The following is a 72,089-nucleotide window of genomic DNA, read 5'->3' on the forward strand; positions in this document are numbered from 1 at the left end:
CCGGTGAACTGCCGCCTGTGCAATAATCCAGAGGCCATTGATGATTGTTTTATTCTACGCCGTAATTCTGCGTTCTTCTGGGAAACATATTGCAGTGGACGCTTGAGAAATTAAAACCACACTATCTGGTATTCGGTTTCTGCCTGTTGAGAAAATATTCAGAGAACGTTTACGATAATCTCTATTGCGGAATTTGAGCGCATATTTCTTTAGCTTTGGCGGCGCGAACGGCAGGGCCCTTTTGGTGGTGTGAACAGCCATTTGCTTACTACGCTTGGTTAATCAGTTGGAGTGTGGAGGGTACTCTCGGCAGCGGCGATAATCTTCTGCTTGGTCGTCTGCTTGGTCCTCTTGGAGGCTACGCTTAACTTGTGCTTCGGTGGCGCTCACATCTGGATTTTCGCGTCAACGGTGCTGAGCCTCCACTCGGGCAGCTCTTTTAGCAGTTGCGACAGAAGAATCATTTCCGTCAAATTGCGTCGCTCGGGCTTCTTCTTCTTGATAGCAAATGCTGTCAGTGGCGTGATCAGACAATCTGTCGTGCAAGCTATAGTGGACTATAAAATACACACTAGTGCGCCATAGTGCAAGCCATCACATGCAGCCGATTTTGTGGGCATCATAAAAATAGCGCATTCCCACCATGGGGATTAGCCATGACCAGGGGGTTATTGCAGATTCGTAGATTGCATGCGGCAGAAATGAGATATAAAATTTGAGCAACTCATTTTTCGTGACAGAGATGGTTGAACGTGGCACCAGGTTTTAATGAGCTTTAATTTGTGAGATGTAAATAGCAAATCAACAACAATATACGTAAAGACGAGCCGCAAAAAAAAAAAAAAAAAACAAAATGTCGAAATTAATGGATGAAGGGTTATAACAAAGGCTTATGATGGAAGACGTTTTCATTACAGAGGACGATTTTGAATGGCAGAGCAAATATTCCCATTGCAACGATCAAGCAATGTAGCGCCAAGTGACAGAATAAACTCAGTAGACAGGCGCAAACTAAATTTCTGTAATTACACTCCTACAGCCGCCTCCTGATCGAAATGTATCGGCGGCAAAAGCGAATAAAAGTTCTGTTCTTTTTTATTCTGCGCTATGCGGACACAAAGGGGAGATTGTGATAAACAAGCGGCGCAGAAATTGTGTTCCTTGTCTTCTCCTGAGAAATACTCTTTCGTGAATATTTCCTGGTTAGTACGTGACTCTCCTCCGGTCTGTCACATCGACACCGGCGCGGTCGTTACGGACGCATAATGGCTGCGCTATAAAACTGAGACGTGTATTGCGGTTTGCTCATGATGATGAGTCTATACAGTAATTGGAAGACCCGTATAAAAGACCGCCATGCCTAACCTCCACGATCATAGATATCTTTATTCCGAGAGTAGTGCGTTTTGATGCTGGGAGAGCTGCCTAGTTGGCTAGTGTATCTTGATGTTTGTATGCGCTTTCCAAAATTTTGGCATTTTACCTCATCATCAGCCGGACTATACCCATTGCGGGGCGAAGGCCTCTCCCATATTCTCCCAATTAATCTGGTCATGTGCTAGTTGCATTCACTTGACCCCAGCGAACTTCTTAACCTCATCCGCCCACCTAACTTTCTGCCGCCCCCTGCTGCGCATTCCTTCCCTTGGAATCCAGTTCGTTACCCTAAGCGACCATCTACTATTCTACCTTCAAACTGGATGTCCTGCCCATGCCTATTTCTTCTTGATTTCCACTAGATTGTCAGTAACTTGAGTTATTTCTCTGACCCACTCTGCGCGCTTCCTATCTCTTAACGTCACCCCTATCATTTTTCGTTCCATAGCCCTCTGGGTTGTCCTCAACTTAAGTAGAACCCTTTTTGTTAGACTCCACATTTCAGCCCCATAGGTGAGTACAGGTAAGATGAAAATGCATACTTTCATCTTGAGCGATACCGGTAAGCTGCTGGGATTTGTAATGGTGGGGAATTACTGGGGTATGAAGGGCCCGCATTACGAACCTCGGTGACTCGAGACATGAACTATCCCTGTTCTCTTTTTTGAAAGTTTTTCCGCCCAATAAAGAAAAGAAATGTCAGGCGTAGAGTAGTGGCTAGTGGGCTCGGCTCTCCCACGGAATGATGTTGGTTCGATTTATGGCTTGAAATGTCAGCTCATAAGGATACGGTCTGGTGCCACGATCTGGTGCCACGATCTGGTGACACGCGCGAATGAATCCACTGATAAGAAATGCTTTCGCCTTAAAATATCTCAATAGGTTTCACTAGGATGCAAAATGCCTTGCTATTGAAAGCCTTGGTTACATTTAGCTGGGATAACTGGCATAACATAGGTGCGATTGAAATTTTCCGACCTCCAGCGTCCATCCCTGTGCATTTAGGTCGAAACGCACCTATTGCTCAAACCCTTTCAATGAACTCTTGACACGCGCCTGTTGTTGTTTAGTATCTACGGAAAAGGCCCAGCCGTGTCATCTTATAAAAGAAAACAAAAGAAGGCATACGTAAGAAGAAGCACAAACATCCACTTGACACAGAATCTAAAGCGCGTATGAGCGTTAGGCGAAAGATTTCCGGCTGAGTTTTTCATTTTGACTCCGCTATTCGCGAATTATGTTGAACATAAACAAACAAAAAACAGCATAAAGAGTGAGAGCGAGCGAAAGATCTCAAAAGCGTCGCAACAGACGTCATTAAATAAGACGGGCCATCAAAGCCTGCTGAGCACGACTCCGCTCCGGTGTTTCGCCATCTCTTCTTCTCCCTCGTTGTCTCGTCGTCTCGTCTCCATCACTTTCCACGCGCTGCTCCGCTTTGCCTGCCGCTCCTGCTTTTGCTCTTCGGGATGAGGATGCGGCAACCGGACGTGACGAAACGTCCATTCCGTCACTTCCGTTCTGCGCTGGTGTGTAGCCGCGGCGCCTCCCGCCAACGCTAAAACTCGACGCCGACGCCGCCAACGCCACCCAGCGCTAAACCAGTTAAACCGCGCTGCCCTCTCGATCCTCTCCGGCCGTATGCCTCCCACGACAACGTCGGAGGAGAAAGGAGCAGCAGACGACAGGGTTTTGCCGCGGAACGGGTGGTGTGTTTTAGAAAGCGCTGGTGGGTGCTTGAGGTAGCTGCGGCGGTGGCCTCTTCATTCCTTCTTTTCCACTTCTTTTTGTGTCCGTCCTTTTCACTTGGTTCGCGGGGAGGCTTGGACTTCTCTCTGGTGACTGCTTTCCATGCTCTGAGACGGCGGAGCGAAGACGAAAAGACGCTTGGTGGTGGTGGTGGCTCAAGATGCGGTGAAAAACGGCTGCGAACGGCGTTAATCGCGTGATTTTTTTTTTACTCAACTGGGAGAGTGAGAGAAATGAGTTCCAACGCCATCCGAGGCATTCGGCGCAAGAAGTCGACGCTTTCCGAGGTGAAGATCGCTGTTCTAGGAGCGTCGGGGGTTGGCAAGAGCGGTGAGTCGATTTCGGTGGTTGTGCGTGGTGACTGGCGGCTTGGCGCATGCATGCACTCCGTGCCGTTAGGCCTAGGCACGAGTGCGCGCTCTCGCACACACCGGAGTTCATCGGATTGGAATCTGACGCGGTTAGCTCATTGGCGCTAAATGATCTCTCTTCTACGATCTCCTTTCATTCCCCCTTCCCTCCCCCAGTCCACTTCTAGCTTAGCTCACTCGGTGAAGGCCATTTTAATTGTTTTTTCTGCAGGAACAACATTATGCAGTTTATAAGCGATGCCTGTCTGTAGCAGTTTTGATTGCGTTGCTTTTGAGAGGTATTCCTGATAATATCGTCGTGCAACTTTCGCATCAGACGAAGACGTCTATGAAGACCGTCTCCGGGTATGAGCTTCGAAAAGAAACTTTGCGGAGGAGGCGGCGATGAGTTGCACGTTTCTGAAACGAACGCATGCCGCTCACTTTTTTTTTTTATTTCGTTCTTTTCATTATCGTTGTTGGGTAACCCGTTGCGCGAGCGAGGTCGTTGAGTAATCGATGGGGCCCGAAGCTTTTCCTGCGTCCGGAGCCAATTAGAAACACCTGTGTCTCGTCCTTCGACGTCTAACTGGTTGCGCGTGTGCGCCATGGGCCTCTTAAGCACCCGAAAGCCTGCGGCTGGCTGGAGAGCGCTATAGGTGACCCAGTTTCGGCCGAATCCGAGGAGCTGCTTCGAAATCAAGGTCGACACCTCCTCCCCCCTCTCTTCCTCCTGCATCATCATTAAGCTGTTGTGATCGCTTTCCTTAGCTGCCGTATCGCTTCAAAACAAAAGTGACGCTTAGACATGTGCAGACTTGCTTGCAAAACACTTGTCTAAACTTGATGAGCTTTCAGTAGGTAACCGTTTGCAGGCAGTGGAAGAAAATAGAAGTTTGTGTAGTGTACCGTTATCTACTTACAGTGGGCAATTCTTTTGACCAAAACCTTGGTTATAATACTTGCGCCCCCCCCCCCCCCCTCCCCCCTTCTCCCTCCTTGCCTTCGCACTCTTTTAATTTCGTTTTGTGTTTCATGAGTTCAACCAAGTCCTCCTACAACTTGTTTGATTCAGCTGTCCTTCCACAACGTGATTGATTTATTGATTGATGAATAATAATTTACATGCCAAAGTCTTGAAGTAGGCCTTTGTGAAGAGTTTGAGATGTATTTAGACCACCTTTGGTTCTTTATCAAACATCAAAATTACAGTACAATTACGCTTTCGCATTTTACAGCTGAAGCATTTATAAGTTTTAGCAAGCGCACTATTTGCCGGCGTAACATCATAACACATTTTCTAGGTTTTGGTACTTACTCAGTAAATATGGGAATTTTTTTGGTGGTTTCATTTCTAACAACAATTTTTTGTACAGTTTTTTTTTCACGCTCTGTGTTTTGTTTCTACATGCCTTGTGAAACTGACAAAAAAAAAAGAGAAAATTTATTCTATATTATAACTGCCTAACTAAATATACTCGCAGTAAAATTACGCATTGTAATAAAATATGTAAACAGTGTCAAAGTACGAAGCTCAAGGAACTTGGCTCTTATTTGGCCGGCATCAGTATAATATTATGTTCTTGTCAATATTCTGAAACCACCTCGGAACGTCAGTTACAGTGCCTTTTGCAACTACACCATTAAAAAAAATTCTACTGGAAGAGAGGGGTAAGCAGACCAAGATTTTGTCCAGGGGCTGCGGGAATGGTGGATAATTTAGAAACGACGCAGGACACAACAATTCAGTAGAATTCAGTTCAGTAGAACAGTTCAGTAGAACAGTTCAGTAGAACAGCTCAGTTTGCGGACGTTATAAACGGTAACCGCATGCGCTGTAGCGCTGCCTATGTTAGAGCGCAGTTTTTATGCGCCCGTTAGGTGGCTTAGCCGCGTCGCCGATACACGAGCGAAAGAAAATTCACCAGAAGAAAAGAAAGCAGAGCCACGATCTCAGTGCGGCTCACTTAGCTCACGAGAAACAAAAAAAAAAAAAATGTAAGAGTGCTCTATAACTACGCATACATAGGTAGAAGCACCTCTACAATTCTTTGCCCCAATGTATCGCAAAAACGCTTAAATAGCTGCACTCAAATTTTATATTCGTGAGTATAGGAATCGTCCCTAGAATTCTTCTGGCACATCTCATTCTATTAGAGTTCCAATATTTGAAGCTGTTATGAGATTCTAACACGCTAACTGTTTTCAAATGCATCCGCAAGGAAAACAAAAATAAGAAACAGTCAGCCACAATTTTTCTGTAAGACCGCTTTGAGCCTTAAAATCTTTTCGCTCCTTTCTTCCCCATATCGGTGATTTCGAAATGCCCCCTTTCGAGGAACAATATTAGGCTCGCCGCTGATGCATTCGAGCCATAAATCATTAACTTCGCATTCTCTTCGGAGGGGACAACCCACGCTCGCTGTTTCACGGAACGCTACCCAGCGAATCAGTTGGGGAAAGGCAATATAGCGAGATAATTACAATGAAAACGAAATTTCGTCTCCCAGCAATCGCACGAGCGCGCTTTGAGTAAGGATGATATGAAAGAAAAGTAATATCATTCAGTGCCATGAAAGCTGTAAGAGCGCCATGCGGAGTGTAGGCACTAAATTCCTGCGAAGCAAAAAGCGGGCTATGCGAGAGAAATTTCAATTTGGCAAGCACAGCATTTTTGCGATGGCTTATTATTATTTTATTTTCTGCCGAATATAAAGGGCATAACTTCAACTCTTCCCGGCTACAGTATATATGAAAGAATGGAATAGGAAAGGAAAAGAAGCACATTGAAAAGACACGTCCGGACATGCATCATAATTAGAGGTTGGTTTCTTGCGTGCTTTGTTGCTTGGAGACATCACCTGCTGATTTTTGCATATTTTGCAGTATACTGCTGCAATGTGCATGCGATAGAGGATAGAATAATATGATAAATTACAATGAAACGAATCTTTAATGCCACATACTATATGATCCAGTATTGCAGCTTTCATGACGCGATCGAAATCAGAAAAAAGTTTCGAATTAAAGGGAATGCTGATCAAACATGTGAATAATATCTATAGGAACGCTAGTGTGGGGTTGTGGTGATGTAGTTCTTGATTTTGAAAGAAGTATGGGTTCTGCTCGAAATATATATTACTGGAATTTTCTTTCGCGCATATCTCAGTGCTCAAAGGGTTTGTAGTGTGCATTACAAGCTAATAATGTATTATGGATTTTAGAATGTAATATAAATTTCGAACCGCTGAGTTCACTTAAGCGACACGCAATGAACGACGTTCTGATGCATAAGAGAACATACGCGCTTTTGAATTGAGGCGAAAAGCAAGGCGCCCGTGTGCTGTGAGATGTCAGTGCACGTTAAAGAAGCCAAGGAGGTTGAAATTTGCGGAGCCCTCTACTACGACGCCTCTCATAGCCTGAGTCGCTTTGGGACGTTAACCCCCATTAACCAAATCAAACCAAACATCATCTTTGTTTTTAAAGTTGCCTTCCAGTTTCTAACGTTATTTATTACCTTGGGAGGTTTTAGAAATTCTTGAACTGTAGTAAAATTGAAGCTTAACTAGGCGCAGACAGATTAAAGCGTATGCTGTAGGGGTTTTGAGCGTAGAGTGACAGTTCCTCCTCGCTACCTTCTTTCATCTGTTCATGCATGCTCGAGAAACATTTTTTTTTACTTAAATGTCAACTGTAGCTCAGGATGTTTAAAGGGTCCGCTAAAGGTTCCCGCTGGCACAGCCTCGAAAAGCATCGCGGGTGTTATAACACAATTTTTTTATCACATGCTAATATCAGGCTGAACTAATCAAAAGTTTCCGACAGCCTTTTTGTGATTGGCATTTGAGCCAATTGTGCCGTCCCAAAGCACAACAGATAGCTGTCTTCTTAGTGGGATAACTATCAATATTGGAGCCTTTACATATTTCCTCCTCTTTCGCTAGTAGGTTTCTTTTTTCACTGGCCATCGCCTCTAGCGCTCCTTCACTTCATCTTGAATTACCTACGACTGAGCCAAATACCAGTCTTGTGACTACTTAAAAACATTTTAAGTTATTTTATACTAGAAGTGAGCAACGGTACACATAACATGCCCGTGTGATAAGGGAAGCGGAAAAAGGCGAAACCTGCCTTCCCTTACTATAGGGCTGCAGCTTGGCTCTCCACCTCGAGTCACATTATGGCATGGCGGAATCCAACGAAAAACACAGCCGAAACACTAAAACAAAAATACCATAATTTGTGCAGTGTGTTTACAAAACATAAGCTGATGGTAAAAAAAGCGCAGTGCGACTAAAAACGTCGTGTAGAAACGTACCTCACACCCCTACCTACATCTCAAAGTTGCTGAAGCACATTTACTTCGTAGGCTTCAAACATACACTGTCTCTGCAACTTCCCTAAACAGTTGCATTACTGTCTGCGTTCGGACCCTTGTTATTCCAACTGCTCTGCTTTGTGTGCTAATCTAGAACACTGCTTCTCCTCCTGTGCGTCCCGCTCCGGTGGCGCAGTGGTTAGGGCGCTCAACTTGTGTGCCCAAGGATGCGGGATCGAATCCCGGCTGCGGCGGCAGCTTTTCGATAAAGGTGAAAATCAAGGTGCCAGTGTGCTTTGCGATGTCAGTGCACGTTAAAGAACCCCAGGTTGATGAAATTTCTGGAGTCCTGCACTACGGCTTCCCTCATACCTGAGTCGCTTTGGGAAGGTAAATCCCACAAAGCACGGACCACTCTCCTAGTGTGCTGTCGTTCTGTTCTGTCCCTACATCCCCTTCCCTTCACACCCCTCGTGGAGTGCCTGGCTGTTTTTTGGAGCAACTGTAAGATCAGCTTGCCTTTGTCAACCAGGCGCAAGTTGAACGCTAAATCTGCTTTCACAAAAGGTGTTTCTCTCTCTCTCTCTCTCTCTCTCTCTCTCTCTCTCTCTCTCTCTCTCTCTCTCTCTTTCTCTGTGCAGTCCAGTTTCAGACAGTACTAACAAATTACAAAGGCATCATCGCTTTCGTTTTTATAGAAATGTTATTACATGCTTTAATATCTCAAGTACCAGTTTCTAGTCGTATTAACTTCGCCAACGGACAGGTGTCAAAGTGGAGGAAAAAGAGAAAAGGGAAGAAAAGAAGGAGCATGAGAGCCAGAGCAGGACCTTTAGTGGTTTCTGCGCATAAGCTGACAAGAATTGGATCAAATGCCTGAACAAAAAAGAAAAAAACATAGCCAGAAGTGAGGGGGACGACGGCTTCTGATTTAGTATGTAAACAACGAAGAGAAAGGGAAAGAGTAGCATGCAGTTGAAGTGGCAACCTTGGTTGTTGATAGCTCCGGCAATAATGCTCGATTCCAGTGACATTCTTTCTTGTCCAACGAAAGGGAAAGAGTAGCATGCAGTTGAACTGGCAACCTTGATTGTTGATAGCTCCAGCAATAATTTTCGATTCCAGTGACATTCTTTCTTGTTCAACTTAAGGGAAAGAGTAGCATGCAGTTGAAGTGGCAACCTTGGTTGTTGATAGCTCCAGCAATAATTTTCGATTCCAGTGACATTCTTTCTTGTCCAACGTGGCTCTGCAAGATACGGCATTCGACGCTCCATGAATTCTGCAACGTTCATTGTCATCATCACAACCAACATCTCATAACGCCTGGGTTGTGTCTACACTCAATTACAGATTCTCTAAATGAACAATGATTTTGACTGCTTTGCACATGCAGCGGCCATATTCTATTTGGACAAGTTTGTTAATTTCCCCAAACTCGTCTTTGGGAAATTAGTAAGGGATACTCGGGCCTTGTAGCCCCTTAGCGGGAGGTAGTTTGAATTACCTTCGCGAGACCACGTGGCCGGTACCTCGCGAAATAACTTAGTCAATCGGAGAAAGGGCCCAAATAAGGTCGTACGAGATTCTTGGTTGGTGGTTGGGATGACCGTATCAGTTTTTCATACTAAAATGCGTAAAATTTCCAAGGATGAAAGCGACGGCAGCATATGAATGAGACATGGCGTCAGAGATAAGGACCTCTCGTCACACTATGCTAAACGTTCCAGAGCAACGCTCGCTCGCCTGATTGTGAAGGGCACCTATGATAAGTAACGACACGCCCACACAAATTAGAACACGTCGAGAATCTGAAGATGCCATCCAGCGCTGCAGAAAGATTGCGGAAGTATGCGTAGATCGCCACAACCAAGAATTTAATAAGGCTGCTGCATGACTTTCTTTCTAAGCAGCGAAATTCATGACTGCGGATGAGCTATAAACGGTCAGCACATGTATCTTTGCGCACGAGTACGGAAAAAGTGGCAAGGGGCACCACGCAACTCACATCCGTGCTCGCACAGCTTTATCCTTTATGGCCCGTCCAGTAGTCGTGACGTAGGGTGCAAGAGTGCGCTGACCCTGTCAAGATCTCAGTGATGAAGTGTAGACCCTGTTTATGAAACATTCGTTCGAAGAAACTAAAGTATGCTTTGTTTGCTGCGTCTGAGTTTCCTGTCGAAACCCCCCAAAAAACTTCAGAGTGCTACTCTATTTTTAATAACCTTGAATTTTGCCCCCATTTGAATCATCCAGTTAATTGAACATGAACATATTCGACTTGTTATTCGCATTTTTAAATATTCGCATACACCTAAAACAATTATGAACCACACATATCAGGTTTTCGAAGGAAACGGAAAGAATATTTTGCCATTTATTTCAGCTCCAACATGTCCACCTCTGCCCATGCCAGGCTATAGACCCGCCACTGTGGCTCAGTGATTAAGGCGCTCTACTACGAAGCTTAAGGACGCGGGATCGAATCCAGGCCACGGCGGCCACTTTTTGGTGGAGGGGAAAAACAATGTGCCTCTCTATTGTGCGAGGTCAGTTCACGTTAAAAAATCCCAAGTGGTCAAATTTTCTGGAGTCCTCCAGTACGGCCTCTCTCATAGCCTGAGTCGCTTTGGGACATTAAGCCCTTTAAACCAAACAAAACTAACCATGTCATAGTATAAGCTAACAAATTCATCATGAAAGACCCTTCAACGGTAGCGTGCTTCGGGTTGGTGACAATAGGGTCGAGCCACGAAATCATCCCAGGGCGATGGCAAGCGGTAAAGCGGGATAAGCGCAACCAACGAAATCGATAATGCATCAGGCTTGTTCTTCTTACTTTTTGGTTGTACAGCCTAGCGAGCAGTACAAAAGGCAATTTTGATGTAGTAACAAGGGCAATATACACATCTCTAGTTATTTTCCATTATATTCATATGCTACCTACCCTATTTTCGTAGCTGCATTGTTTATTTTCTCTTCCTTTTTTTCTGTAGATGACCCCACCGTCTAGGTCATGGCAGCGAAAGCAGAGCGCGTTTAGCTCAATTGCACGCGGTCCTCTTTCCATAGGTTATGACCTCAGCTTCGAGCAAGAAACACAAAAAGGAATAGTGAGAGAAATAAAGGTGGAAGGAAGGCACAAAGAAGGAAGTTGCGTGCAATACCGCGTGGTACTATGCAAGCATGGGTGCAGTACTAACATGCAAGGTATCCCGAAGGTTCGGGTCGGCCACTCGTCCAGTCAAAAAGTTTCCGCACGTTGTCAAAACTTGTATTATTCTGCCACAGCATTTAGTCAGCTCGTTCGCCTCTTCATTAGTCAGGGGCAATGTTAGTGGGCCGGAGAGGCTACATAGATATTTGCTGTAACGGTGGTGTCGTAGGGGATAACCTCGCGTTGTGTAATGAGGATGGATAGACTCGGGCAAATGTTTTCGAGCTAGTGTTTCTTCTTTTTATTCTTTTTTTTTTTTTTTGAGTCGTATAGAGATCCCCTTAGGGCACCCCTAAACTCCGGGTGATTTTGAAAGGTGAAGACTGAGGTTTCCCTTACATGGATGAGGTTTGGACCTTCAAGGGTGCCATAAGCTCTTTACTAACACAGCAGAGAGGCAAATTATTCGGCTGGAAAACTTTTGACTAAGGAAATACTTACCTGCCCCTCTCTGTCTGTAGGCATTCGCTCAGATGTACCGAACTTCGGGAACTCGGATACGTAATTTGTTGAGCTCAGCGGGCCGGGAAAACGACCGCCATTACGATGTTATTTGCTACGCCTGGCTGCACTCTGATTGGTTAAGGACGAAGGATGATTTAGGCACCGCAGTTTTCTCCTGATGGAGAGAACATTCTACTTTCTCACCGATGGGAGTCGTGACCAATTCGGTTAGAGACTCCGGCTCGGGTCCCATGCTTTCTATTACCGCTACAAGAACGAATGAAAAGCAGAAAAAGGGGAGGAACCAGTAAGTTTGTTAATCTTCGGTCGAACCGATTAGCTTGTCGGAATGTGGTCGTAACTAAACTACTACCACGACGACCCTGCTCATCCTATCGTCAGTGGCTAATGGAAAGTACCTTTATGTTTTCACGATCGACACCAAGTCATCGGGCAAGCAACCGGTGAGCGTGCTCAAATATAGTTCTGTTTGAAAACTAACAAATAATGCGAAAGAAGGAGAAAAATGAGAGGGATGAGGATGGAAGACAGGAAATTTGACCAGAAGTGTATTGGTTTGCTACCCCGTACTGGAATAAAGGGATAAGGGATTAAAAATAGACAAGAGGGGTGAAGTGTACGGTCACAAATGGTCAATTAAACATTGCATTGCAAGGTATACACCGGAATAGCGGTTTGCAGGATTTTGAGGGCCGTCAAGCGCTGTACATGACCATGGTCAGAGGATATTTACCTTTCGTCAGAGGGTGAGGACTGAATCGGCCCAGAGTCCTTCATAGCTTATGTATATCATTGTTGCAAACGGAGCACTCACACAGCAGACGCTGTACAGTACCCTTGTCGTAGCCACATGTTTCACAAAGAGTGCTGTAGACAGGATTCACTGTACTGAGGCAACGATTGAAAAAGCTCGGTCCTATTCGAAGCCTATCTGCTACGTCAATTCTTTGCTGCAGGGATAATTCCGTCGTCAATTGCGAACAGACTGGGCGGCCTCGTCCGCATAGTGGTTTCGTGTGATGCAGCAGTACTTTGGCGACTAGTAAAGAGCATCATGGCCTTTGGGTATTACGCCGTGATAAAGTTTGCGGATTTTTGATGCGAGTTGTTCAGGCGAGCTGCAGCGTCGCATTGCTTGAATGCCTCAAAGGACTGCTTTATAATCAGCAACAATGGTACATTTTTAAGGGGTATTTCTGTCATTAGTACGCAGTTATCAAATCGATATTGACCGACTTCGATTTGTCCTTGGTGCACGTTTAAACTCTTGTCTCCTTGGTAAAATAGAGCCCCCTGCTCGTGCCGGGTTTTCGGCTCTCATTGTGCGTGCAAAGCGTATGCGATAGGATGTTTCTTCCTTACCGACTAACGCAGGAATGATGGCCTCGTCAGCTGCCTGGCCGAGACTAGTCCAGGTGAAACGAATTGCGAGACTGAGGGTGAAAATAAGCCCCAGAAGTAAAGGGAGAGGGTGTCGATGAACGTTGTCTGTTTAGAGCACCCGCGCGAGAAGCAGCAACAGCAACAGCAGCTCACCACCCAACAGTGAGCGGCGGCGCACAAGCTGCTCTTGGCAGGAGAGGCTCTATTCTCGTCGAAGAAGAAGACATTTGGGAATTCTCCCGCTGGCCTCGAACCTCCTCTCCTCTTGTTTGAAGTGGGCAGGATAGCGGTGCGATGTTGCTTAAAGCAGATCTATCTTTCTTCTTTCGCTCGTTCTCCCCCGTGCTGTTCTTTTCTTATGAAACGTGTGTTCGAGGAGGGTGGAAGGGAGGGGGGTGGTCTGGTGAAAGAGGTGAACCTTAGGGAGTTTTCAGTAGCCGCCTCTCGCGGTTTATAAATATTGTCAACCCGGGAGCAATGGGGCATCGGAGATGTGCAACGTGCACACGGAATGAGGACACATCGGAAGGAAGAGGCCTAAGTATCGGAGCACTCCTGTCCTAGAAAAAAGTAAAACTCGTGGATTTTAACTCAGGAATAAACAAAGTTAGTGAGAACTACAATAGAACTCGGCTCCATCTCCTCTTCGCCCATTACAGGAGGCCTCGATCGCTTGACTCAGATCAAGTGGCCTGGCAGCAGCCGTGCAGGCAACATGCTTAGCAACCCTTTTTGCTTCATGATCCAGGTCGTGGCTTTTATCAGCTGGGAGGCGTCTTCCACGTGCACCTGCTATCCTGCCGCTATCTGCACCGAGAAGCTACGCTTGCCTATGGTATCACCGTCCCCTCCCGTCAACTGCTGCGTCATCAATGGACAGCCAAGTTTAACCACCGTAGCGCCCCCCTGGGACCAATCTAAAGTGACGTCACCTTACGACAGCTCACCGATGGGTATAAAACAACCGTGGATGCCGCATCGAACCAGTGGGCCTGGCAGCAGCCGTGCAGGCAACATGCTTAGCAACCCTTTTTGCTTCATGATCCAGGTCGTGGCTTTTATCAGCTGGGAGGCGTCTTCCACGTGCACCTGCTATCCTGCCGCTATCTGCACCGAGAAGCTACGCTTGCCTATGGTATCACCGTCCCCTCCCGTCAACTGCTGCGTCATCAATGGACAGCCAAGTTTAACCACCGTAGCGCCCCCCTGGGACCAATCTAAAGTGACGTCACCTTACGACAGCTCACCGATGGGTATAAAACAACCGTGGATGCCGCATCGAACCAGTGGGCCTGGCAGCAGCCGTGCAGGCAACATGCTTAGCAACCCTTTTTGCTTCATGATCCAGGTCAGTAGGTACTTACCGGTCAAATGTTATCGTAATGACAACAGATTTTTGCTGCTGCTGCCTTGCCCACCATGTGTGAAATACCTTGTTACATGTGTTCGTTCGATTCCTTTTGACCTGTTAGCTTGTGGGGACATAGAATCTAATCCTGGCCCTAGTGAAAAAGAAATGCTAGACCAGTTGCTAGCTGGTCAAAACGCAATGCAGTTAGCTATCCAGGATATACAAACCACCCAGAAAGACATAGTGTATAAAATCTCTTCTTTAACGGAACGTGTCGATGGTGTGGAGCGACAGGTTAACGCATTTAGTATGGTAACTGCTCAAGTAAAAGATATGGAAGAAAATATGAACGGAATTGAATCTGCACTAGCTTCCCTAACAAGTAAAATAGATAACTTGGAAAATTTTAGTCGCAGGAATAATCTAATTATTTATGGAATAAAAGAACCTTGCACCGAAACACCTCAAGAACTCCTGAACACAGTGGGTGTGCTTTTCGAAACTAAGCTAGAGATAAAAGCATCAAGCATTGAAAGATGTCACCGACTTGGGCGAAAAAACGATGCAAATCAAGACCGACCTGTAATTTTGAAATTCCTCGATCATCGTGAAAAGATGTCGGTATTAGCGGCTGCACACAAGCTGAAGGGCTCTAATGAGTCTATTTCAGAAGATTTCTCGCTTAGAATTCGTGAAAAGCGCAAAAACCTGTGGAAGAGCTCAGAAAAAGAAAGGGGCGATAAAGCAAAAGTAAAGCTAGTTTACGACAAGCTCAGTGTAAATGGTGTGCTTTATTACTGGGATGATGTAAAGGGCATGCGAGTCAAAGTAAAGAAAAATGGCAGTTTGACGGAATATGCGTGACACTCGCGTACTGAAAATCCTGAACGTGAACTGTAGGAGCGTTGTTAATAAATGCACAGAATTAGAAGGACTCTTGGAAGCCTGTGACCCGGACATTGCTATATTAACGGAGACATGGTTAAGCAAAAGCGTTTACGATAGCGAATTTGTGCCTCGCGGTTACTATATCCATAGAAAAGATCGTGGTAGCAAAGGGGGTGGGGTGGGTGTCCTTTTCAAAGCCTGTCTAACGATGGCAAGAATGCCCGACATACAAAACGTCGAGGGAATATTCTGCAAAGCCTATCATGACAACATTAGGTATATTATAGGTGCTATTTATAGGCCACCTAACTCTTCCCCTGAAGTACTAGATGGTCTTAGAAACTATATGATTGAACATGTGAAGCCTGGTGATCGGATTATTTTGGCCGGAGATTTTAACCTGCCATACGTAGACTGGCTTTCCTTCTCACAAAATGTTCGGGGAGATAAATGTGGCGAAATGATGATAGACATAGCGTTTGAGTTTGATCTACTTCAAGTCGTTGAAAATTTTACGAGAATAACAACTAACTCGAGATCAATACTCGATATATTCTTCATAAGTGGAGCAATTGGAACAAACAGCACCTGTGAAGTTCTCCCTGGTATTTCAGATCACCAGGCTGTGTTATTAACGCTTTCCGATGTCTCTCTACGTAAGCAGCCTATGAAAATATCCGTGCCCAATTTCTCGCGTGCAGATGATGTGTCAATAATAGATATGCTATCTTTTGAGTTTGAGTCCTTTTTGAACAGCACCGATGATATTCATGTTTTGTGGGAAAGATTTAAGTGCCTCATAAACCATTGCATTGATCGTTTTGTTCCTCAAATTTTGAAAAAGAAAAGTCGGAACCCTTGGATTTCTCGTGGGACTTTGCAACTGAAAAGGCAAATTAAGCGTTTAAAGCATAAGAAAGGTACTGCTAAGGATCTACCTGCACTACTGAAGAAAATTTCTGAAATTTCTTTTCAGCTAAAGGCACAAGTAGCTTTTGACAAACATCAATACTATGGTGTAAAACTTCCCAATTTCATTTCATCGTCCCCCGAGATATTCTGGAGGCTGATTACACCTACATGTAGAACGAATGAAGTGTTTGAAATTAATGGTGTTGAATGTGAAGATGGTTGTCAAATTGCAAGTGCTTTTAATTCCCATTTCAAGTCTGTTTTCACTAAAGACAATGGCATTCTATCAAACTTCTATAATTCATATCCACCAATACATGACATTAACATCACTGAACAAGGCATACTCAATCTACTTTTAAATCTAGAGGTTAAAAAATCACCCGGGCCAGATGGCATTCCCAATGAATTTCTGAAACGTTATGCTCCCTGGACTTCAAAGTATTTATGTGCTTTGTTCTCTAAGTCTTTGTGTGACAGTCAAGTTCCAAGAGACTGGAGAACAGCAAAAATAAAGCCTCTCCATAAGAGTGGTAAGAAAAATCAAATTACAAATTACCGCCCCATTTCATTAACTTCAACATCATGTAAGCTTCTTGAGCATATAATACACAAACATATTTCTGAATTTCTTGACAAGTACAACATTCTATCAAGCGCTCAACATGGTTTCAGAAGAGGTTTTTCCACGTCCACACAGTTAGCTATTACCGTACATGATTTCGCAGCTACAATAAATTCAGGTAAACAAATCGATGCAATCTTTATGGACTTTGCAAAAGCTTTTGACAAAGTTTCACATAAAAAGTTACTATTTAAGTTAGATAAAATATTAGCAAACCCACAGCTCATTAATTGGATCTCTTGCTATCTTTCGAACAGACAACAATATGTTTCTTTTAAGAATCAGAGTTCTTCTAAGGTTTCAGTTGACTCCGGCGTGCCGCAAGGCTCTGTTATTGGACCTCTTTTATTCTTGATTTTTCTCAATGATATTACAAATAACATTGATGTTAAGATTAACCTGTACGCCGACGATTGCGTCATTTATTCTGAAATTAACAGCGCTAATGATCAGTTAAAGCTAAATGAATCATTTCAAAGAGCTGTTTCATGGTGTGAAGAATGGCAAATGGAGGTTAATTTTGAGAAAACAGTATTTATGAAAATAACCCATAAAAAGAACCCTCTTCATTTCAGGTATTCAGCCCGGAATATTTTTCTATCTGAAGTTGAGCAGTTTAAATACCTCGGTCTTTGGATTTCAAAAGATCTTAGCTGGACAAATCATATTAAATACGTAGAAAGTAATGCTAATCAAAAACTCTTTTTTTCTAAGACGAGCATTAAAACTATCCACACCCGCTGTCCGGTTAATGGCTTATAAAACCATTGTCCTTCCAAGCATAGAATACGCCTCTATTATCTGGTATCCCTATACACAAAAACACACCAATATGATTGAAAATTTGCAGAAGAGGGCAGTCCGTTTTATTTACAATAGCTTTGGGCGCACCTCAATGACAACACTTTTAGCAAAGGCCAAACTTCCTTCTCTTACCGAAAGGAACAGAGCACTGCGCCTAAAATTTCTATTTCAGTTGATAAAGGGTGATTACAAAGTTGACGTGTCGCATATAATTTCTTTCCCTACAGGATATGCCACAAGACAAAGACACGCCCTAACAATAGCTCTTTATTCCACTCGCAATAACTGCTTCAAATATTCTTTCTTTCCCAGGACTATCACCGAATGGAATAAATTAGACAATGACACTGTTTCACAGCCATCTGTAAACTTATTTTGTTCACGCCTTAATCTGTCCGGTTTTGTGTAATCATTACAACCATCTGTTTTTGCCATGACTTACTTTGTTTGTTGTTTCCGCCTCTTATTGAACTTTGTATTCTTGTTGTTGTTGCCTATGTTATTGTCTATAAGGATGTATCCCACCCTGCTAAAATCCCGCATGGGATTGCAGTATTCATAAATAAATAAATAAAAAATAAATAAAGTGTTTCTGTCACGCTTCTGTAGCACTCCCTGATAACTTTCTCACTTGTAAGTGCGTGGAAAGCGTCATTTTTTATTTGGGCTTACATACTACGACTATTTGGCAAGCACTCGCAGATTATGACTAGCAGCTTACCGGTATCGCTCAAGAGGGAAGTATACAACAGTTGCATCTTGCCTGTACTCACCTATGGGGCTGAAACGTGGAGGCTAACCAAGAGGGTTCTACTTAAGTTGAGGACAACTCAGAGGGCTATGGAACGAAAAATGGTAGGGGTAACATTAAGAGATAGGAAGCGTGCACAGTGGGTCAGAGAAATAACTCAAGTTACCGACATTCTAGTGGAAATTAAGAAGAAGAAATGGACATGGGCAGGACATGTAGTGCGAAGAGAGGATAACCGATGGTCGCTGAGGGTAACAAGCTAGATTCCAAGGGAAGGAAAGCGTAGCAGGGGGCGGCAGAAAGTTAGGTGGGCGGATGAGATTAAGAAGTTCGCAGGGGTCAAGTGGATGCAACTAGCACAGAACTGGGTTAAGTGGAGAAATATGGGAGAGGCCTTCGCCCTGCAATAGGTATAGTCTGGCTGATGATGATGATGATGATGATGATGACTACGAATCAGACGTCGACATCAGTGTTCATATGAGAAAGCTTTATTAAAGGTAGTCTTACAAAAACGAGCTGCGAGGAATGCTATTCACTCAGTAGCATTCGCAGGAGCCTGAGCAATCGAACCTTCGCGCGCTTTTCTTAGCACTACCCCTAGGTACGTTTTATAATCGTCCTCCATAACTAGCTTGAAGCGCGAGCACCTGCCTCCATTTCCTCTTTGCGCCTAGTATGGGCGAGCAGTTTGCCGACTTTCTATCTTGAAGTACAGCGAAGAAAAGGACATTGCCCTTTTTATGGATGCCGTCAGTGTACTTGCCAAGCGTGCTGACCTCCGCGTCTTAGTACTAATCTTGTGGCTATCGTAAAAACTTAAAACATTAATTATGCCTGTGTAGTATAGTGTTGTTTGGGCTGCATACAACGTGATGCACATGCGGCATACATACAAGAACGTGCACACGCAAAAATAACTTTTGCGTCTTTTCGCCTTAGGGCATGATAGGTGAGGATATTGCTGTGGCTGACAGGACGAGTGGGAACAGAATATTCGATGAATTTGCTAAACCTGAGACAGAATTAGCTCTTTACCACTGCAAAAACACGTTATGTGTTGGAAAAGGGATTTGGGGAAACTATTTCCTAAAGGCCGAAATGTTCTATTGCAGTATATAAAAAGGAAGTACCGCAAGTTGAGCTTATAGGTCCCCAGGGACCGAGAAGTCACGATTGCTCGCTCGCGGTGATTCAGCGACTCTGTTGCGTCACCCAATCCCAGCCGTCAATGCCGAGGAGCAAACGAAAAAAAGAATGAAAGAAAGCATCGCCAGGGTATCAGTCATCCACGGCAAGTTCGCGACAACCTTGCTCTAGACGTTAGCGGGTATGCGAAACGAGTTTCTTTCTTTCTTTCTTTCTTTCTTTCTTTCTTTCTTTCTTTCTTTCTTTCTTTCTTTCTTTCTTTCTTTCTTTCTTTCTTTCTTTCTTTCTTTCTTTCTTTCTTTCTTTCTTTCTTTCTTTCTTTCTTTCTTTCTTTCTTTCTTTGGCGGCAAATTTATTCATTTCTGTCCGCAGTGAATCTAAACATTGTAGAGAGATCTGAGTCGAATTCCCCAACAACCTTGATTACATTACTTGCTAGACTGGTTTGACCGTCTCATATGTGGCATATTGTTGGAGCGCTGGACCCCGATAATTCTCAATAATATGCTAATACCTATCAAAATCCGTTTAGAATTGTTGTGTATCTGCATGAATGCGGTCAGGGTGCAACAATGGCAGTTATTCTTTAGCAATTACTGCTCAATAAATAATTCACTCTAGCCTCTTATTCTTGTGCACTATTAGCAGAACGACTCTTGTTACCGCGCAGCAATAGGTGGATGAGTAGATTAACACTTTTATGTCCAGATTATGAAGTAATTACAATAAATCATTACCTTTAGGTGGATGAGTAGATTAATTAACACTTTTATGTCCAGATTATGAAGTAATTACAATAAATCATTACCTTTACGTAAGGCCGGCAAATATGCCCACATTTTAAAGTTACCACCCCAAATTTGCTAGAGCCATAAAATTTGGTGAGTTTAAGTATTTCCAGGCAGTAACATGGAGCACTTCGCACATTTAGTGGGGCTATATTTCGAGTTAGGCGCAATACGAAATCGAAAACATTCAACCAGCTCAAAGGTCCGGGGTCAGTAGGCATTTTTTCCCCTCAAATATGTTCGTTTTTCTCCGCAATACTCATAATTAAATTACAGATAAAAACTCGTTGGACGCTGGAATTAATGTAGCACTTTCGCGACCCCATTTTCATCACATGCCGTTTCGTCTAATCGGAAAGTTTTGGATAGTTAATAACGTCACGCTCTGTATGCAAGCTCCATGTACTAATCAGTACAGAACGCGCAAATTTTATACCAAGAATTCTCCACGCGAGGCGTTAAAATGCTGAAAAGGTGCTCTTATCTCAGAACGTTAACTAGTAAAAGTGACCGAACACACTAATAGCAGCCGTCAACATCCTACTATTGAAGCCAGTGCACATAGTGTGAGGCTGTATATGCACTTGCGCCAAATATTCGTTGAAATTTAGGCGCGCTTAGGTGAGGTCCTATCCTAGAACCAACACAGTCAATCTTAATATAGCCCGAGCATACAAAGTAATAACACAAATTAATGATTCACTTCGGCCGTTTAAGTGAATCGGCAACTCGAAGCAAGGTTCATACTCTCCAAGTTCTCCACTAATTTTCTTTTTCATTATCGATTCAATCGCCAGCTTAATAAATAAATGCAAAGTCCAGCGTTCATGGACATAACTTTTAATTTTGAGGAAATTGCGGAATATTTTAGGATGCTGTCAAGAAAAATTGATGGGAATGGTTCAATCTCTAAATAAGTACTAAAATGGCATTCTTTTTTATCTTTATCTTGGTAGATGGTAGATGTAGACGGCGTAGTTGCTGTCTACTCAACTGCTGTTGTTTACGCCGCTTGCATGACACATCTCAGCCTCCCGCAAGCGCTTCGAAGGACCAGGCTAGCTATCCATTTCAATATTGACCGAGTTAATCCGGCCCATCACGCGAGTTAATATGGTTAAACCATGTGCAAACGGCATCACAGAAACCGCCAACCAATCAGTGCCCTTCCATGTCACCTTCCAACTAACCCCTGCAAGATGCACGATAGTGAGGAAAACTGGGATGTATTCTGCCCAAGGGATCACCTATCATTCCAAGAAAGAGGGTACATAAAAAGGAAGCGAATCAATTCTATTCCCGATTAAGACGCTCATGCTACATTTAAGGCACCACAATGCCTTATATTCTGCATCACTGAAATGACTAAACATACAATCCTGTAGGTGACAAAGAAAAATTATATTTCCCATGGTGTATGTGCATGCTTTTTATTCTTGACCGGTGTACTTGTATATCCAGTGAGCTGTGGAATTCGTTTCGCGTGAACAACGTGTACAGAAGATCGAGCTTGTATTTTCTCGCTTAACTTGATCTTTACAACCGCTTCACCACACAAACGTTTAGACTTACACCCCTCCAACCCCTAACCTCCCTCTTTTCCTTATGCCCCTCTACTTCGCCGTTACCTCCCCGATGCGTCAGCCGTCGGTGACGTCTTCTGGGCGCGTCGCGTCGACGAACTTTAAATATATCCGCGCCCTCCGTCCGTAGACTGGGCTCACGCTTCGCTGCGCGTGCCCCCGTGCCGTGGGCGGCGTTTCTCGAGCCCGCCCGACGCATACTTGTCTGCCCACAGTTCCGTGCAGTGCGCGCAACGTTATACACGGGGCTGGTGAGGGAGCCTCGGGATAGACTGCTTGCTTAAAGATGTTAACAACAGTATTAAAACGCGCCACTCTATCCGTCCTCTTCAGAAGTGAAAATGGGGCAGTTATGCCTATCTTGCAACCCTCACCCCTCTACACCTTATCACCTTTTCCACACGCATTATAACCGCTCCCAGATCACGCCCTCTCGATACCCAAGTCAAATTTGATAGCATTCTATATAGATGGTTAAGGGAGCTCTTTTTCTGTAAATTATTGGTTGTAGAGGGGTCTAATTCTTATTTGGTTCTCCGGAGTCGATGATGGTGTTCATTCCTAAAGAAATTCGCAGTACAAACGCTGATGCAAAACTCGTGCGGAACATGAGTAGACTCTTACTATAGTTGAACGAATGTTAATTACTGATGGCTCGGTTCTCCCACTGTAGTAGTTAGGAAGGGTCGTCCGTGTGTACATGACAAGAAACGCAAGCCCGCGAAGTTAAGGCCTAAAAGCATTTCCTGCCCTGCATGTCTGCGCAGGATTGTGGGTAGTAAAGTTTGGAACTCACTGGCTTCTACGCCGCTGATCGCAACTAAAATATATCGAGGGCGTTGCGCTTGGCGTGGAATGCTTTTAGCCTGTTTTACGTTCCTGCCGCTAGATGGCGATGGTAACGGTGTGGCTGGATTCCGGCCATCGGCCGGAAAAGGTGTGGAGCAGTGACTCAACCGTACAGGTCGCCCATAACAGCGGAGGTATGGAAAAGAGTGCAGTTGCCGCTAGGCATTTTCATTATGGAGGGCCGGGACTAAAGAATTATTTGAAAATGGAGAGGTGAAAAAGACGCGAGCGTTTTATTACATCTTACGATGACGGTACCAAAGTGCCGGGCCAAATAAAGTGGAAGGTCGAATTACATGAGTTGCCTAATTAGAATCCACTGCATATCATCCACCTGCATATAGTTCATGTCATCAGATTGCGTTTGTCATTTATGGGGCGCAGCATTGGAAAAGGCCGGTCCTAATATGGTCTGGGTGAAAGAGTTAAATGGACCATATTTACTACCTTAGGGTTTTACAGCTGCAGTCATCATCATACCAAACCTGCAGACATAAACACACACCATTCGGAGGCGCAGTGGGAGGCCACTCTGCTATGCTCTGACCGAGCGACCCAGCGTAGGCTGGTAACTCAGGCAAGAGCGGCAGCCCATGCCACTGGGGTCTTGAAATGAAGACTCCACTCACTGCCCTCCCCTCGCCCCCTTTTTGTTTTCTTTTCTTTTTTTTAAATAAAGCTTCCTCTCTTTATCATCATCATCAGCGGTAGCAGCATTATAGCAGCATTATTGCCCTTTACTGTTGGATGATAGTCGGAGATGGTGGTCAGACACAAGTGGTCTTTGATAGCTATCAGTCTCCGATCAGCTCTGTTGACGCATGCGTTCCCCTTTCCCCCTTTCTACAGCAGATTTCCTCTTCCTTTTGGATAATTAAAGCCCCACCTATGAAAGGAAATTCAATGAGTTAAAACAGTGCATCTCAACTGTACCTTCGTTCTCTGTTGGCCAAAATGAAGTCGTGTTTCTAGCTAGTGTGTTGGGAGCGGAAGTCTTTCCAGAAAGCGCCATCTGCCATGATATGATTCGTATGGCTTTGGAGTAAAAATTCTGCGGAAGATCAGCTATGCCTGTCGTTTCACTAGAGTTTTTTTTTTTTTATACATAATGATCGCTTAAACTGAACTTCGTTATAGTAGTACATCTACGCTCAGTTTTAAGCGGCTAGCGGATGTAGGCGACGCGCACCACAAAAGAAATGAACTGCGCTCCCGTGCTAGGTAATCTCTCGTGAAGCTCCCAACAGATTGTTCTACCACTGAAGGCACCGCTACGGTTCTCAGGACTGGCGCTCGAACAAAATGGAGTAGAAAGGAACATGATCTCGAAAGAGAAACAGAAAGGGGGCAGTACCCGCTTAGTGGATCGGCCCAAGGAAAAAAAAAAAAAAATCTTAGGAATACATATAAAATCAGAAACAAAGGAATAAACTCAGTTAGAAACCATGGACGGTTGTCATCAGGAATTTCGAGGTCAACTGCGAAGATCTCGCATACTTTGGTTATTCCGCGGTCGACTGAGTACCGAATCGCTAGGTATATGATAGACCCGACAAGTTTTGGGATAAGCAGAGAAAGCCTTTTATAACATTTGTTGTACACATTTCGCGCAAGCCTAAATGACTTCCGCGTCCATATGTTTTCCTCGTACAATTATGAGTTTTCCTCGTACAATTCTAAGTTGCTTAAAAGCCGAGGTGGTTTTGTGGTTAGGGTGCTCCCGAACCCAAGGACGCGGGATCAAATCAAGGTCATGGCGGCCGCTTTTTAATGGAGGTGAAAACTAAGATGCCCGTGTACTGTTTAATGTCAGTGAACGAACCCTAGGTGGTTGATATTTGGGGAGTCTGCCTCTGCGGCGTCCTTCATAGCCTGAGTCGCTTTGGGAAGCTAAACCCTGCAGACCTAAACCAATCGAAAGTGTTCGTCCTTCGTTGCTCCTAGACATGAAATTTTTTTTTTTTTCTGGTGTATCCAGCAAACGTATTTTGCCATGGGCCTGTCGTACTGCGCGCTACTACCGGAGAGTAACCCTAATTACAACGCTAGGTCGAGGCTGCTGTCGGTAGACGCGAAATGCAGCGCAAGCAAAACACAAAGCACGCCGCACAGACGCATCGCGAACAGACAGGGAGCGTGTGTTGTCGGGACAGAGAACGAGAGAGAGAGAGAGAGAGAGAGAGAGAGAGAGAGAGAGAGAGAGAGAGAGAGAGAGAGAGAGAGAGAGAGAGAGACTGGCATGAATATGGAGAGGTGGGGGCATTGTTTTCGCACTTCGCAAGAACAATACCGTGACGTATAGGATGTGGGGACGACGTAGCTGGATCAACTGGCTTCGTACCAAGATTCGGGGCTTCTTGCTTTATCCGTTGTTTAATGACGCTAGCTGCTTTAAGGATGCTAAAAGTACCTGGGTCTGAAAGGACACGCATTGCAGAAAACTGGGTGACGACATTTGGAGGTCGTCGACACTTCCATTCTCGCACAGGGAGTGTGCACGTGCAAAAGCCGCTATTCATTACGTACTTATACCTGGTCGGAGTTGTGAATACAGGCTCTTTTATCAACCTGAATAGTTCGCACGGCAGTGCCTAGAGATGAGTTTTTGGAAGAATTTGACGTTGTCTACAAATTGAATAGTTCTTTGTCACCCGGATCTTCGCAGCCGATATGACTGTACGTGGTAAGAAAAGAGTGAATAAGATCTAATATTCCCATGATTGTTTTTTGACTTCAGTGAGCGCAAACCAGCAAGTTGAGTTCTTTTTTTTTTTGGCGTAAAAGGAAGAAAAAAAATAGTGCATCGTCTCTTCTCAGATTTTTAAAAAAATTGTGCATGACTTAAAAAAAAGATCCACTTATGGTGATGCTGCGCTTAAACCTCCATCCTAATTATAGAAATTGATGATTTTAAGTAAACAGTTCTTGTATTTGAAATTATTTACAAGGAATGTTTTCAGCTCGTGTGAGCTATGCTGAGCGTTTTTCATATTTCTCTTTGCACATGTTTTTGCTTATGGAGGATAGCAACCATAAATAATCAAATAGCGGATATAGAAACCCTAGTAGTTTATATATCGCAATGTCAAGTGAGATATATCGCACGCGCACGCGCGCGCGCGCGCGCACACACACACACACACACACACACACACACACACACACACACACACACACACACACACACACACACACACACACACACACACACACACACGCGCGCACGCACGCACGCACGCACACGCACACGCACACGCACACGCACACGCACACGCACACACACACACACACACACACACACACACACACACACACACACACACACACACACACACACACACACCAGCTGTGGGCAGAAGCATCAACTCTTATTCTCGGTAGACAAACCGTACTGTTGTCTCAGTGATAAAGTCAAAAGCGCCCAGTGCGTGGTTCCGTTAATGTGGTGAGGGAATATAGATAAGAAAAAGCTGTACCATACGAAAGGGACTGCTGCAGGTGTGATGGAGCGTTTTGTGCACAAACAGTCCGTACACAGGTATGTTTAGAAATTTAGGCAGACCAAACTAATTCTCCATAAATTGCACGGGTACTGAGCACAGAAGGAAGGCTTTAGCTAAGTTTATTTTGCAGGCAATATCAGCTTCCATCGGAGCTACTGCTTTGAAGCGGCAAAATTTGAATGGCGTCTACAAAACATCGCTCTGCGAGGGGGTGAAAAGAGTGTCAGCCACATTTATAGCTCGGAGAATGGAAACAAACGTTTAAGTCAAAATAACATCGGAACTGGGTTAAGAAAACTGTGCGCAACGTTCTTCTCTCGAGCCTTCATCAATCACTCGTTCTTCCGACTGCCGAACTAAAAGTAGGCTCCCTGCAAGACAGATGAGCTAGCGGTGAAGACATCTTGCAATGCGCAAGCACTGCTTGTTTTTAAACTGCGCGATCTCGCGCTTTGGGCGCATAACTTGCGCACGCACAAGAAAGTACTCAGCGATTAAAAAAAGACATAAAGGCACGCAGTTACGGCAGCATATGCTTTTCAGAATAGCGAAGAAGTGTTGTCTTTGTTCAGTGGTTTCCTGTTGTAATTTTGCCCTCTTCGGGCTGCTTCTTTTTCAGCTCTGGTTGTGAGGTTCCTGACGAAGCGATACATCGGAGAGTATGACCACCAAACAGGTAAGTTTTAAAAGAGATCAATTACTCATTGGCATCCACCAAAGCGCAGTCATACGGTTACAAAGGAAAGCTATACAGCCTTTTTAGAAACTTCATAGTAAAAAAATTCGTCCTTGTCCGGAGATCGAACCCGGGACCACCTCTTTTCCGGAGCAGTTGCTTTACCGAGCTAACTAGGACGATCAGCAGAACAGATGGTAGGGCGAGAGCGAATTGATTAATAACTCGAAGTAGGAGCGGTGTTGTTCGAATATTTAGGGGAAACCCCCCAGTAGGGAGTAGATTTGTAGTAAAAGGGTAATTACTCATTGACATCCACCCAAGCGCAGCCATACCAATGAGTAATTACTCCTTTATTATAACTCTACTCCTTGGGGGTTTTCACTAAATATTCGACCAACTTTGGAAAGAGTTCGCTTTTTATATAGGCGTTTTTCTTGAGTACGAAGCATTATTCCTTTCAGTATCGCTTACTTTGGAAACGCAGTACGCAAAACTCAAGGAATTGAAACGAAGGAGAACACAATCATGGAACGATTAAGCTGCTCATTAAGGACATGACGCGATAGCGGCCTCTGGCCCTCTGGTGGGCTTCCGCATTAAGAAATCTACGTAGAGGCGGAGTGCTCTCCGAAAGCCACTTTCAAACTTAGAACGTGGAGGCGCCATCTGTCTTTGCAACGGCTTATCAGGTTCCGTTGGAGTTCCGGTGGGGGCCGTATTCCAGCCATTCCAGCACGACAGGAGTGTTTTAAAACACAATTCTTACGTAATATCTCAATTCTGAAGCACAGCAGCGGTGACGGCTTTTCGGGCGAACATCACCTATACGCTACTGCGTAAACCTGGCAACCGTCAGGTGACGGGACATGTGTCGCCTTATAGATGATAGAAGTGAGATATAAAAAAACACATATAAGAACCACTTAAACTCTTCCTTTAAGAGTATGACGCAACAGCGTAGTTTACAAGTCCATCTTTAAAATCTTGCTTTAACAAAGCTTATGAACGTGCCTGCGTGGTCTAGGGGTAACGTGAATGCAAAGGTTTTATTAGGCTTATTCTGATATCTCCTTTCCACATAGAAGGAGAGGCTTGAGTTGGCAGATCCTGCCAAACCTTAAAGTCAAGTCCAGTTAGTGCTCGGCTATGCCAGCGGCCAGCTAAAACCTGTCAGCGCAATGCTCGTGATTTCTCGCTCACAGCGCCAACGTCGGCAAACGGCCGCCGACACCGACCGCCGACGAGGGGTTTTCGGCTAACGGAGCCTTTAACACTATCGCGTTGATATGCTAAACAAGGAAGAAAGAGGACGTAAAATACAATCAGGGCAATCACGGATTCCTGATGTGTGCAAGTTTGTCGGCAACGATTACAACTCGCGACACAATTTTTCTTTAATGTGAAGGTGTGCGAAAGTGGACGAAGCTTCTTAACGATGAAGGTGAGGATGGGAGGTGGGTCAAGGGATCCCCACGGCCGGAGTATCGGACGCTCTTTATCTGGGCGAGTGGGTGGAATCGGGAAAGTGGCTGGTTCATAGTGGGAGAAAGGTGGCTTTTGGAGGCAGCTGGGTTACGTAAGTGTGTCTTTGAATTCGACTTCAATGTCAGTTTTCGTTTTGATGCTATGTGGCCTTGTAGTGAAAGGTGGAGATAGTTTCCGGTGAATGGCTCTTATGTACAGTTGAGCCTCCACTCGTTTAGATCTCACAGAAACCATGCCAGTATTTTTGACAATTTTCACAGTTAGTGCTTGAGGTTGTTGCAAGCTGCTGGTGGGCTTAACACTGCGCATTATGCGATATTATACTGCTACCGTGATAGAAAGAAGGAGTTGATCGAATACAGACCTAATATATTTATCCGGTACTTCTGGTATCTGGCAGCCCTAAATTCACAGAAACACGTTTTACTTGCAAACTTTCACGTTTCGCGTATACGCCCGCATTAACGAGGGTTGCATGCAAGGGTTGCAGGTGGTTGCAACCTGGCTGCGGGAGGGGTTCAGTTCGAACACCAGCACCGTACACCCACCAGTAAAATGGGTACAAGCGTCCCCCGGCCCGGCGCCCGGCTCTCTCAGGGGTGTGCGTTTGGAAGAGGCTCTGCTAACCCTGCTGTGCTTCTTCGAGGGCTTAAAGTTTCGAACAAACTAATGGCCTGCAAAAGTCGGGGTGCAAGGGTTGCATGGGGTTGCATGCAAGGTGTTTCACCGGCGAGTAATAGAAAGGTGGTCTCCTGTAAGCAAGATTTCGTAGTGCAGGCAGTTATTAAAAATATAAAAGAAGAATGTCCTGGTAAAAAGTTCGGTGTTAATGACATTCTACTAGGGGCGAAGAGACTTAGACTTTTCGGAAGCTGCTGCTTTAGGCACAAACCAAGAAAAAACACTCGTGCTTTATTTTTGCGAAGTGGTAGGAAAAGAATAAAAAAACAAGACATGACAATAAAATTTAACGGGCGGTTGATGCGGAAAAAAATGCGTTGGAGCGCGAGCTCTGGTTTCGTGAGCGAATTGAGATTAAATGAACGCCTCCACATCAATAGTAATAGGAGTTTCGCTCTGGTGAATTGTTTTCAGGCTTTCCGATTCTTGTAAAACATTTCAGACAGGATCTAAGTTTTTTAAATGAGATCCCTAGTTTGATTAAGCGCTCGATCAAGTGCGATCAAGCTTACACGCCAAGCAGGCCATGTGTTTGAGCTTCGCACGAGCTTTGAAGCTCCCCCTGGCTCATGCCTTTTCTCGCGGCTTGCACGTGAAAATACTGGCGCGCCTTTGCGTGTGGGCTGTGTCACGCAGGAATAGGAATTGATGAAGGCTGCAATATCTGAACTACAGAGCCTGTCAGTGGAGGTGAATGGTGTCAAGCAAAGATTATCTTTTCGCACAAAAGTCAGTTTGGATTCCGCTCGAGGTGGTATGGCGAGCATATTTTTAGGCTCCGGCTTTCTTGGATGCTCCCCACTGACAGATGCATGGCGGCCTTCCGTTCTTATGCCTGTAATACTTTCCAACGCATTAAAAAACCCACATCTTTCTTTCCCTCGTCCTACGTCCCCACATTGCCGACAACACGTGTCGCACTAATGTCAAATAGGTCGAAATGAAAACATTTTCTTGTTTTGCCGGGTGAACCAAGATGGCAGAAATAGGCTTTATGATTGCCACTCTGATTTTGAAACCTTAGTGCGTTATTCTTGGCAATACATTTCAGGCAATTTAATAATTGACAGCTTTGTCAGAGTGTTCTATAGTTGCGATCTAAACAAACAAATCACGCTGGCAGTTGCTGCTCCTCCACGTTATTAAAGCGAAAGCCTTGCCGCCGCTATTACGCGCAAATCCGCCCAGCGGGTTCTTTGTAATTGTTGGCGTTGTCGACAAACACCGAAACCCATAAAAAAAGACTTCGACATCCAGCATCACTAAAGGACTTCGCGTGACGCTGAATTTGCCATCATGTATAAAAATTGTGACGAGACCGTTATTTTTGATGGTTCACGGCAACGTTATAGCTTCTCGATTCTTAAGTAGCATGCATTTGCTAGTCAAGCTGGAGACTAGTTTGTGATAGGGATTCGGGTCTAGTCACATGTACCTGCAGTTGTACGACTTAATCTTGTATACACATCACGTGGTCTAGCTGGACGGACGCCGTAAGAGGATGAGTAGAGAGAGCTCTGTCAGAGAAGCAGAAATAGTACCAAGGGTAATCAAGCTGCCGGTCATATTAATTTGTGGCGCGCGCCACAGGAGGTAGCGTGGGGAATGGGCGTGGCGACAGAACATCACACGATCAAGCTTTCGCCATCAAACACGTAGGTTGACCTAAGTATCTATGGTAACTTTTTTTATTCCACTTGCAGAAAACAGGTACAAGAGTGAGATGATGGTGGATGGAGAGCCCGTTCTCTTCGAAATCCTGGACACATGCCCCAGGGTGAGTGTTGATGCCTCCTCTGCGACCGCGAAGTACTCCGCTCATATCGGCAGTCACTCAATGGGCGGTGCAGTGTGCTTCACTGGTCAGTTATACATATTCAGCGTGGTGCACATTTGTCGTTTCTTTATGGCGTGACATCATAGTGCCATTTCACAGTGTCCCTTCCCCAAAGTCACTTGTCTACGGTGTCACTTTTGAGGTGCCGCTTCACTGCATTTCGCACATAGTTGCCAACAAGTGTTCTTGAGCAGCGTGGAACTTAGCAGTTCGTATTCGCGAGAAAAATGGGCACAAAGAGACAAAGGTGATAATTGAAGTGCAGGAGTGACGTGCGTAATGTTTAAAGAGGAAATCACTACATTGGTTATTTCCAATACCTGTGTCGCTCGCCGTACAATAATATAGGAGGATAAATGCATGAAATAAATATAAAGACAAGAATGGGGCAAATGAAAGTCAGTCTAAGATGGTGAAAATTTTTAACTAGGTAAATATTACACAGAAAAAAATACTGGGATAATTAAAGAAGGATAGGAAGAGTTAAGAGAATAATGCACGAATAAATAGTGGGATATTTCTAGACGAACTCTGAGGCAGATATTACAACGAAAATGACGCAATGTCTGAACACAGAATGAAAAAAAAAAAAGAGATGAAAAGAAATTGCAACATAAGACAACACTAATATACAATCAGGTAGTTGCTGGAAAAACAATACATATAGTTGCACACACACACACACACAAAATAAAAGTAGGATGCATATAGGGCAACACTACTTTATAAAGGCGTCTCATACTGGGCACATCGGTAAAGCGTTTTAAGTGCAGAGATATAAATTAGGCCTGTTTTCCATTTACTGGAAGGTTCCAAATTGTGGCAGCAGTCATATTTTGGGGGCTTACATACACGTTGTTAAAAATTAGAAGGTTAGAACATAATTTAGAATGATGTCTTGTTTTACGAGATGGGTGTAGGAAAACAGAAGAGGGTATAAGAATGTTATAATTAAGTGCGCGTATACCGCACATGCTAAAATATAATCTCTAGATTTGGCAGCAAAGAATGGCATTATACTAAAGGGTTTGCTGTATGTTGTAACGCCTAAGACTCCATTTTTATGATAGGAAAATTTGATTTAAGTGAATGATACATTCATGTTTCCAAGACTCAACACAGTAAGTAATTTTACAGCAGAAGAGACAATAATAAAAAGTTCTCAGGGTTTGATATGAAATAACATTCTGAGTTTTACAGGACCGCGCAAGCAAATCTTCGCTTGCAGACTGAATGAGTTATGTTACGCTTTAACAGCAGTTTTTCGAATGCCGTATTAAGAGCAGAAAATACTGATATTGGACGGTAATTCTTAAGGTCGTTTTTATCACAAGACTTAAATATATGGTTCACCTGAGCTATTTTAATATATCAGGAGATGTTGCTTAAAAAGAGGCATTAAATATTTTAGTCGTGCACTGCATTCTTCAGTGTGTTGTTTTAGGATAAAAACGGGAATTCTGTCCATCTCTGATTAAGGCACCTGCCAGTTTGACCGATATGTACACACGACCGCACTTAGCAGAATTACATAGATCACACATTTGGCGCATTCAGTGAAGGGATCGATGTCATTAACATGGCACTGGTCTTTCTTTGACTTTATAGACAGGGTACATACACTAGCAAGCTTACAAGTGGTTAAAAAACAACATTCGCATCATTGCGCTTCGCAACCTTCTTTGTTGTGGGACAACTTATGAATGTACGCGATTACAGCCAAAGGTCGCCTACTAGATTGCTTTTGCCGACTTTCCCTTTATCTTTTGTAGAGGGATCTCAGAGACGCTGCGTACAAGTTCTGCAGGGTAACCTGCACTAATAATAGGTCTTATGTTGCTGAAATGTTGATTGAATTCTTCCGCTAGGGTTTCTGTGGTTCTAATGAATGGTGGCGTATCTGGCAACATGCAATTGTAGTTGCGGCGTTCCATTACAGAATGAACTATTTGCCACATTTTTTGAAGCATGTTGATTCCTATCAACATGCGTAATAGTGTTTTTTGCTTGCACGCAGTAAGGCGACAGTTTTATTTCTGTATACTTTCTACTGGATCGGACAGTAGTCATTATCTTTGGATTTATTGTTCTTTCTAAATAATTGTGAATAAATTTGAATTTTTACCAAAATCTTAGTTGTCACTCAAGGCCACACTGTACGGGAATAGTAAGTTTTTACATCAACAATTGTTTCGGTGAGACAAGATGTAATAACAGTACCCAAGGGGTCAACCTCGGTCACTCGAATTGAATATTTCAATTCATTAAAATGCCCACATGATTGTATACTGTTTAAATACAGTGTGCTATTTGGACTTAGGGTGTCAACGTTCATATCAGCATATATTATTGCATGAATATTTTGGGAGGCAATGAGGTCTAAGGTAGCTTCTTGCAGTCGCTGTCTCGTTATTCTCTTTCCTTTGCAGGACCGATGGACGGCGGTAGCGTTTTATTATCAAGAAAATGAGAGGGACTGCTTTGCGTTGCTACTAAGATGAGAAAATTGACTTCATTTTAACAGCTCTTGACAACAGTGAAGTGAATGCGAATGCATCCATTAACAATTCTGTCAATCGAAGTCCTCCTCTTTGCGCAGCTTCAGTGCGAGATTGTGATATTTTTTCAGGATAGGTTTTTATCGACCGAGCCAGCTGCGTAAAGTTCATTAGTTGTCTATGCTGTCGCTTCTCAAATATTTTTGCCCCGCGAAGAGGACTGTGATATGTTGCTGGTTTATCGCTTTGACTAAAAGAGCGAAGCGAACAAAGTTAGCTAGTAACAGACGCCCAAAGTTCCCTCGAGAGGAAGCAGCTAAAAGAATCAGCAAAGCAGCGCCTTCGGTGATATCTCATCGTACAAGATTCCGCATGTGTACGGTACTTCGATTTGGCCGTCTGCAAGTTCGGGCTCACTGGCGCCACTCGTGGAAGAAGTTGTCAATTTTCTGGCATTGACATCACACTTCGCTTTTCATCAAAGCCTGTAAAAACTAAAACGCTTAATTTTCTAAATAAATGTTTGTTATTATTATATGTTATTTTTTAATGTATTTGAAAAAAGAGAAAGGGATGGAGTGAGAATGCATTGCATGTACCCTTTTTGCCTTCGAGTGTGGACACAGAGATGATCACCGAAAAAGGTGGCACCCCCTGGATGTGTCCAAAACTGGCGTTACAAGCAGAGTGTGTAGACAGATAGTGGGTAAATCATAATATTGCGATTTTCAACATTGCATTCGACTAATCAGTACAGCGCTGGTGCGTTTTATTGCTTAGTCTGCTAGTTTTCAAACGAGGGAGAGGTACGCGCATGATGCGTGTGGCTTTTTCCCAAGAATTCATTGTCTGCTGCTCTCGCGTTTCGCGTGCTATTTACGTTCACTGACTACCATCATGCCAAGTCGGTGAGTACTTTGGCGACCGCAGAACTCGAGCATTCTGCATTGCGCGGCAGCTGCCTAAATCTCTCAAACGCCTAATGGGGCTCAAGTAACGTCAATTTATAAACAAAAGAATTGTTTACAACCCACAGGTCTGCGAAAAAACAAGAACGCGCTATAGAAACCGCATTTATACATCGGCTACGATTTCGCCGATTTTCTCTTGGCAGAAAGTTTTTTTTTTGGAAGCATCTATTATAATCGCAGAAAGAGACCTTCTCTCGATCATAGTGCGCTGTCATAAGCTGACTTCAAAATGAATTAATGACTATGTTGTGGACGCTGACTTTCTATTTTTTCGCATCGGGCATAAGCATGAAAAATCTCCGAAGGATGCAGACGAATAGCTTTGCCAAAAACAGGTCCCGCCGAGGTGGCGCAGTGGTTACTGCTCTTGGCTACTGTTCCCAAGGATGAAAGATTGAATCCCGGCCTCGGCGGTTGCTTTTTAGTGAAGGCGAAAAGCAAGGCGCCTGTGTGCTGTGCGATGTCAGTGTACGGTAAAGAACCCCAGGTGGTCGAAATTTCCGGAATACACTACAGCGTCACTCATAGCCTGAGTCGCTTTGGGACGTTAATCCCCACAAACCATACGAAACCTTTGCCAAAAATAAACATTGGACAGCAAAAGCAAAACAAAATTGATTCCAGGTGTTCTTACCTTGAAAAGCGCTAATAGAAATGGCCAACACAGGCTTTTTATGTAATCCTCAGTTCAGCCGCATGTTCAGCTTTGAAATCAAGCAAAGCGGATTTGGCGACGCATTTTTGGTTCTTATACCGTGCTTATAACCCTTGGTGTTCGGTTTTTGTTTTTAAAAGGCCGAATGAAATGTTCATGCCAGAGAAAAAAACGCTGTCCTTAGCCGTGAGTCAGGAGCTGCTCCTCATCCACTCTAAGCTTCGCCCTCTCGCTCTCTTGTCGTCGTCAGCCAACCAATATTTCCTTAAGAGGTGCCCTTTTCATACGGCACTTCTGAGAGGTGTTCTACAAAAAAGAAAAACTGATAGGTCTCGAAAAGAAAAAAATAACAAAAATCGTCTTGCGCTCTCAAATGGATAACGGGGATGGTGGGAGGGAGAGAGAAATTTATGGTAGTAATCCGAGACATGAGAGCAGTGAGTCGGCTTGGGACCTGCACAAAAGAGGTTTTCGGAGATTAAAGCTAGCTGTGACAGGTAGCTACTTCTGCTGAACGCGTTTTTACTCTTTTTTTTTTTTTGTGGCTACTGAAGAAACGGCCGACCCTTCCCTTGGTGCTTGCCTATAAAGCTTCTCCGTCTTGCCTTCTTCGACGGTTCAGGTTTTCCATTGAAGAAAAACAAAATGTCTTGTTTCAGGGGAACGGTCTCTCAAGAAGATTGAGTTTAGCGAAAAAAAAAATGCTTAGACGTCGTTTTTGTTGCAAACCCTTTAGCTATGCTTCAAATTCGTGCCTCTTGGACGCCATCTTTTTCTGGTAATTGAAGTGACATACTGTGCAATAACGTCACGTATACCGTCTAGCGTCCGGTGTTAGATTGAGCTGCCGCTAGTAGAGAATATTTAGGGGAATGCCCATGGCAGAGAAGATTTGTGATAAGGGAGTAATTACTCACTGATATCCACCCACGCGCAGCCATACAATTAAAGGAAAGCTATGCAGCTTTCTCCGAAACTTTGTAGTTAAAGGGAAATTCGTCTCGGTCGCGGGGTCGAACCTGGAACCACCGCCTTTCCGGGGCAGTAGAGCTACAGCAGAGCTAAACAGGATGATGAGCAGAATTAATGGTAGGGCGAGAACGAACTGATCAATAGCTCGAAATGGGAATGGTGTTGATCGAATATTTAGTGGACCTTAAAATAATGGACGTGGCCCTGCCCCCCATCGCTGTTACATTCAATAATGGCAAATGTTAGCAGAGTAATAAGTCTTCGTCCTGTTAAATTTAGATAATATGACCTATATAGCAGCGCCCTAATTTCAGGGTACGAATTAACTAAAGTATCACTGGTATACGCGCGATCCAAAATGATGGAAGCAATTGTCTAGCGACCGTTTGTTGACTAGTAGTAAATGCCCACACCAAAGAGGCCGTGGTAATCGTAAAGCTAGCAGCAATCATCTATGCTGTGCGTCTGCATAGTACTCAGAGTTCATTGACGAATATGAGAACAGAGAGATCTGAAGGCAGGAGCGGCAGTTGAAATACTTGTAGTTTATATCGAAAAATATCTTATAGCAACGAAGTAGTAGGTAGATCGGCGACAAGATAATCATTTACATATGTGGTTTGTAGAATCCGTTCCCATGAAATCCTGCTAAGCGGCCCAACGAAGGACAATGTAGAATAAAAAAATCCGAAACACTAGCAGTGCGCAAAGGGAGGCTCGCGGCACTGGAATGCCCGCGCCATGTTTCGAGACCGGAGGGCCTGGTACTTGCATATGTCCAGCGCGACTTCATCGCCGCACATCGTGTGGCAAAAGCGCATCAAGAAGAATTGCCAGGTTCTCCGGTCCTCTCTTTTCCACCAAGCTGCGTGTCCCCGCGAATTTGCCGCCGCCGCTGCCGAGAAGGCCACGTCTAATGCCCAGTTCACGAAAAAGAGGAACTGTCCTTCTATGGCAGACACGTTCTTGCCCAGGGCGATAGATGCTTCCTGCCTAGTGCATTCCATTTTCTCATAAACGGCGTCCACCAGATATAGCTGGCCCGTTTCCGCGTCACGCTTCGGGTGGTCACTTGTTCGGCCCTTGGCAACTGCGCATCCCTTATTTCGTTCTCTGTTGCTTCGCGCCTTTCTTTCTGTGGCCAGTCGTATCTCCCTAGGGGACCAGGAAGTGTCCTGAATCTGCTTGTTCAATACCGCCGCCTTGATCCATTGGGTCAATAGCCAAACGCCGACTGTGGGGAAGTTCACCTCGGGTCCAGAAGTGACGTACATCATGTCCGCTAACATGAAGCTGGCTGGTACAAAAACGACCAGGCGTCGTCCGACAACTCCAATGACTATTTCTCCTTCGAGGTGGCGTTCGACGGCCTTGTCTTCGTAGTCAGCGCCTACGCTATCCCGATTCGCCCGGAGGACATTCAAAATGAAGTGGTTGTCGTAGTGCGTCGGTGTGGAACCTGCTGAAGACCTTGGGGGTTTTGCCGTGGCGTTGCGTTCTCCGACTACAACAACGCTAACAACAGCCAAATCGCTATCTTTAAAACGAAGCTCTTTCGCCGTAGCACTGCGGCCAAAAGCCCGCTGGAGTGACGCCGCCATAGTGTGAAATAACGTGAGGGCTGCTGGTCCCACTAGCTTTCTGGTCACCCATTGCGGGAACAACGCCTTGAAGTGGTCGCCCGTTAATTTTACGCACGTTCTGGTGACACCGTGGGTGGCAAGGCTTGTCGAAGCTCCGTGCGGAAGAGTGTACACGTACCTGGTGACCTGAGCCAGAAGTACCATCGAAGAGTAAACGTAGGCTTCACGGAGGTTGGCGGCCGCTAATGTAGCCAAAGTTGACCGGATTTCGATTAAGCACCTCACAGCAACTACACTTTCGTCCGACTGCAGAAATGTTCCTGTCGGCAGAGCGTGGTTTAGGGCGCGTACAAAACTGGCACCGAACAACTTTCGGTCATCCAGTACCCCGACCGAAGCGTTCACGAAAGGCTCTAGCGTGTTCGCTTCTTGCACGGATCTGTGAACGGAACTGTCGATGTCGAGAAGGGGGTTAAGGCTCTCATTTCCGAGGTCCATCTCGCTGAGGGCTGCTGCAAGGTATAAACCAACGCGAGCGCTACCAAGCGAGGAACGTAGGCTCTGGCCAATGTCTACGTATATTCTCCCCGCTCTTGAGGACACGCTGATCACAGAATGAAGCCCGGTCTGCAAGCTTGTCCCAACCACGAAGTCCAGGAGGCTCTGCATGCCTGCAGACCAGTTGAAGGTCATCATATGACGCCGCAGGCCCAGCGCTGATATGACGTACTTAGTGGACTTGGTTCTGTCTTCCTTGGTTGCGAGGAACGAACGACAGCTGTTATAGAAGACTGCCATACTTCCTTCCTCGTGTCCATACAGGTGCAGGTTGCTCAGGAGGTAGAGAAATGAGTCGTGGATGTTGGCCGTCAAGTTGGTCAAGCTCTCCTTTCGGTAGGTACCTCGGTTTAGGTTCCACTTTCGCCATCGGCCGCAGACGAACTGGTCAAGGTTCAAGCATGGGTTGAAGGATACATCCATATCCAGTGCCAGCTGTTCCACAGCAAGCTGACAGCCTGTTTTCGCAATTTTGAGCCTTTGCTTGCAAGTCTTTCTTAGGTCGTCGGCGAGATGCAACAACTTTATCGGCTTAAACCTTGAGGCTCGCCTCATCATAACGGCGGCAATGAGTGTGGCTAGCAACACCATCGAGGAGGCGATGAATATGACTGATAAATGCCTCCCATAGCGGTTGCTGGCGTGCGTTTCCTTGAGGTTCACGAACCGTGGCAGCTTTGAGGTGCGAATTTTGTACGGAGCGGTTGCCAGTGGAATGTCCGAAACTTGCAGCAGGTCGGTATCGTCCCTGTCGTCGCAGAAGTAGACGTTCCTGTGCTCATTTTCTGCGCTGCAACCGCCAGTGGCTGCTGAGCTTCTCGGTGAACGAGGCTCTCGCTCTGGTTCGTCGCAAGCCCACTGGATCTGGGACATTGTAGTGAGGCGATCTAAGCGTTTGGGCACCGGCTCCTCGCGACTGGGTGAATCCTCCGATACTCTCTTCAAAAGAGCCAGGAAGGCGGTTGTCCTGGGCGTTGAACGACCGCTAGCGTCTCGGGTTAAGATCGATGTCCACGACTGTAACGGTGAACGCACAGACGATGCCGACGTCGATGGTGTGGCCAGGGTCAGGGCGCAACTCGCCGTTCCTGCTTCATCCAGAGTATGCATGCTTCGTGGAGTCGATGCCCTTCTCTTCAGCGAGATGGGCTTGTCGTCGGCTTCCAGTATTTCGCCGGGAGAAGCAGGAGTACGCGGAGCCTCCGGCTTGGGAACGTCTTTCTTTCTAAACCTCCTCCATCCTAGCGGCGTAATTCTACGTTTTGCTGCTCTGTTTGGCTTCTTTGACTCGTGACCATAAGAACTGTTAACAGGTGTTTCCGAGTGAACAGTGCCGTCATTTTCTCGAACATACCGTCGGCGGGAATGAAGCTCTCGCGTATCGAGTAGACAGTGCCGCTGTGCCTTTGCTTTCAGTGAAGGCACCCTCCTGTTCTTTTTCTTCCCATGTGGTGAAAAACTATTCACTTCTTGAGATTTCCCCGTGTAGTCCTCAGCATCTCTTGACGAGAAACGTGCTGACGTTGCTGTTACGTCTGATACGCTGAGCTCCTTGGGCGGAGAACTTGGGGCAGGGTTGTCGTTGAGGAGGACCTGATTTCGTTCATGATAATAATTATGCACTCCTGGTTGGGCTGGCGGACTGCCGCGATGCCGTTTGGTTGGCGTGTCTTCACGGCCTCTGATTAGGTACTGACGAGCCGCTGCGTAAGGACTGTGGGCGCACTCAGGTGGAGCCGGAGAAGCGATTCCGCTTTGTTGTGGGCTGTCAACATAATGTTCTTCGTCGCCGAGCATTCGACTTTCACCTTGGACGAGCCGAGCGCCAACTTCTGTGGGGTAGCGCTGACCTGGTGCGTCGTACGCCTTACTGGTGCCCGCTTGCGCCCACTGCGTTGACTGGGGCCCTTCGCGAGGTGAAGAGGGCAAAGACAGAGAAACCGATGGGCTGTTAGAAGGGCCCTTGAGCGCATTGCGCTTTGAACTGGAGCGCCGCATCTTGTGTAGCCTTATTAGCCTTGATTAGGCTCTTCTACAGTTGTCCTCAAACCTTAAACGACGTCGTGGCACAAGAACGAGCTTCTTCTTCTTCTTCTTCTCCCTCGTTGTAATGGCACATACCCACAGTGGGGGATTGGCCAGAATTCGTTGTAGGTGACATAATATTTTTGATAATGTCGATTTGACTGTATGATATAGATAACCTAATAAATAAGAGCTAGTGTTGCTGAAATAACTTGAAATTTTGAGGCGATGTAATAGAAAGCAATTAAAAAAGGAATAAATTTGTAAATTACTAAAAATAATAATAATAAGAAAAAATACAATTCACACAGATCAGCGCTAACACATAAATCTTCCAGTAGCAATATTATAATTATGAAGTAAGTCACACACCGGTTTTAGGGCATACCCTTTGACGGTTGCACCAAAGGAGAGGAGGACAGGAACTGTAAATGGCAATCCTAGGCGAGTAAGAGGTATTTCTAGATAATTTCTTCCCTGAGTAGCATACCTGTGGCAGGAGAGGATGTAATGTTCAATTGTTTCCACTTCATTACATGACGCACAAAGATTCGATGGCGTGAATCCAGAGCGACATAAATAAAGATTGAGGGAAGGAATTCTACAACGCATGAGCGTCATGGAAGAGGTCTAGTCTTCTTCGTTTTTAGGAGCTATCGTGCGAGCTCATCGGCAGCTAGCCACAACACTTGTAAATTCGCATCTTCTTTTTTATCCATAGTGTCCGATGGATATTATACCAGTCAATGCCCCGGTCTCCACTGACACGAACAAAATGCATTTATACGTTTAACTGATAGTGAATATGTCGTTTTTTGTTATAAATGTAGTCGCTGGGGTAACGGTCCCGTTGCGTAATGCAGCAACAACATTTTTAAAAGGTTAGCTGTGTCTTCAAAATAAATAACTTTTGCTTTCCTAGCGAGTTGGATGCTGCTCTCTGTGCGAAGGTTAGCACCCATGCTACTGAGAAATCTCATCAATTAAGGTAGCACGATTAAGCAAAAATGCAGGCATCAACCTGCCCTAACGACATACACTTGAATTCTCGCATATATGAAGCGCGCCAGAGGAGGCAAAGTTGTGGAAGGAAAAAAATTGCAGCTCCATGTTTTTAATGCGAACAAATAAAGACGCATTCCAGATTTTGCAGGGCCAGATGTTGCAGGGCCATTTTTCATTTTTGATGGACCCTTTCTGCATCCGCACATCGCATCATTTTCTTCCGCCATCAGAGAAGACGAGGAGGAAAATCAATACCACGCGTGTCTTCCGAGTTTCAGCAAAGCATAGGCTTGTTTTATCTTCTCTTCCTTCTTTCCCTGTTCTTTGACTACTTTGTTCTCTTCTTTAGCTATCCTGCCCTTCTACTAGTTTCATCTCTTGTTTCTTAATTTTTGTCAGCTTGGTTTGGCTTGGCCTGCCTTGGCTTGGCGTGGATCACCTTAGTCGCCATGCAATGGCAAGGCACGCCAAACTGGGTCAACGAACCACGCCTACAACGAGCTTCAGTTGCGCGATGACTCCTGGACCCGTATTCCGAGTTTGCGTCGTTATCGAAAGTGTCGCTATCTGCCCGACCTCGAGTCATCTGATTGGTGGAAACGCCGGAACATGATGTTGCCACCTCTTCCGGTTCCGTAGTGGTACCGCGGCTTTTCAACCAATTAAATCACTCGAGGTCACGTGAGATAGCGACACTTCGATAACGACGCAAACTCGGAATACGGGCCCAGATGAGCTCTCATTACAGACTGTCATCGTAATATCTCGTTAGCACTGTTTGGGCGACATCCTCAGGCAGTACAATAATATATATATATATATATATATATATATATATATATAAAGCAAGTTATGAGTAGTAGACAAAGGTATTTGACGTAAATGGCAGCCTACCCGTCAAAGCGGTCACAAACTGTGAGATAAAATACCATTCTACACACATTAGTTAAAATTCATTGTTTACTTTTTATACATTGCAGTTTTCATGCACATTTAGATTGAAAACATGTGGACAGTGGCTTTGAAAGGCTATTCTATTTTGTACAATTTTAATAACACCATGTGCTCTGAGATATGCACGTCTAAATTTTGAGCCCAACCCGGCTAATTAAGCATGCGAGACCTCGGCGCCCGCAGCAAGTATCCCCCTGCATGATGTGATGGAGATGTTAAATATAGAGCTCTGCGTGAAGACAACGAAGAGTTATAAGTAACGGTGGTGACGTTTCGTTTTTGGCCAGATAATTTTCCGTACAGTGATTTGTTGATTTAGAGAACTAAGAACCAAACGCGGGCAAAGACGAAAGCTTATCAGCGTCTGATTCCTCTCCACATTCCGGTCACGCGAAGCGCTATATGCAACAGCTTTACCAGGCAGGCGCTTAATGTCTAATGGAGGACCACCGTGCGCGTAATTAGCTAGATGATTTGAGATAAAGGTTTAGACTTTAATATCTGAGGGTGCCGGCGTGCCAATAACTGTAGAAATAGGAAGTCTTCGAATCACGCTGCCTACAAGTTTTTAACACGTACATACATGCATGGTAACTGCAATTAAAAATCATTTAGCGAATTTGAGTTAATTACAGATTAACTATGACGATTTTTCTCACAGTTTGTGTCTGCCTGCCTGCAATGCCCATTCCTTCACATATGTTTATTCACTTTTCTTCATGCGTTAAAAAATTCTGGAAAGTCTAAGTATGAACTCGTGTTAGTAGCCGGTGGCGGAGTTTAAGGACACAGTGTGTGGTAAGATGAGAATCAGCTGCCGAAAACTAGGGTTGACGTCTAGCGTGGTTGGCTCAACGCTGACTAAGATTCTGAAAGCTTTCTGATACGTACAAAATGTCCCAATACGAATCACCACGGCGACATCGGAGCCTTAGTTTGTAACGTGTGGCTGCTGATTACGGGAGTTAACCGTTTCATTGAATGTCTGGGAGGCCAGTTTTCATGCACTTTAAAAACATTCTGGGGAAGTTAAAGGGCCTCGTAGTTTCAGCAGCACCGCACCGACGGCAAACTCAGTCACGCGATGAGTGGGCTTCTCACTCCTGGCATAACTGTGCGGCCCACAGTGATGGCAATTTAGCAAGGCCGTCAGGTTGAATGGAGGCCAGGATTATGTTCCTTTTGTAGTATAAGGCACGAAGCCGACAAAAGAAAGACACTTCGGTAGGCAAAAACGACAAAAAAAGCACAGTCACCAATGCTCTTGTATTCTGGCTGCGTCGTGCCGCTCTTCGACGCCTCTTGCATCCACTGCGCCGCTGTGGGTGTCGTTGTCGTCGTAGGTGTCGTAGTCGACTCAACCGGTCTCCTGCCAGCAGTGGCAAATAGTGGCAAATAGTGGCAGAATGAGAGTCACCTGTCCCACCAAGTGGCAGAGTGAAAGAATGCTCTTCCCTCCTCACATTTAAGAGAAAGGAAGAGGGAGAGGTAGAGTATGGCAGCGAATGAATGTGAAAAGCAAATGGGGATGCCACGGGAAAAAAACAGTAGGGTGTCTACTGAAGAACGAAGAAGTTATTAAGGTTGTTGAAGAATACGCCACCTGAGGGTGGTGCTACGAGGATTCTGAGAGTGACTATACCATGAAACCACAAGGAATGACGGCAGCGAAGGAATACACAAGTGAAGGTTTGAAACGAAGCGCAGAGGACAGGGATGCGCTGCAGACTGAGGGCAGCAGCGGGAGAGGGAAAGGTGGAAGAGTAAGGCGGGAAGCGAAGGATTAGGGTAAGGCGGAGGGAGGAGAGAGTTGTTGCGGTCATTTTGCCCCGGGTGACGCGCAAAACTAAAACGACAGCACTAAGGCTGCCGCTGAGCAACGAATCCAGCGTTGCTTGTCGTCGTTATGAGCGAAAACGCATGCCTATGGAAATTGACATTTGGCAGGTGCCATGGATTGAGGCAAGAAAGGGGCACGGACCTTAGTTGACAGCTGCCCACTCGGATCGCTCTTTCGAGATGGCGGAATAATTTGGAAGCCGAACCTTGTACCCCTGCATCCTGGGTCAAACTCATTACCCCTAGGCCGTTCAGGCTCGCCCGTATGGCTTGAATACTGGGTAAGTCTATCACAATGTGGCAGCGTACGACTATGTAATAATCAGCAGTTGCGAGAAAGCGAACGCAGAAATTGAGGGATCAGTGATTAAAAGAATAACAAGTGCATGTGTACGATTGAGTAAGTGCCTCTCAAAAATGTTCCATGTGAAATACGTTTTAGGAGAAGAGAAACGCGCCCATATAGCACACGCGCCGCTCGAAGTGAAGTTGATAAGACACGGCGGCATGTGCCATGCGTGAGGCTTTTTTATAAGAATTAATTTTATGAATTCAAGTATAGTTCTGTGCTGTAAAGTATAGAGTAGCTTATAGAATGCTTATACGTATACACCTGTATATTTGAATTTTATTTTTATTTTGGCATGTCGCGAAAACAAGTTGCCCGAGGAGCTGCGTTCAAATTTTATATTACCGAGTATCGCAGTTTTCGGCCAGCTCTTAGTTTTGCACTGGATGGACAACACTAATTGGCGAAAGCCATCGAGTTCACATGTGTTTTGTATTTGAATTTGGGGCTATTTTAAACAGCAGGTGGCATTAGCCTTGTTTAAAGCGCCTCTTAAATCTCCCATTGATGCATAGTTCTGCCACCTGGAGTCCTCGGTTACAACTCGCATGATACTTCAGGAAATTCTAGCTGCTGTGGCCAATATCTGTTTCCTCTGCCTCACAAAATTGATTTTAAAGAAATCGGGCAGCTTGTCATTACGCCTCCGTCTGCATTAAAAAAAAAAAAAAAAAACAACGAGAGACGAGGCCGTGTAACAAAGCGTGGCGGTTTCTTGCCACCGTGGCAGGCAATGGTGTTTTATGTTTGAGACAATGAAATGCATGCAGGTGTTAACAATGAAGTACCGCAATTCCAATTTCTCGCCGCTGCCGCTCCTGACATTAAATGGCGGCGGCTGAAAAGTTGTGCTCGGTGATACGCTGCAAATTATTCTGTGACAATATTTTGATGACTCGAGTTACTTAAAGTGGTCCTGGATCCACACTGGGCATGAAGAGATGGATGCACAAACTCGGAATATAATTTTAAAGATATTTCATTAAAACATCTGGCTCAATGCCGCTTGCGGCTCGCCGTCACTGGGCTGCGTTGCTGCGTCGGCGTGGTGCTGCACGGGCTCCGAAGAAGGGCTGGGTGTTCGTCACGAACAAGTGGCGGAATGCCGAGGGCTGCCGCTACCCCTTACCAAACTGAAATGACCATGACATACTACGAAAAGGCAACCAAAACAGAATTCTCGACCTACGTCTCCAGGATCACGTCTATAACTGAGAGACTCTTAAGAAATTGGCGCGTGGCGTGATGCACACCATGATCCTCATCAGACGCTTGACGAGCTAGGCCTGAGGATTAAAAGAGAAGAATCCATTGTGGTTAGTACGAGCCTTAATTTTAGCAACTCCACGCCGTACCTTGGTCATAGCAAGGAGAAAAAATTGACAAGCGAGAGTGCCTAATTAGATATCAAACCAGCTTTAGGACTATCAACGTGTGACTCATGGAGTGACTCATGGTGTTCAGGATGCACCACACGTAGGGGAAACTAGCGGAAGCAGTGATCACCTCTCAGATTGAGAGGCTGCGATTGCCACGGACAGGCAGGGCAAAATTGCTCAAAATATGTATAAAAGTGGATGGATGTCCCGTTCCCAATATAGAACTAGAGGATTGGATTAGGAAGTGCCTAATTGTTACTCCCCCCCCCCCCCCCCCCATTGTATATGCAGCCGGAACATAACCAATACAGGGAAGAAAAGAAAGCACACGCAATTCAGCTTCGCTTTGGGGAAAAATCTGCGGGAGAGGTGGAGTATGTAGATGCTGCGGGTGCTGCGGAGGATACACGAGGCCGTTCTAGTAAATGGCTGCGGAAAAGCCATTAGGGCACTAGCTCTTCGAGGAAGACGGAAGAGACTGCTGTAGCGTTGGCCTGCGTCGGGATAGCGCAAAATATGCTATAAGCGACAATAAAACTGTGATTGAAAAATTTTAGCAAGGGACCTAACTTTCCGAAATTGGCGAAGGTCCTTTGCGAAGGGGAAATAGAGAGGAAAATGAATATCGACACCCGCGCATGCTGCTGTACTTGGAAACGAGGCAGTTGGCTCGAGGTCTATAGCCCCGGGCTGGTAGGGGGTTCTCGAACAGCGGCGAACTCATGACACAATTTTCGGATATTACAACGCATTATCGATTGCACAGAAGACAGGCGCTCCCGCCATGTCCCCTATTAAATAACAGGCAAGAATTTCAGCGCAGACGACTCCAAACTCATGCCTTCTCAAACACTGTCCTGAAATCATATTTTACCGGACGTTAGATGAGATACAGGCCGCTAGGAAATAAGACCTGACGGCCTGCGTGTGGGCGGCGTCCAGCTCATTTGGGCTTAGCACCGATGGTGGGGGAATTTCTCTTCGACAATAAAACTTTATTCTATATGCCATAAAACTCAACACAACAACAACAATTAAACTTTATTCACTCATTGACTCACTCTACGCAGAGCGAGGACGAGCTCCCGCGCGACGAGATCCTGCAGTGGGCCGACGGCTTCATGCTCGTCTACTCCATCGTGGACCGCGCCAGCTTCCGCTACCTGGGGCAACTGCGGCGCCACCTGAACAACACTTTGCCCACCCTGCAGAAGGCGTCGCTGTCCGCATCCGGCGGAGGAACCACCGCCGCAGGTGGCGCCCCCCAGCAGCAGGCGACGCAGGCCCCGTCCGGTCCAGCCCCCGTGTGCATAGTGGCCAACAAGGCCGACCTTATACACCTCAGGCAGGTGAGAGATCCTCAGAGTGACGGTGCATCACTTCGCTGTGGCCATTCATATATGCCGAAAGAATGCCGGGAGATGTTGACTTCGTGCACAATGTGGGCAGTAATCAAACGAAAACGCCCGTTCAGGTACGGTAATCCATATCCTCAGAGAAACCGTCGTGGTAGCTTACTGGTCATGGTGTACGTCTTCTGAGCCAAACTACGCGAGGTCGAATTACAGCGGTACCCCAAGGAGAAATTCAACAATGCCGGTGGGCTGCGTGATGTCAGTAGACATTTAAAAACACCTCGGGTAGACGAAGTTAATTTGGGGTGTTCCACTACGACATATTTCATAAACGGTGCTCATCTGCGGGAGGTCTTAACCCCTTGTGTACTGTGCCGTACAATGCCATACCCTACCATATGATACCATACTATACAATGCCATCTCCTGCTATATCATGCCATATACCGTACCATACCATACCATACCATACCGTACCATACCATACCATACCATACCATACCATACCATACCATACCATACCATACCATACCATACCATACCATACCATACCATGCCATATACCGTACCATACCATACCATACCATACCGTACCATACCATACCATACCATACCATACCATACCATACCATACCATACCATACCATACCATACCATACCATACAATGCTATGCCACATACCATACAAAGTTATGCCATATACCATACCACAGCACACCATACCATACCATACCATACCATACCATACCATACCATACCATACCATACCATACCATACCATACCACATAATGCCATACGGCTGCTGCCCTGAGCTATCTGCCACCTCTGAACCTCTCGAATCGTTCGAAGAGAGGTGGCACATTACTGAAAGTATCCCTCCAGCACCTCAGCCTACTCGGAAAGACAGCCTTCATATAAAGTCGTAACAGGCACATATATATTGCGCCGAAAGCGCCATGTGCTCACCAGATCAGAGAACGAGTGGTCTCTTCGACTTTGGAGGTGTTTTTGGACTGCTTAGTGAGAGGCTATGATATTCTCAACGTTTTTTGAAGGCGGCGGGAGCCCACCCCTCGTTGCTTGCGTTAATTTGTCCTTAAAGTTTCTGCCAATTGACGGCCTTAAATTTTCTGCCAAAATTTTGGTAATTAGGGACAAGTGCTTAGTGGTAGCCTGGACAGCCTCCGATCACACTGTTAGCTCCAACTTGATGGCCCATCTGCCTAGAGAAGCCGTTTGGTCGCGCTTTAAGACGTAACAGCAGTTCGTTATGGCGGTTAAACCACGATTAATTTTTGAAGACATTCAAGGTTATCTCCCTCAAATCAATAAGAAATGATCAGTGCATTGTCAGTGACAGAGGAGTTGTATGCGGTACATCTACATAATATTTTTTCAAAATAGTGTAATGATTGTTCAAACTTTCGCGGTATTACTTTTGTTACGCCTTGCTGAGCTCACCAGCAAAGTTAAGCTAGATAATAACCTGGACTAAAGATTAAAATTTACCTGAGCACTAAAACGGCACTTGTGGCTCTGTACGACTGCAGTATATTTTTGAGAGTGCATATCATACTGCCTGCATGGTTTGATGCAGGAACCAGTAGAAAACGATGCAAGACCGCTAGGAAGGCCCACAAAGAGATGGACCGAAAACTCTGCTTGTGTAAATACTAGCTTCAGTTGGCCGGCTAGGAGTCCTCAAAATTTATAGCTCACGCCAAGGACCGAGCCCGGGCCGCTTGTTACTACTGATTTTGTTCGCTACTAGGGCCAGCTGATTCTAAAACAGGCTTCTCGCAGCCTGAAGCTGTCAGCAGTGTTTGAGGACTGAGATGAAGGATGGCTTATGGCTTCCGCGATGCCTGTTGTTAGCACAGGGTTTTCCGCACATGCGCTGTGGCTCTCCACCTCTCGCCCGTCCTGTGGGGACTTGTCTCTGTGACTGAATGTGAGTTGTCCGTGCGGCCGCGAGCGCGCTTTTGTACGCGTAGCACGGTGTCTCTAATGTGTCGAATAAGGAAATTAGGCACTTGATGAGACCCATTAGACTCTCAAACACGCTATTCTACACACTGGCAGTGCGCGCCCAGTCGTACAAAGCGGCTACGATCAGATCATTAATTGGCAGCCGACTGAACGACTGACTTTAGCTAGACAGGGTCAAAGGTCTTCGAAAAGATTAGGGATATTACACCTTTGCAAAGTCATGCAGCATTTCGACGGGTTGGGTAACGGTAGACAGGCCTTTCCTGAATTCGTGAAGATAATAACGGAGCTTATTGTTAAACTCAATAATGCGTGCGAGTTTTTTAAGCAGTCACAGGACCGGGATCACTAGAGGTGGCTACATCCACTGCAGGGTATAACACCTGTAGTGTATATAACCACGTTAGTGAGAGTGATGAATACGTTTCTATACTTTACATCAAGTGAATATAACAAGCCTGTAACTAGCCACACGTATCCCCCAACGTGTCAGGCTTGCTAGCCGGCATTATTTTTGACAGCAGTACCATTCGGCGTGTCGATGTTCTACAGTATGTGCAGTGCATTGTCTTCTCCTCTGCCTCACTTGCGCCTAGGTCAGCACGGAGGAAGGCGAGATCCTGGCTAAGGACGCGGACGACGGCTTTGTCGAGCTGACAGCATCCGAGCAGGTTCACCAGGTGGCGCAGGCGTTCGCCGACCTTTGCCGCGACGTTTACGCGCACAGACGGCGATCCAAGCAGTCGCTGCTTGACCGGGTTTTCTTCGCCGGAACCAAGGGCATCGCGGCCAAGGCCAACGACCCAGGGGGGCGCAAGTGAAAAATACAGCCTTCCCCGGGCCGACAATGAACAATAGGTCACATGTTTTTACTTAAAGCGAGCGTAACTGGCCTATCCTCAGGCCTTGCTCACGTATTGGTACACGTGCAAAAATTTGCATCGGCGTTGGTTCAATGGGCTGTCCGCAGAAAATACAAGCCGTACGTAGTTATGGGAGGTTCACAGAATGCAACCTACCTTGCGGGCACAAAAGTTCTGTTTACCAATACATTTTCTTCACGTAACAACTGAAGATGCTTGCTTTTTGCATTATGGACACTATCGGGAGAAAGCCTACAGTAAACCTTAGGAGAGCCGTACAAAATGCCCACGACCAATGACTGTTCGCATAGTGTTCAATCTTGAATTGATATCGATATGTTGTTCACAAAGAGTGTGCTCAACTACATAAGAAATAAGTCTACCATGATCGTAATGTTTGTAGAGGATAAGAAAGTTCGAGGGGAACTTCTAAACATCCCTATAAAGACTCCTTATTAAAAAAAAAAACAACCTTCGGCTGTTCACATTGTTGAAATTCTACTTGTGCGGATGAAAGTCAGCCGGTATGGAAGAATGCAGCAAAGTCATTTCGATATCGAAACAAGGATTTCCGAAACACGAAACTCACCTAGACGGATGAACGTCACTTTCCTGCGGCGATACTTTTACGAGGACGTCGCTCTTTACTGGCCGCACGATTCCAAATTCGTGCAGTGATTTTGAAAACAACAAGTGAATGAGGTTATTATGGTTGCTCTTGAAACAGAACGTTCTTAGCGAGTATGCAAGAAATGGTAATTTTTATTATTACACAAAAATTTGTAGAGGAAGGAAGCTCAGAGCGCAAGAAAGGCACGGACAAAAAGACATGAACACAATGGTATGTCTGTATTTTCTCGTGCTAATACTTTCATCGCGGTAAGCTTTTTTCTTGAAATATGTGCAACCAACTTTCTCGAGCTTCATTATTGCGAGATACATGCACTAAGTATAGTGCGCAACTGTAGGCATATTTCGTTTCCGAAGCGGAACAATGTGACAGCGAGAACTTCTCGGGATCACATTCCCCTACGTTCGGTGCAGTGCTCAGAGTGGTTCTCCTATGTAAGCAAGCAAGTCATTATGCGGGTCTCTTTTATACCAGTTGAAATATGCTTTAAACATGTTATTGTTTAATTGATTGTGTTAATATGTGATCTTGCCCTTAGTTCTTGTGAGCCTGGGCATGTGCAAACCGAACATTACAATTGTTCTCGCTACACTAAGTGTTGCAGGAAACCGGCAGTGCTGGTCTTGGATATATGAGATAGGCGACAGAAGCCACTTGCTTTGGTGATGAGCTGCACGGGAGAAATTCTTTATATAAAAAACTCCACAACTAAGCAATGCACTGTCAACTATGCAACCTCTCAACGTCTTCATGCTTTCGCCACTTTTATGTGGTGCTTTCGGCCAGGTATGTAACGAAGCCACGCGATGGTCATATGGATCGCCATCTATGCTGGACGGCGTTGTTTCTGGCGTGTATGGACGACGTGTATGGCGTTGTTTCTGGCAATACATCTTTTTGTTCACCTGGGCTGTACTTGACAGCTTACTTATGTCAGTAGTCGCCACAGATGTCATTAGAGACGGCAAATATCCTTGAAATTGTGTGTTTAGAACATCGAATTACAAGCAGTTTTGTCTGAAAGCAATTGCACTTATCGGTCATACATTCATAAATCCGGTGATACGTTCTCAGTGTTATAAGCTTCATCACAACATAATGCACTTGTTTTTCATTTGACTTGACCTGAACAGCAAAACATTGGGCAATAAGCATTACGTAATATCCTGTGCCTGAATGCCTGCGCACCCAAGTTTTCGCAAACTCCTATCATTCACTTCGACATATGCTACGTGCAGCTATTCATAGTGTTAAACGCAGAACTGCGTTCAATGGAAATATGCCAATGTTTGAAGAGATCAAGATATTGAGCTGCAAGCAAATTTAGATTGCCCTAGCCTCTGAAAGAAAAATGTATAGTTCGACGTCATGGTACACACGTCACAAAAGTGGACTCTGGTCGGGGTACTTTGATATAATTATATTTGCTCCAGTATTCTTAAACTATGTACGAACGATGACTTTCTAGGGCATTCGAGAGCTTGGTGCAGGAATGGTGTCACTAGATGTGCATTTTGGTGTGCCTAACCAAACAGGAACATTAGGACTGCTAAACGGCGATAACTCGTACATGCTAGCTTTCATGTTGACTGTCATGTAACTCTGTTTTAAATCTAAGTAGTCTGCGTCCGGAGTAGATTTGTAGAGATTGCACACACTTCAGCACATCGGTGGTGACTCGTGCTCAACATGTATACCATCCACCCACTTTACATCACTAAACAATCTTCAGATTGTACCTGACGTTCTAATGCAGCAAATCAGTGTGATGTAAAGCGTGCCGAGGTGTAGAGAGGGCACTCTGTGACTTTTTTGAGGCAGTGGGTTGACACTGCACTTGTGGAAACTCTAAATGTTAATCGCTCACAAGACATGCATGCAATTTACCGTAGTAGAGCGTGAGATGCCTGAGCTCACCGGTTTGCGTCGAGTGCGATTCGCGATTTAAGTCGCGTGTTGGGAAGACGACGGTGCCATACGCTGCCGCGTACAGTCAGCGGGCTTTCTCCGAGTTGTTAGAAGCCTGCGTTGTGCGCGGGAGACGGATATATGCATTACTAGCCATATTCTTTTTCCCTCTCAGTGTGTGTGTAATGAGAGCACGATGTGCGCTGTAAAATGCATTATTCATGCCGTTTCTGCCAATCCTGTTCTGCTCACGACATGTATGGCTGTACGCTGCAAGTGCTTAGTTTACACAAGTGCCATAGATATGGTGAAGCAATGGTCGAAATTGATTTTCTTTCAAGTCTTATTATCTAGGCAATTAGTTGGTCTCAAAGTTCTCTTTCTTTTACACATGCGAAACCGAATGCAACTTTGTGTATCTTTTGTTGTTCGAAGAAAAAAAAATCGTTTCTTTTTGTTAACAGGTGTCCATATACACGCTTTTACTTCAAAACATTAAGCGAATAACTAGGTGATATTGGGCGCTTTCTCGCCCGTGATTTGTGCACAATAGTCGCCAATAAACTATTGCAGCGGACCGCCATATAACAAACTGCCAAAACAAACAAAAAATGTGAAACTGACTATATTGTAGGTCGTGTACGGTGCGATACTCTGCGACACCTGCAAGAATATGACTGGCATTTGTTAATGCACTTTTAACATTCTATCGCTCTTTCCTTGATTGTGTTTATACGCGATAAGGTATGCGCCCACGCATTGCTCATGGACAATGCTATATGTTAGTATGCATCCTGTGAGCAAATAATGGATGCTCAAGTCGTTATGAGGAGCCTTCTTCTAATATTGAGCTTTCATAAGGTGTAAACTGGAGCCCTCATTAAGAAAGTTTCCGCGAGCGTACACGAGGCTTTTTTTGAAAATTATGTTGCTATGGTATTTAGAAGAGAGCGTGTATCGTTTTAGCCCCAAATCTGTGGCGTGTGGTAACTATGCTGTCTTGAAATAAAGTGCCATGTGTACATGAAGCCTAAAAAAATGATGACAAAACGCAATATTGTGTGCCCTAGTTGCACAGTCATTGGGTGACAGATACCACGTGACTGTGCTCAGGTGAAAAGACGTCGTGCTCTGCTATATGCCCACATCGGTGGTGTGACGCTCAACTTCTGAGCGCGAGGTGCAGGGTTCGAGTGACTGCAACTGTAGCCGCCTTCGGTGGAAACGAGATATTTCCTACTGACTGGCTAAACGCGCGTAAATGGCTGCACAATTCTGGATTCTTTCTCTGCGGCACCGCATAAAGTAGCCAGAGTAGCTTTCAGACAAGACCTATATTTCCTGCCTCATGTTCGGCCTTGAGCAATGCGTAAGCGGATATTATCTGCACTTGCGTGTGTGTATACGTGTACATAAATATATGTATGTATCTTTTTTCCACCTCTCATGCGATGGAATTGAACAGCTTGGTGTTTAGTTTGCGTTGAGTACGTTGTTCTCTAGTCACGCTTGTCTAAGCTACAGTATAGACTATAATATATATGCACTGTTTTACTTGTACAGAACACAGTTTTGGTGTTTGCTTGATGTACGTGATGCGGTGATATGTTGCTTTATTTTTATGTGTGTGTGTGATCGGGCCGGACAAAACCTTGCTAAGTGTGTATTTATGCCGGCAGCACATTACGCCAATGAACGGCAGCCTTGGCAATACTACAAACAAAGGTCACCATCGTACGCTGCTTTCTGACTTCCTCTTGTGCAAATGCACTGCAATGCAGTTTAAATGACTGTGACATATTTTAAATATGATTTGTAAAGTTTCTCGCTTTTACTAATGCAGCTTAAAGGTGTGTTCTTGGAAGATCTGCTGTCGGCAACACTATAATTCTTATTTCCTGTTCAACCTTTTGGTGGTTGTCTCTTGCTTTGAGAAGTTTCACTAGTCGTGCTGCGTTACATGATCCTTGAAATATTCGATTCAGTGCCTCCTTCGCAAACGTAATGTTCTCTACTTTATTTGGATTAAGTTATTGAAAAAAATGCAGTGTGATCTTTTGAGATTTTGGAATTTGTAAAGGTTTTCTATATATATGTTATTTATTACGCATTGAATCCATGGAAATCCATGCATCCATGCAGGAAATCCATTGAATCCATGCAGTTCATCCCCATAGGGGGATGAACTGCAAATAATGATTGATGACCTAGACAGAAAAAGTAGAAAGGTAGGCTTGAAAATCAATATGCAGAAGACTAAGGTATTGTTCAACAGCCTCGGGAAGGAACAGCAGTTTACATTAGGTAGCGAAATATTGGAAGTAGTAGGCGAATATGTCTACTTAGGACAGGTAGTAACCGCAGATCCGGACCATGAAAAGGAAATAACAAGAAGAATAAGATTGGGATGGAGCTCATTTGGCAAGCACTCGCAGATTATGACTAGCAGCTTACCGGTATCGCTCAAGAGGAAAGTATACAACAGTTGCATCTTGCCTGTACTCACCTATGGGGCTGAAACGTGGAGGCTAACCAAGAGAGTCCTACTTAAGTTGAGGTCAACCCAGAGGGCTATGGAACGAAAAATGGTAGGGGTAACATTAAGAGATAGAAAGCGTGCAGAGTGGGTCAGAGAAATAACTCAAGTTACCGACATTCTAGTGGAAATTAAGAAGAAGAAATGGACATGGGCAGGACATGTAGTGCGAAGAGAGGATAACCGATGGTCGCTGAGGGTAACAAACTGGATTCCAAGGGAAGGAAAGCGTAGCAGGGGGCGGCAGAAAGTTAGGTGGGCGGATGAGATTAAGTTCGTAGGGGTCAAGTGGATGCAGCTAGCACAGAACCGGGTTAAGTGGAGAAATATGGGAGAGGCCTTCGCCCTGCAGTGGGTATAATCAGGCTGATGATGATGATGATGATGATGAATCCATGGAAAATACATGCCAGTGGTTTTGGATGAATAGAGTACTTAACGTCGGGCGTATGTTCGCACTTTGCACAACATGGATTGGAGCATTAAAAACAAATTATTTAGCACAGAGTACCAATCCGCTCAATGCAATTTTGTTTTGTACGCATGTTTAGTGTTGTACATTGCATTACTAAAGCTACTTATATTACTTATATCCTGATAACTCTATTTTGCTAAATAATGCTAGAAAATGTTTTTATAGCGGACGTGCAATCAGTGCGTCGTTTAAATGAGCCTTGATTTACTGGGAACGGTAATATTTGCTGAAATTTGGAAAACAAAACAAATTATGTGCATTTAAACTTGCAGCACGTTTATCCATTAATTTTTTAAAGGCTTGATTTCACAAATTTAGATTTGGAAAATATTTGTAGACATAACATTATTAAGAGAAAAACAAAATTTTAGCAAAAGAGGCTCTACAATTATCTGCCTAAAGACTCCCTTCTTAGTCTGCAATGATGACCGAGCTCTAGCTAAGTAGTGGAAACATCTCTAAATATTAAGTTTTATTGAAGAAGTCGAAATAGCTAGTTACTAAGTAATTAACCGAATTGGTGTTTGCACTTATTACATGGTTCACACCCGGTTCAAAGGAAATATTGGGCATGCTGTATTGAGATTGACGTGCTTGCAAGTTATGAAATGAACCATTACTACGTAATCTGAGGGAAGCAGCAGCAAGTTTTTGCAACTTGTATTGGCGGTGAAAATTTTCCTTATACGACGCATACGGAATAATGTTATTTTTTATAGTTCGTGCATGTTTGGCCATGTGAAGCAATTAATTTATAAAACTAGGACTTCGGCTTTAAACTGTGACCAGGCTACTCGAAGCGTTTGACACGGCTTGTTCACACGTCCCATATCGCTTACTTTGTCTCAGTAAATTACGGTTAACAGGTCCTGGCACGCACAAGTAAATCTATCGGGCTTCCTTGTGATACGGGCCAAATATTTTTCCCGCAGAAAGATAGCGAAACGCTTAGAGACACAGGCAAGCGTTTCACATGGTCTGAAAGAACACTTCCGCTGCTAATGGTACCCAAATATTCCCACAGTGAGAAGCGATCACATGGAAGGGCTTCCTAAAAGTAAGAAGAAAGGCAGCAATTTTTGAAAAACGTTGGCTTATTTTATGCTGCAATCAGACATGCTTATGGCGTCACATAGCTCCAAAATAATGAAATCATCATTAAATATTGATGATATTTTTCTCTAGGCGTTGAACAACAAATAGTGAAAGACTGCTTTTATTTATTTTTTTAAGAGACGCGAGGCTTTTGCTTTTCTAAAGCAAGAAAGTTTGTGAAATGCACGCCCGCGTAATCTTCGCGTCTAGCTGCGGGCGCTGTGATAATCACACATCAGCGAATAACCAGTGCCAAATATCAGAATTAAATATTGACTATTTTATTTCTACTTAACTAAGCAATAATGTAGGGCTCATAAGTAAAGACCAGTTCATTTAGTGCGCGTATACTTAGGAGATGTTTCACGAACTCAGCCCGTTGCCGAAACTATATAAACAGGAGTATGGATCACATGCATGACATATTCCATTGGGCCCGCGGGCTTGTTACATCGAGCATAACAAACAGACGTGCGCGATGGAAAATAACGCGCCTGTCGCAATGGTACTTTAATGCAGCTTACAAATTTGCTGCATGTTACGTCCGATATGTTGATTACTGTATGAATGAAATTTTCTCATTTTTTTTCTTCTCAGTAGTCTTTCACATTAATTCGCTTGCACACACAGGTAACAGAGTGTTTAAAAGTGTGGGTAATGAGAGGCCGTGTATCGTTTTAGAACAGCTATTAATAAAATCTTACTCCGCGTTGCTCGAAGCCTTGAAGGTAACGAAATAGTTGAGAAGAAATATGCCTCAACAGTGTTAATGCATAGTTACCATTTCGCGGTGAAGAGATGGTTTGATTTGGTTGAATGTAATGATAGTAAGGTGTAATTGCAATTTTGTATGCGATTTGAGTTTCTTCGTAGCACCTGCAATGTATCTATCTGTGTCTTGGTGTCTGCTTGTTGTTTGTCTACTTTTGTTTTGCAGTTTACCCACGTCTAAAACGGCACAGGCCGATTAAACGTGTTGAGTGAATGATATCTATCGTTGCGGATGTGAAATAAACCCTCTATATAAAAACAAGAAAAAATAAAGAATGGCTAGTGCCTTACATAACTGTGTTGTGTGTTCGCTTCAGAAATAGATAGTTGGGCGCGTACTGTTGCCCCGCCGCGGTGGTGCAATGGTAAGACGCCCGACTACTGTTTATTATTACCAAGTGTTACTGTTACACATTTGCTGTGGTTCACATTCATATTCGGTTCTACAAGGAAACGGCTATTGCGTGTGGTGAGAGCAACTTTTTGCCATAAAATTTTTCGTGACTAAAGAGGAATTTCAACAATAAACCGGCCAACAGCAAGAAAAGATTTATTAACCTGCCTAAGCGGTCACGCGCCCGGTTTGAATGTTATTCCACGTAACGCTGTGGGCGGCGTATCGTAGTAGCTGCTTATATTTTTCTCCTCTCTCCCACCTTCCACCCTTTCAGCGCATGGTTCAAACGTCTAGTAACAGCAAGTAAGTTGCGACGTATTTCCTTTCCCTCTGAAAGCATTCTCTTATTCGCCTATGAATGTACACCCGTGCGAAAAAGTGAAGAGATCACGCGTTTTGACAAAACTGCAAGCCAGTTTTTCCTGACGGTGAAGCTGTTATTTTTAAGTTATGCATAGGGTGAAGGGGGAGGGGGGGGATGCTCACTAAAATGCTTGCCATCTTGCCAAGAAAATTTGTCATGTGCATTGTTTTGCACAGTAAAATTATAATTGCAGCGTCTCTCCACGTGGTCTCTCCACGTTTTGCGCAGGGGTGTACAGTCTTTGATAAAAGTAATTGAACCATCGAGCCGGCTGGCGCAGTGAGTGCGGGGCCGAGTGGTGGCGCTACGGTGGCCGCCACTGCCAGGTGCCCTCTCCATGGTTCTCTGTGTACACTGGCTTAAGCATGCCTCCTCTCTTCCTCATTTTTATAGGGTGATAAAAGGCACGGATAAAACTTTCGTGTGCAAGAATGTGGGTGGCTGACTTATTTACCGGTTCCACTTTAGATGAGGCAATTCATGTCGCCTCCCAATGGTGGCAGCTCAAATTAAAATTTCCACCTAAACCTTTTGCAGACTTGCACCTACGCTACGCGGGTTGTCCATGCTATTTCACCAAAACACGGAAATATTCTAATTTACTAAAGGTAATAAGTAGGTGGTATATTATGTGCCGCGTCTGAATTCAGGCTTTCGGATCTCTGTGCTATTGAGAGAGGGCGTTGAGCACAGCGAAACTTTCTCAACGTTCATTTTTCGGTGTCGCCTTGAGGTGGAGCTCTTCGTTAGAATTCTTAGAGCGTTTAATTATTGCTTGTATGCGCGTTCTGAGTGCAGGCAAAGTAAGAAGGAGAACGGATTTCGAATCTCCGATGCGCTTTTTCAGTTAGAAGAGAAAATTGATATAGGCTCTCTTCAGCTTTATCAAGTTCACCTGTTGCAACATGCTGCATTGGCTACCACTTGGTAACACACAGAAGTGCCTGAAGGTTTTGTCGATGACAATTATCATTTTGCATCTACCTACGGCTAATTTCTTAGGTTCATCAGCTGACTGCGTGAAACATGGCTATGCTCACACAGCAAGCATAAGTAACCTTTTTAAAAACAACTACGTCCGTTTCTTTACGCGAGGGCCTTGTTTCCAACCGAACGCTTATACATTCTGGAAATAAAAAAAAATGTAGACACACGTCATGAGGACTCTAACAGCGTGTGCTTCTGAGAAACATCTTGCCAGAGCTTCTGAATGTGCGCACCGCCTCAAGTTTTTGCTCCTAGATGTTTCACCCTTGTGGTATAGATCTACGGTCACTACCTACCTTAAAGAGACTTATTGCAATTTGCAGCGCCTAGTTACCTCTCGTAGACTGTTATTCGCTTATGAACCTGCTGGCCAGCTTTTTAGTTTGTGCTTTTTATTTTCAGATCTACTGTCATGCTATGCCTGTCCAGGTCACCGATCCTTTGCAGTTCATCCACTGAGTTACTTATCAAGGCAGTACCATTAGCTGATCGCAGATAACTTAGGCGTTTCCTACCAACACTTGCACCCAACTATTCCCAATTGAGGCTTCCCGATTATCAGCTCATTGCAGATTAGTGACGTGACGCATTCCCTACCAACCTTTATGCCTAACTATTTCTAATTCAAGCCTCCTGGTTGGCTCTTGTAAGAAATTGGGGAACAGCACTGGAGAGAACATGCCCCTTTGCCTAATACCCTTTCTTAATATTTTTTTTTTTAGTTTACCTACAGATGGATGGATGGATTGATGGAATATAGGAGCGTCAGTTAAGAAACGGGGTGGTCGCAGTTGCTATCATGCTCATTCCCCCCCCTATATCTTAATTATTATTTTAGATTGGTTAACTATACCATCATTCTATTTATTGAATTTTTCTTTCTACATTACTAACATTATGTAATTTTTCTGCTTTTGAGCCACCAATCTTCCACTCGTTTTTTGCTAGCTTCCACCGCACGTTCATTCATCCAGCCACTGGTATCTCTAAACCCCAGAGCTTCAGGAAGAGTGACTGCGCCTGCATCGACTTCCGGATGGATACCATTACATTCGAGTATAATATGGTTAATTGTTTCTGTGGATTTACCACATACTGCACATGTGTCATCTTCTTTGTTAAATTTCTTTTTTTAGCTGCTTGTTCTAAGACGCCCTGATCTAGCTTCAAAAACTAGGGCACTGCCTCTTGAGTTATCAAAGAAAGCTTCTTCCCTGATCTGTCTTTTGCACTTTCGGTATAGTTACTCTGTTTCTTTTCCATCGAATTTATCCAATTTTTACCTTCGGTGTTTTTCACCTGTTGCTTAACGCTCTTTATTTCTCCGTCCTTGTGACCAGCATACTTACTGGTTAGTTTTATAGTTTTTTTCCTCCATTGTGAGTCAGCGCTTTTTAGGTATAGGTATTTAAATACTTTAGCTGCCCATTTGTTACTATCCAATTTCCTCAGGCGTTCCTCATATATTTTACTCTGAGCTTCCCGTACTTCGAAAAATGCCCAGCCCATGTCTCCCTGTACTGTCTCATTTGTAGTTTTGCCGTGGGCACCCAGTGCTAATCGTCCGGCGGCTCTCTGATTTATTTATAATGTCGACTGTACCTCTGACTTTAGGCACAAAACCACACTTCCAAAAGTAAGCCTTGGTACCATAATTCCTTTACAAATACCCCTCAAAACCTCATACCTGTTGCATCCCCACAATGCCCTATGCTTCATTATCCCGGCATTTCTTCGCTATTTTGCATTACGTGATTGCTCATGCTTTCCAATGTATGCCAATCCTTCGTTTACCCATACCCCGATATATTTATATTCTGCCACTCTGGGTATTTCAAGGCCTTGTATTTTAAGACCCTGATCAGTTGAGGCGTTGAAAATCATCAGACCAGACTTAACTGCGCTAAAACTGAAGCCTAGAGCGTCCCCTTGGTCTCCGCAATACTTAACCAGAGTTTGCAATTCTTCCTGACTTTCTGCTAGCAGCACAATATCGTATGCATACGTTAAACCGGGGAGGCGCTGCTCTACCGCTGTTCCGCCTAATCTATATGACAGGTTAAAACCTAGGTTACTCCGTTCCATATTTATCACATAAAGCGTGAACAGCAGCGGTGAAAGAGGAAAACCTTGTCTTAATCCTTTGCATACCTTGACAACTTCCGTACTTCTTATCCCTTCCCATGTAATTTCTACTTTGTTATCCCGGTATATTTCCTGTAGGAACTCTTATCTCATGACCAATACCTCCTTCTTTGAATATGTTTCACAGGATTTCCCTGTTTACGTTGTCGTACGCCCCATTTATGTTCAGGAAGGACAAATACAAAGGTCTATTTTCCACTCTGTGGTTGCTATGCGACCCCTATAGGAATCTTACTGTACTGCTTCTGCAACGACTGTATGAACAGTAAATGTTCAACTGTGTCGGTGGCTTTCTCGTTATCTATGACGGCTATATATGGGCAGATTACATTGGACTCATTTTTTTATAACCTGGGTGACAGTGTGGATACGAGGCTGCGCTCGGGTGGATAATAATGATTAATTACTCCCTTATTAGAAATCTACTCCACCTTGGTGGTTTCCGCTAAATTATTGACCGAGGAGGAGGAAACAATATTATTTAACACACTATTAAGCGTCGAAATTGTCCTGGGCCAGGGTCATCCAGCCATCTATTTTAGAAGAGCCTTTACGGAAGTCTACCTGCACCTTTGGTTAGTTGATGTCTAGCGCCGTCCTGATTCTATTAACATCATTGTCGGTAATGGGCAATGACGTTCAAAGACCGGCACAGGGCCTCATATGTACTGCCTGTACGGACTAAAGTAAAAGGAGCCCTCAATTGCCTGCGAATATTTTTTTTTTTTTACGCATAGAGCATTGAATTTGCCAGGTATTACAGTTTCATTTTGATAGAAAATGCTAGTGCTGCTTTTATGAATTAACAATTTAACTCATTTTTGACAGGAAAGGTGTCATTACACTCAGAACAGATAAGCGGGCTCAATACACTAATATCCGCAACTGTGCGCTCTGTTAGAGCAAGCAGCGTGAACGAACTATTTCTCTTTGACACTACGCTCTTGCTCTTTTGCCTCCCGTTTGCTTGCCGTTGGCACTCGCCGCATGAACATTTTAAGTTGACTTGCTGCCATATGTCGACGTGACGTCATGGGTTTATCTTCAGCTTTTTTTTTTTTTTTTTTTTTTTTTTTGCATCCGGACAGATGGCGCCACAAGAAGCAGCCTCGCAGAGCTGCGGCAACCGTACTTTCTATTTTGCGGGACCATCTGGTGCCTTGACGTGCATGTGTACTTGCTTAAGTTAGGCGATAGATGGCGTGAATTTCTACGATGAAATCACCTAATATTACTGCCTTGTGCCGACTTCATCCCGCCGGCCGAACGACCGCTCAAGAAAGCCAGAGAAGCAGCCTGGTGAGAACTACAGCCTCTCACTGCTCGGAATAGAGAGCGGGATGGTGTGGGCATGTTTAAATTCACCAGCTCCATGCTTTGTGAATTCCAATACCTCGCGATCTAGCCCCCACCACGTGCAAACGCTGTGGCCTACGCGCCTTTCGGTCTTATATTCTGTTGGCGTTATTTATGGAACAGCCTCACAAGGACTACATGATAAATAAAAGGGTACTGGGCAGAAAAAGACAAGGACCGGAAGTGAACACCACAAACGCAGACTCGCGACTGATCTTTATTTGAAAAACAAAACAACAACAACAACAACAACAACAACAACAACAACAACAACAACAACAACAACAACAACAACAACAACAACAACAACAACAACAACAACAACAACAACAACAACAAAGCACAACTTATATAGCTTCAACCTGTCAAGTCACCCACTAAGCGCAGATAAAAACCTGCCTTCAATCTGATACAATCTGATTGACGGGTCACTTACGCAAGCTTCATCTTTCTTGTTTATACAGAACGCCTCAGCCAGCTCACGTGCCACCTGGTTACGGCTCCTCTTCACAACTTTAGTATCTGCCAACAAAGTAGATTGTATCAGAATGAAAGCAGCATTTTAGGCTGCGCTTAGTGGGTGACTTGACAGGTTGATGCTAAATAAGTTGTGCTTTTTCAAATAAAAATCTGTCTCGAATCTGCGCTAGTGGTGTTCAGTTCTGGTCCTTGTCTTTTTGTGTGCAGTACCCTTCTATTTATCATGAATGACCGACTCGCCCAACAACGCTCTCTCCTAAACAAGGACTAAAACTTTAACCCGCCTTTCCCGCACGGCCGCTCTACGTATGCGCGCCCCTCCACTGGTTGAAAACGAGCCATATGCCCCTGTTGCGCATGTTCAGTGACAGGCGTATGCGACAGATGGCGGTAGCTGTCAAGGACACACATCCCCACTTCAAAGGCGCAGTTCGCGCTCCGTGGAACCGTATCACGGCTGCGTCTCCGATGTGTGTCTGTTTAGGCCACCACATCGTGGTGAAAAGCGGATTCAGAGCAGTGGGAAGCCGCGTTTCTCACTTCAAACCCAGCTACTCAGGCTTGGGCCACTGAGTGAGATAAAGGGTTTGTCAGAGAAAGAATTAATTCTTCAGCAGCCCACTTGACGAAAAATTGCACTCTGTTGGAGACTTTTAAAGCTGAGAACAGATATAACCATGGAACGTTTTGCAGGGCCTGATGACAATGCGGACACGAAATGCCCATCATGCCAAAAGCAGAATGCAACACAAAACATTTCTGCCGGTTACTTGGTTGAAGCACAAGAAATTGCAGAGAACATTTTGTCACCAAGAAGTCAATTTGCGTCGTGACTATATTTTTATAGGCGCACGACATGAGATCTATCTTTTTTGATCCCTTCAATGCGGAGAGGTAGAATTATTTCAGCATACATGGCTAAAGCGCATGCCATGCGGAAACGCAGCCTACGCCTTCACGGCAGTACATTACAACTTATTCCGGGTTAGTATTTCTTCCGTCTGTGTAAGTGGGAACGTTTTATTCCGGAAGAATTTTTCCTGGTTAAGTTTTTTCCGGGTCCTTAATAGGTTTGCAGGATGCAACCCAGAGCTTTATTCAAAATTAGAGGCAACATCACCTCACTATGACAACGGAAATGTAGAAGGTACGTTCCTGGAATCCGGTTAGGTTAGTCAAACATGTACATACCTTCCTGTAAATATGGTTTCGCAATTCTCGGGAATAAGCGACATCCCGGAATACCGAAGCATGAGGCAACCATGCTTGCTCAGCGTTACCTGGAAACACGGCGATGAGCGTCTTCTCAACGAGGAAAAACTCACCGGACGATTGCCACCTGCAGCGCCAATCCCAGTGTAAGCTTCGGCATCACACAGCGCTGAATTGTCGCAGTCACGTCGCTTTGCGTCGGTGAAAGCACCACAAACACCTGGGCCTAGAAATCTGCGGAACGTTCTCGCGCAGCTCGTTTGAGCTAGTATTCGGGGCGCGTTCGTGTTGGGGGATCAAAATTAATCTTTACAGATTTCTAACTAGTAGGGCACTATAGTAGGCATGTGAAATTCACAGCTTCACGTAGCTAGTGCGGCAAAGGAGTAAAAAATTATAAGGGGCACTTTCAACTAAAGTATAAAGCCCATTGGTCCAAGATGGAGGTGCGTTACTGAAGTTCGATGAGTCGAAAGCGTTTACAGCCTGGTTGTCCGCAGCTCTCCACTACGGCACCACTTTTTCCCTTCCTTCTTTCACTCCCACCTTCCTCCCGGCGCTGCAGGTATCGGCAGAGACGTGGGATAGATACTGCGCCTTTTCTTTCCTGTAAACCAATTTGAAACGCCGCTGATTCCTACTTTACTGCGTCGGCTTCTGTATGCTGTGTGGTGCGGCGTTCGGATTCCTGGATCGGATTCCCGGTGGGGCCAGCTTCGTATATGTTGTTGTTGTTGTTGTGGCTGTAGGAAGAAGGAAAAGAAAATGCACGGACCTGCTACAGGCTCTATAGCTGATTGATTTATAGGAAGGGAAAGGCACGGCAACTGTCTCGCTTGTTTTTATGTGGATACCCTCAACCGCGCCGTAAGGGAAGGGAGGAAGGTGGGAGTGAAAGTGGAAAGAAAGAAAGAGGAGCCGTAGTGGAGAGCTACGGAGTAGTTTCGACCACCTGGGGACCTTTAACTTGCGCTGACATCGCACAGCACACGGACGCCTCTTCGTTTCGCCTCCATCGAAACGCAGCCGCCGAGGTGGGGTTCGAACCCGGGAACTCCGGCACAGTAGTCGGGCGTCTTACCACTGCACCACCACGGCGGGGCTCTGAGTTGAGCCACCTCCGCTGCCTCGTGCGGACAGAAGAGAAAATAGAGAAGAAAGAAAAAGAAGAGAGAGAAAAGATGCGCGCCGCAACAACAGCCGTCATCCATCACCTAAGCGGTAGCGGGTGCAATGACGGCCAACAACAGATAAAAATTCGGTGGCTGGCTAGCCCCCGCCGCAAGCGGCGTTGACCTACCGTCCCAGCCCCGTAGGGCCAGGAACTGCCACCCTTCACCTCCTCGTGTGAATCGCCTGGTGAAGTAATCGGTCATCACCGGACATGATGTCATTGTGACATAACATCCGGTCATGGCTGATGATGTCACCAGGTGGTGACAGGAAAATCTAGCGCTATCCAGCGGAATCTCGCAAAGTATGACACTTTTCGCGGACGCACGCGCGCATGGACGGACACTCGCGAGCCTCTAAAGGCTTTAACTTTAAAAATTCATGGGGGACACTTAAGCTCTGCCTTTTGAAGGCGACATATGAGGCCCTACATTAGTCAGGTCGTATGAACGTGGCTGCGTGGCCTAGGAGTAGTGTGGTTGAGTAGGCTTCAGAGAGAACTGCAAGGTTGATTCCCTCCACCTAGAATGAACACCCTTAGTTGGCAGCTCCTTCCAACATTCTGACATCATGTGGTCTTATTAATTCAATTCAATTAAATTCATTTATTTTTCAGAGCAGTTACAAAGCAACTCTGAATGGCCCCTGGGCTAAAAGTGGCACTCAAAAACTTGACGACGACCCAGGGGCCAAAGTACAAGACAGGAGTCGACGCAGTTTTCAGTTTACATAAACAATAATAAAAGCAATCCACTCTCAAAACCGCAAAAATATGTACAAGCCTAGTTAGTGCCAAACGCAGATGCATACGAAATAGAAACTGTTGTAATGCAGAAGGACATCACAAACCAAAACTAACAACTGCATCGTCTTACCTAGACAAGGCACATAAACAGAAACAGAAAGTTCGAGAAGATGAAAGTGACGCGTATTATTTTAGCACAGATTACAAAAGAATATTTTAATTCTTTCTTAGATGAAAATGCCTGTTTAGGGTATTTGTTGAGAAAGGATGGTAAATTATGTTTTAATGACTGAAGTTTGTATTGAGTGCGGAAATTGGGAACTAACCAGTGAGGAAGGTTTCTAATGCGTACATCCGTTATCCGGGGTTGCAATGATGCAACAAGCTTAATAACATTTACACATTCTGCATAAGAGAAGTAGAGTTGGTTTAACAATTCAAATTCATAACTGTGTGTGATTCGGATAATGTCATACTTCGGAAATAGGTCTTTTGTAGTTGTGTCTATGCCAACGTTAGCAACATAGCGCAAGACTTTTTTCTGAAGCACGTTGATTTAATCGCACACATCATCGAAGAATTTGTGCTTAGCCAGGTCAGATGCCAGCTACCATCTGCCAATGCTATGCTCATGATTTTTCGTCCACAACGGCGGCGCCGACAAAGGCAAAGCCGAATTTTCTGGCGAACGGGGTTTTTAACGAAACGAGAATACTGTCACGCACCCTCATTATCTGGCGTCTTTTTACCTCGCTGCGTGTCCCACAGGCAGAAAATAGCTTTGAAGCGGTGGATTTCACTCACCTTTCAGATTCTGTGTTCAAGAAATCTTTGTAGCTTAATTTTTTATACTTGACACTGATAGCATGGTGGTGGTCACTGACATCCCGCGCTCGTGACCTCTGTTGCACTAGGCTCCATCTCGGTTGCATCCACCGCCGCCTAGCGCAGGCATTGTCATACAAATCGGGCTGCAAACTTAAGCGCCATCTTGCCATGCACCTAATCGCTGATGTTGCCGAATACTGGTCTATTAATAATGCCTTGCGCTTAAGAACTCCACGAATCTTAATTTTTTTTTTTACTCTCGTGCAAGCAGCTATAATCGCATCCTCAAAACCGGCAAAATTCATGACAATCTATCAAGTCTACGACCAATTCCTCTCTAGTCTACTTTATGGAAGTTGTTGGAAAATGACTCTCCCTCTCCAGTGGTAATCAGACGTATTTTACTGGTGCTAATTGACACACATTGGTTTTCACGCCATCTTTGGTGCAGAGAGCTTACTTTGTTGCTTGTATTGCATGACCCTAATTGGTGACCGAACTGGTGGCCGACCGATCCGTGCACAACCCTTTCTCGGCATAGATGTGCTCAATGCATACGATCCTGGTGGTCATGATTCCATCGTTAAAGGGCTACAATTTATACGCTTACCCACCCATATAAGCGACTTTATTTTTATTTTACACCGCGAATCGTGGTGTGTATATCGCAAGGGTTAATGCTAGCCGTCAACATTGGCCTATCACCCTTGGAATGGCTGACGGGCGACACTACTGACCAACACAAATTCACTTATACAGATGACATATATTTTGGTTTGTTCAGGCATCTCACCGATTTGAAGCCCGCCCCTTACAGGCTACTCTGACAATTACGATCTCAGTGTTATTTAGTAGTACTGACGCTGTTGCCTCAAAGACAGCCCTTTGTAATGCTGAAACCAGATGTTTGCTGACTGTGCTTGCGAACCCTGGTGTCACGTAGTGGAGACAGTGCTGCATCTGACAAACGAAGAAACTGGGGTTACACTTAAATTCTTCATTAGGCTGACTTGCGATCGCAAATGAAATTGTCACAGTAGCGCAATGGATTAAAAGACGAGGAATTACTGTTTCTGTCATTTATTTACATATAGGCCATAATGTTACCATGTATGAGTCTGTAGGAAAGCAAAGGTGACGCGTGTATGCCGCTTAAATCTTATTGATCATCGGCAAATTTTGTCATTCAATTACTGCGAGGCTCCGAATTACTACTGGTGGTGGGAATCCTGCCGTGCATGTTTATAACGTTGAAATTCAACATCACTTCTCTTTGCTCTTGACGTTGCGTCAACTTTCTCAGTCCCCTTCTGCAGAAAGGGTGTTTCTGCTTCTGGCGACGGTTACTATGCACACAACCATGTTTCTCTGCATACCTGCAGTCTCCATGTTTATTATGGCGGGGTTATACCCAGGTAGCACAGTTAACCGGCCCGATATTGGGAATGTGCTGGCAAAACACGCCCAAGGGCGGCATATTGTTGCCAGTATGTTTCTGATATTGGTCATGCCATACTATAAGCTGGTTACAACGGGCCAGGTATGCTATTGCTTGCTGACATTGGTACTATGTCTAGAAACCAGTGATAAACATTGTCCTGCTATATATGTGGCTCGCCAATATTTCGCATATGCTAGTGTGAGCTTGGCAACATCGTCCATCAGATCGATCGGTCTTCCAACATTTCACATATGTTCGTGTGCGTTGACAAATATTAGTCGCTTTTGACATACGTTAGTGTACGTTTGCAAATGTTGTTCGCTCATTTAGATATTACTGCCAACATCTGATATACCTCTATGTATGCTGGCCAATATTGTTCGCTCATTACGATCACGCTGCCAATATGAGGTGCTACATTTTGACACATATTGATCACAATTACCTGGTTATTTAGCCAGACTGCTAGCCAGCGTAAGTCATCATTTCCCCCCACTATCAACATCTCACGTATTTGGCATGTACTTCTTGATAACACTGTTCCGTTGGGTTAAGATATAACTTTTAAGAATGAGATCTTCCTGTACGATCCTCGGTGTTTCAAATTAGTATTTATAGCTTTTAGGTAAGCAATAAGCAGCATATTGAACTTGCTCGTGTGTGTAGGTTATGAAAGCAGGTGCACACAAATTGCAGAAAAAATTCTTGCCTGCCTTATCTGATACCGATTCATGAACATTTAGACTACTTTAGCTACTGGACATTTTTATATTATAAAACTAGAGGCAGTCGCATCCCTAGGCTACTCCATTCGATTGCATTCTCAGTGTACGTGCGGTTTTCGGGACATACACCCCGAACTTTACCATTATCTTCATGCGAATACGCATGCAATACAGAGACAGTCCATGAAAAACATCCTTGACGTGGTTAGCTTTTGATCCGAACGTCTCTTCTAGTTCAGCATCCAAAAGCAAAAAATAGAGACATGCCTGGTATGCCAATGGCACATGGAGTGTCGTGAAACACCTCGCCGCAGCTGAAGCCGTTTAGGCAGCCATCGTGACGTTTACGCATGAATACGAGAACTGAAATTGAATATCTATATTTTTTTATTTAGAGCTGAATCTCTGGTAACACATGCGCTCCAGAAATGTTCTACACATTGGAGCTGCCTAAAAATGTGACCGTATCCAAGTTGACAAACTAATATTATCAGAGGCTAAATATTTTGTTACTATATCGTATTTAAATAGGGGGCTGATAACAGCAATTAGTTCTTTTTTCTGTCCGCCTGTCCGCACAGCGTACTTGCGAATAGCTTTGATGTACTTGTGATCATTCATTGTTAAAAATCTGCAAAATGTGTAGATGAGCCACGCCAAACTGTTTTACTGATCGATTTGTATGTTTTTCCATGCCGACATACCACAGCAGCCTGCATTTGACGACGCACTTTACAAAAATGATGCTGGACTACACACAGAAAAAATAACACAATGAACACAGTTTAAAACAGAAGGAAGGATGACAATGGGAAACCTGCATTAATGAAGATTGAGACAAGCATCATTGCACACAATCGAAAATTTGTGACAACATATCAGGTAGAAAATATCGCTATCTCCGTGCTTTATGTAGAAAGAGAACACAATGGTATGACTAGCGCGGCCAGTTCGTATCGAACAAGATCACACGCGACTTCACTCTGATGAAATTTACCAGTGTGGCATTTCAGCTGCATCTCATAAAGAGAAGTGACGCCCCGGTTTTCTCCGCGAACATTTGGCTGTGCGCTATCCCGCTTTTCTTTTCTTTAGCTTGCAAGAAATGCAGATTACAAATATTGCTAGCTATATCCATATACCTGGACTAGACACCTTATCAAAATACAGCAAATGTGTTTCTATTCATAGGCATTTTTTATTTATTTCTCACTGCTTTAACCAGGAGCGTAGATAACAATAAGCCCATTCACGAGAATTAAGTGATAGAATTTTATTCTTATTACTCGTTAGCAGATAGACGTATGTATAATGAAAAGACAAATTACACTACGCAGTTCCCCAGCCCATTCCTTTATATTTAAGCCTCACAATTTCGCGGAAGTTATATCTGAGCGCAAAATTTCTAAGTTAACTGAATGCGCTCTACAGCCGTAACATAACGATTTTTTTATTCGCAAGCACAGTTGAACCAAGAAGCTCGCCCGGTTCCGGGCGTTCTGGGCTGGGCATCTCCAGCAGAAGATATCCGCCAAGATCCGACACGAAAATCTTGTCGCAAATTCTTAGAAAGGACTGGGTGCAAACAATGCACTCACCTCCAACACGCGATGGCCAACTCATTCTTTTCTGAGTGAGTATATTTCTTGGTTCTGATTTGTATTTTGTGCGCACATTCATGGCCTAACGTTTTGCGAGCTGGAGAATGCAAAACAAAAATAATCATTTATCGCTACTTAGTCTCCAAGGGTACCCAAAAATTCACGCAATTATTCAACAGATGAAACTCTTACTTATAATTATTTAGTTTTTTTTTTCATCAAGTACCTTGCGTGATTGGAACAGTTTTTTTTTTTTTTTCAGATTCTGAGCCTGGTTGAGTTTTCTGAGACGGCATCTGGAACTGTCCACCTTTTAGCCTCTCGCCCTGAATTTGGACAATAGCGACGCCGCCTTTCGGAAACTCGCCACTCACCAGCCACCTAAATACAGATGCTGCCACTGGGCCTTCCAGTGAGTTCCAACAAACCTCTTGGACACATGCGCACTCTTTTATTACTAAATAAAGAAATCTCATTCACAATACTTATTTCTGGTTTTGCTTCAATGCATTTTTTCCAATGAGTTACACAAACATCTCTATGCATATGAATGACTGCAAGCAACGGATTGGCAAAAAACAAAAAACAAAACATGAAATCAACATATAAATCCAGATAATAACACTATGCATGCCAGTATGTAGGCTTGGCTTACAAATGTTACAGTGCCAATGAATTTGAGAGGATGAAAATACTTAGAAGCCAGTGAAGAACATCCGATTGCAAAGATTACGATAGCCGACAAATACGGTTGGGTTCCCAATATAGAACAGCCAGTCAATAAGAATATATATAAATATTGGTTTGAAACTGGAAAACGAGCATCGTAGGTATGCCGGCTTTTTCAATTGCTAAATATAGGTCCTAAATCAGTTTTTGGCCCGGTTAAATATTGGCTCGTGTTGTATTTGGGCTGAATGCCTATATAGGTCCGGCATTTTTGCCAATTTTTGCAATGCTGTTGTGCTACTTGGGTATAGTTTGGCATGGTACAGTCAAATACGTGAGCTATTGCATCACAATGAATCATTGATCAGAGCGAGGAGCCGCTGCAAATGAGAGGAGTCAACAGCGTGGCGAACATCTGTCTCCATAACACGACGGAAACCGTTCGTCGCTGTCATTGCGTCACGCACGTGGTGCACTGCCTCATCTATTGGCTCTTGAGCAACGCATGAGTAAAAGCACATGTAGGCCTACAGACTCTGGTATATAGGGTGCGCTCGAACATCCGTTGATGCTTTATGCACCATTTACTTGCAGCGTCAACCAGAAGCAGGTTTTACAACTATGGCCATTATCTTTGGAGCCATCCTTTTCACAACCCTGCAACTGACCTCGGCGTCCGTGCAAACACCCAGCTTGAAGCCTTGCTCGGGTAAGTGAACGAGGAAATGAGAATTGTTTATGATTTATGAGGTTTAATGTACCTAAGGGATTCAAATTATGAGGGACTCCGTAGTGGAAAGCTCAGAA

The 72,089-nt window shown here is 44.6% G+C and overlaps 3 protein-coding genes across 3 annotated transcripts in view; all 3 read left to right on the top strand.

Annotated features, from left to right (window-relative positions):
• The first annotated feature begins 3,125 nt into the window (after positions 1-3,125).
• On the top strand, positions 3,126-54,365 carry LOC146172820 (ras-related and estrogen-regulated growth inhibitor-like). The gene is made up of 5 exons (XM_084583559.1): positions 3,126-3,456; positions 26,685-26,741; positions 30,614-30,687; positions 46,606-46,884; positions 49,477-54,365. The coding sequence occupies exons 1-5, from the start codon at positions 3,360-3,362 to the stop codon at positions 49,699-49,701; spliced, it is 732 nt and encodes a 243-aa protein (XP_084439685.1). The 5' UTR covers positions 3,126-3,359; the 3' UTR covers positions 49,702-54,365.
• Positions 13,560-17,706, top strand: LOC146172821 (uncharacterized). The gene is made up of 2 exons (XM_084584871.1): positions 13,560-14,210; positions 17,670-17,706. Exons 1-2 carry the CDS (start codon positions 13,578-13,580, stop codon positions 17,697-17,699), a joined length of 663 nt encoding a protein of 220 aa, XP_084440997.1. The 5' UTR covers positions 13,560-13,577; the 3' UTR covers positions 17,700-17,706.
• Positions 54,366-71,845: 17,480 nt separating the features above from the next.
• LOC146172822 (uncharacterized) overlaps positions 71,846-72,089 on the top strand; it is a 10,129-nt gene continuing 9,885 nt past the window's right edge. The window contains exon 1 of the mRNA XM_084585043.1: positions 71,846-71,991. Within this exon, the coding sequence (XP_084441169.1) occupies positions 71,904-71,991 (88 nt within the window). The 5' untranslated portion in view covers positions 71,846-71,903. The remainder of the gene's footprint in view (positions 71,992-72,089) is intronic.

This window comes from Amblyomma maculatum, chromosome 11 (assembly GCF_055883805.1).
Source record: "Amblyomma maculatum isolate TAMU_Amacu chromosome 11, ASM5588380v1, whole genome shotgun sequence".
In the NCBI taxonomy this organism is placed as follows: domain Eukaryota; kingdom Metazoa; phylum Arthropoda; class Arachnida; order Ixodida; family Ixodidae; genus Amblyomma; species Amblyomma maculatum.

Coding starts and splice junctions, on each gene's coding strand:
- LOC146172820 (XM_084583559.1), top strand. CDS start 3,360: ATGAGTTCCAACGCCATCCGAGGCATTCGGCGCAAGAAGTCGACGCTT. Junction 3,457..26,684: donor GTCGGGGGTTGGCAAGAGCG/GTGAGTCGATTT, acceptor CTTCTTTTTCAG/CTCTGGTTGTGAGGTTCCTG. Junction 30,688..46,605: donor TCCTGGACACATGCCCCAGG/GTGAGTGTTGAT, acceptor CACTCTACGCAG/AGCGAGGACGAGCTCCCGCG.
- LOC146172821 (XM_084584871.1), top strand. CDS start 13,578: ATGCTTAGCAACCCTTTTTGCTTCATGATCCAGGTCGTGGCTTTTATC. Junction 14,211..17,669: donor CTTTTTGCTTCATGATCCAG/GTCAGTAGGTAC, acceptor CTTTCCCTACAG/GATATGCCACAAGACAAAGA.